This window comes from Mytilus trossulus, unplaced genomic scaffold, assembly GCF_036588685.1.
Source record: "Mytilus trossulus isolate FHL-02 unplaced genomic scaffold, PNRI_Mtr1.1.1.hap1 h1tg000110l__unscaffolded, whole genome shotgun sequence".
Classification (NCBI taxonomy): domain Eukaryota; kingdom Metazoa; phylum Mollusca; class Bivalvia; order Mytilida; family Mytilidae; genus Mytilus; species Mytilus trossulus.
In genome coordinates, this window is record NW_026963297.1 from 986,551 (window position 1) to 1,058,639 (window position 72,089).

Below are 72,089 nucleotides of genomic sequence, written 5' to 3' on the forward strand. Positions count from 1 at the left end.
TCTTTATTATTTTTTCTGTAAGGTAGTGGGATGGAGTGGCCGGCCCCAACTTTGCACTTTCTTTTAAAAAGAATAAACTAAGCCGAAGAACAACCTGTGTTTTTTCTCAAGTAAAACACAGCAACCCAGCTTTGGACCTACTTAAAAAATAAACTAAGCCGAAGAAAACTCTGCATTTTTTATCAAATATACATCAGCTACCAAGCTTCCCTTTTCACCTAGTGCGGACGAAAGTATTGCCGTAGAACATTGTTTTGAATTTTTCTGTAAGGTTGGGGTTGGGTGTCCGACCCCAACTTTGGACCTACTTTAAAAGAAGAAAAAACTAAGCCAAACAACACCCTAGAATTTTTCTCATGTTAACCTCAGCTACGCAGCTCCATTTCCACATAGTGCAGACAATGGTTTTGCCGTACAACATATTTTATAAAGGGTGGGGTAGGGTGTGAAATACGTCGTAACTGTGAATCGGCTCTCAATATCGAACGACCAGAGTTACTCCGTTTTAAACAAGAATCTGACAAGCAGATACCACTAGTATGTGTAACTAAATATCACTTTTCGTTAGGAAATATAAATAAAGCTTTACGAAAACATAAAATACTAGTTTGCAATGCGAAATGTAGGGAGCTATTTCCAAAACCACCAATGGTGGCATAGAGTAGACATCGGAACTTAAAAGAAATACTGACTAGATCGGTAGTCAAAGCTTAGTACAATATGAAGGATTGGGTCAGGACCCCTGACGAAGCACCCACCCTTCATATGAGCCACGGAATATTATAGAGTTTGTCCTGTTCTGTACTGCAGAAACACGATGTGTTGGGTCCTGGGGAATAGGCAAACGTGGCTGATAGGTACCTCCAGACATTCAACACTTTTTTGGTCTTTTGGAAAATGTTGTTTGTGCTGTATTTAGACCCTTCATCAACGAAAATTGTTTGACATGCTTACATTGGTAGCATTTTTCAAACTAGCATATGTCTTGTTCTATGTTTCTAAATATAAAGTATATCACAGACGACAAAAAGGTGAACAAACAGATAAAATTTCTAAACAATTATATGATACCTATCAGTTCATAATTTACATTTCATTAGTAACTATCATTTGCTTTTTTTCATTTTCCTATTATATGTACCTCCTGTTATGTGTTTTTTCCTCCATAGATAAACACTCTATGGTAACAAAGTCAACCATGTTCGTCATATATTCATATAATTCATCGCCAAAATGTAATACATAAAATAAATTAAGGACTAAACATATATATACATAATATTTATGCTGTATGAATTTAAGACACAATTACTACATAAGTAAGCCGCCAACCAAAAGCAATAACAACAACGTCACACATGTACAAATAAAATAATTGTTTCGTTCAATGTTTGACTGGATGCAATAGTACAAAGTCACGTCAAATGAATAACAGACCTGACAGTAAAAGTTATATTAAAAAGGACAGTCCTTCACCAAACGGTAAAATCAAAAAGTCATAATGCAAATTGTTGCAAATTGGTAACTAGTATATGATAAACAACAAACTATGAAGATGTCAAAGAATCACCTTTACGTCGTGAAAAGGAAGCAAATGATACCCAAGGGACATTCAAACTCATAAGTCGAAAATAAACTGACAACGCCATGTAGGTTTATTTGTTTAGTACGAAATTACATGAAGTGAGTACGATTTTGACGACAATATGGCTGAACTTTAATTGGAAATAAAAGACAGAAATTATATAGTTCAGGTTCAAATGAATAATAGTTCAAATAAGTCAAACAACTGTGAAAATGTCTCGAAAACAACCCTTTCACCCCCTTGCAAGTGAAATGAAAACATTTAATCAAAATTGTTTGGAAAATTGATCGTCTTGGCGAGTCATGCTAGTCATGCTATAAGCTCACGAAGGCATGTGTCCATTTTGATTCATAAAAAGAGTGTAACGGAACGCAAATGTACTTTAGAAATGTCTTAAATTACTAGTTGCGGACATCTGTATGATTTGTTAAATGATAGTTGACTTTTCGACATATTACTATTATTATCGTAAACTATGAATTATCTTCAGGTGTGTAATAAAAAAATCTACAAATTAAAGATTTTCTTTATTAGAACGTCTATTTAGCCAAACAGAATAAATGAAACAAACTTACCATCATTCGTTAACTACAAATTATCGTCAAAAGTGTAATGAAAGGTAATTTAAATTTCGCTACACAATAAAGATTTTCTTTACTTAAACGTTAAGTAAGCCAAACATAATGATTAAAGCAAAATTATTATTCACGTTAGCTTTATAAATTTTATCACCGATCACAAACTGTCAAATTTATACACATTAATCCCACTTCGAACATCTGTCTCTTTTTGTATAAAACCTTATATAAATTATGGTATAAAATTTCTAAACTTGTAATAACAAAGTCATGAATGGACATTGGTATAATAAAAATCAACATTGATATCAATAAAAGTGAGACGAAGTGTATCAGTTTAAATTTAATATTTAGGCTATACTAACATATAGAAAACAAAAGAATGAAATGTATTTGGGTTGATAGTTAAAATAATGTTGACGTCTGTAATATCTGAAAACGAAATGTCTTTTGCATTATTCGAAGGTGGTCTAATATCTAGAACTGCTGTATTGATGGGATATATAAAATGAGTTTAGTTATATTTGGTTAGAGAAAGCTTGTGCTCATTAAAAACGTAAATTAAAAAAAGAACAAGATAATGTAATTCTCTTTTCTATGATGCACTTAAACGAAGTTTCGTTCGTTCAAATATCGAAACTATTTCACAGTTATAGCATACATTATCTAGTTGAAATAGGTTCACGGAAAAAGAGTCAAGGGAAAAACGTCATTAATTTGGAAGGTAAAGAGTCACACATTTTGATAAATGTAGGGAGGAACAGCCACAAATCTAAAATGTCAACATTAAATTTTGTATAATTATTTGATATTTCATCGTCCATTTTTGAAATTATACTGAAATTTAAATGGCAACTTATGTGTCTCTGGTATCTTTCGTCCCTCTTTTATGATATTGTGTATATGAGAAACCACTATTTTTAAGGTTTCAATTTTGTATCTGTCCAGATATTACACAATTGACAGGAAACAGTTAACTGGAGCCATGTAGTTAGTAAGTAACCGCCTGTTGGATTGTAATCATTTGTTTTAATCTTATAAACGTAATTATTTGCAATAAACACAAAATCGAAACGTCCCGGTATTTTAGAATTAAACACTCAATGCAATTCAATCTTGAGACCAAATATCAAAATACTCTTTTCATAGAGCTTTTTTACATTTTGCCAAAAGGTACGAACGAACGTAAAGGAAGCACGTATTACATTTAAACAATAACAATAAAGAGTCTTTGGTTGATCCGGTAAAAGAGCATTAATCTGCTTGACCACAATACGTTTTTGTCAAATTGGGAATCATAATATTTGTTTAGGAAAAGTCATAACCCCCTGAAGTTAAATGCTCGTGCTTTTACACTGATAGCAAAAATGAAAAACTTTTTTGGGGGAAATTAAACGGTCTCTCTCTCTCTCTCTGTCTGATTAATTGTGTATACTAGATTAAGGCTAAGATCTAGAATTGGAGGCTATGAACGTGTCTGTTGGTTAGAGGTACTCTTGTACGCCACACTCCATAATCTGCTCTTAAAACCAACTAAATATATACAAGTAGATCGTTTAGTTCATCTACATACACATTTTATCACATTAATATATATTAAGAAAATAAATCTGCAGTTTTGCATCCAATATATTGTAGAAATAATAATGACCATTAAACAGTAAACAAACTTGAAAGATAGACCCATATTGGTCACTCGACACCCAGGGCCAAAACGCAAATATACGCTAAAATAACCGTTCCATTATGAGCCTAACTCCGGTGTATGGACACATCACAAGGTGATAATGAATAGTACATAGGAAAAGGCGATGATTCACAAGTTAATAACGAGCATCAGCATTTATTTGCTTTGGTATTTTCTTATGTTAATCAATTCAACATTGTAATTTCAAAAGTGTACGGGTGGGGGCGGGGTGTAGGAGTACTTTAACAAAATTTAGGGGTATTTTTTCTTCTGACTACCATGCCATATATTTAGAATATTTTGTTAACTCCTTCCACCAAGTGGTACTATAATTTTACCTATCGTACGTCCCAACATCCAATATCACGAAAAATATAATTTAATAAGTGTCGTTGCATGTAGGGAACTGGTCCTAAATAGGCTCACATTGGGTTGAAATGCTATCGAAGTTATAGGACTATTATTGAAACATGTCAAAATAAAGGATCCCTAAAACGACTTTTACTCTACTGTATTCCATATTCGGATTCGAGCTTCGCTTTCACCCGATATGTAATTTACCGATCCCATATATATATATATATATATATATAATTGCCTAACAATGTAATTTTAACACTCTATTTAGTATGTAAATATAAGAATGTTTAAAATATTAACAAAATGATGAAAATAAACGCAATATTTCGCTAGACCAACTAGCGTTATCAAGCGTGCATCTATCCAGGTGAAATCGGATGAAGATGATAAGAAACTTTTGCAGCTCAATGTATGTGTTGCACTTAGCTGCCTTGAAAATAAGAAAATTTTGCAGCTCAATGTCTATGCGCAATTGAATTTAGTTGCTTTGAAAATAAGAAAATTTTGCAGCTCAATGTATATGTTGCACTTGGACCTAGCTACCTTGAAAATACATAATTGGTAGTTGAAGTTAGCAACGTCCATGTGCCAATATTACGGGATAAAAAGGACGATGCTTTGTTTTAAATTATTCTTTATCTTTCCTGTATCTTTTTTCGTCTTTTTCGTTAAGACCATCAGGTTCTAAAGTGTGGAGTTGGTGGATCCAAAAGTTTTCTCTTCTCCTCGCCGTGGTGTCCCACTCGGTGTTGACTTCTATAATTTTGAAAAGGATGTTTCGTTGAACTAAGATGTCTTGTGAGAGGACAGTTTTTGCTGGTTTTGTACGATGAACGATGGTTATTGAGCCAAATATTAAATTTGTCCATTGTGTCTCCCACATACTGAATGCCACAAGTGTCACATGTTAATATATAAATTGAGTTTTCCGTTTAACAGTTGGAATAAGAGTAGATGGTATAATTTTGTTTAGTAATGGAGCTGATGAAAGAACTGCTTGTATTGGCAGATTTACAACACATACAATTCCTTCGACCACATTGTTTGTAGCAACCGGGCGATGGATTAGAATTAGGCTGCTTTGCTAATACAGATGGCACTAATTTGTCACGGATGTTTTTAGGTCTTCTGAAGGCCATGACTGGTGGTGATGAAAAAACTTTTTTTAGATTTAAATTTATTTTCTATAATTTTCCAATGCTTCTGAACAATGGATGACACATTTTTAAAATCAGGATGGTAAGTGAGTACAAGGGGTGTTCTGTTAGCTGCTTTATTCTTATTTTTGTACTCAAGAAGTTCTTGGCGACTAGTTCTGTTTGCTCTTTTGAAAGCGCTATCAATGATGTTGTTATTGTATCCTTGAACAACTAGATGTTTACGAAGTTGTCCAAGTCTAGAATTTTTCGTATTTTCAGTAGAGCATATTCTCTTCATTCGCAATGCCTGGCTGAATGGGATACCACGGGAGCAGTGTTTAGGATGGCAACTTTTAGGAGAAAGGATTTGATGTTTGTCCGTTCGTTTGAAATGAAGGTCCGTTATAATGGTTCCGTTCTTGATGTAACTCGTAGTATCGAGGAAGTTAATTTTCTCCATAGATGATTCATATGTAAATTTTATTGAATGGTGGAAAGAGTTACATTGTTCTAGAAATTCATTGAGATGTTGTTGTGAATCTATCCATTTGAAATCAATGCATCTTCCATGCATCTTCACACGCTGCTATTCCTTCGTCTTGTGGAATGTTGGTATATAAAGAAGACACGTCCATGGATGCAAGTATAGTATTGCTTGGTAAAGGATTGAGGCTTTCCATTTTCTTGAGATAATCAGTTGTATCTTGAATGAATGAGGGTGGTTATTTCACATGAGGTCTTAGATGATGGTCTACAAGTTCTGATATCTTTTCAGTTGGATGACTATTCGCTGACACAATTGGTCGACCTGGATTGCCCGTTTTATGTATTTTAGGCAACATATAGAATCGTCCGGCCTTTGCTTCGTTCTCAATAGGTCGGAGATAATCAATATCGTCAATGAATCGGAACCATGATAATGGCTGATATGGAGCACTAGCCAAGAGGCGTTTTTCAAGTTGGCCCATAAATATGTTGGCATATGACGGGGCCATTGTTGTGCCCATACTAGTACCGTCTATCTGGAGATAGTGTTTTTCATTGAAAGAGAAGTTGTTATTCTCCAGTACTAGTTTCAGAAGTGTAACAAGGCACTCAGTAGGAGGATGTTTTTCACTACGAGTGTTCCATGCATCTTCACACGCTGCTATTCCTTCGTCTTGTCGAATGTTGGTATATAAAGAAGACACGTCCATGAATGCAAGTATAGTATTGCTTGGTACAGGATTGAGGCTTTCCATTTTCTTGAAATAATCAGTTGTATCTTGAATGAATGAGGGTAGTTATTTCACATGAGGTCTTAGATAATGGTCTACAAATTCTGATATCTTTTCAGTTGGATGACTATTCGCTGACACAATTGGTCGACCTGGATTGCCCGTTTTATGTATTTTAGGCAACATATAGAATCGTCCGGCCTTTGCTTCGTTCTCAAGAGGTCGGAGAGAATTAAAGGTGTCATTGTCTATATGCTTATTGTCGAACATTTCTTGAAGGACGGTGTTGATCCTTCGAATAGTATTAAGCGTTGGATCTGTGGTTAATTGTTTATAAAAAATGGAGTTAGAAAGTTGGCGATTCCCCTCTGCTATATAATCTGTTTTATTCATGATAACCAAAGCGCCCCCTTTGTCGGCAGGTTTTATTACAATATCCTCTTGATCTTTTAACGCTTTCAAAGCTATACTTTCTGACTTGGATAAATTATAATTTCTTGTATTTGTTATACAGGACGTTATATCAGACCTCACGTAGTTAATGAATGACTCCAAGTTATCATTTTTACTCTTTGGTGGTTTCCATGAACTTGTTTTCCTAAATTTTGGGATTGGCGTGACTTCTTCATTGGTGTCAGTATCTGAATCTGTTAATCCGGCTTCTTCGAGGTTTTTCTTGCCCCTATTGTAGAAAAAATCTTTCAAGCGTAAACGTCTAGCGAATTAGTCTAGGTCTTCGTCTAGCTAAAAAGTTGTTTACAGTTGATGGAATAGGACAGAAGTTTAAACCTTTACTTAGAAAAAGATTCCTCAGCACGTGTAAGTTCTTTAGATGACAAATTTACAACAATGCTTTCGGTTTTTTGTTTCCGTCTTTTAAATTTTCTTTTTCTAGGGATCTTATGGTTTGTTGTATTAATATCATTCATATGCTGATTCAAATGGACAGTGTGAATTTTATCTCTTTGACATTTATTCCTTTGTTTTTCTTTATGTTTCGATAGTTCAATTTGTTCAATATCTGCGAGGCGACGTTTAACTATTGCTAAATCGTCACGAGAAATGTTACAAGTGGTGATGATATAAACTTATCATAGATATCAGGACTAACTTTTATATATACGCCAGACGCGCTTTTCGTCTACAAAAGACTCATCAGTGACGCTCAAATCAAAAATAAGTTTTAAAAAGTCAAATAAAGTACGAAGTTGAAGAGTATCAGATATCTGATATTTTATTTACAATTTGTTTGTAATTTGTGGTTGTAAAAGAAAGTAACAGTTGAAGAAGCTGGATTGAACATTTAAACAGAATTTCATTCCAACGGCTCATGAATCTTTTGGATTTATGTCCCGGTGCCTGGCGACTCACTTTGATGTTTAAACCTTTTGGTACAGTTTTACTTTGAATATTGAAGTTATTAGAAGTAAACATAATTCGAAAGAAAAGATTGTACAATATTGAGGAAGTTTACTACAAAAACCGTAAAAGAATCTAAACAAGATTTTTTTGGAAAATCCGTCCAAAATACAATGAGAAAATATAATAAAAACGTGTCGAAAAGTAATGCAAAGAATGAATAAAGTAGCTTTGTTACCCTTATAATACCAGTTGTTGATATAATATTTCCAGATTAATCTGTAGGGCTGATGATATATTTCACTTCATTTAACTAATTGTAATAATATTAATTTGTAAATTCCAATAAATGATTGTCTAAAATTTACCCATACAATCCAAATACATATATGGTTCCTGTTTGTCCTATAATGCACGTTTATACGCATACGATCAGGAACGTATCATTGTTGTCTGTTTTCATTCTGCGTACTGTCCAAATCGTCATATGGTCTGGGACATTTATATAAACCTATAAACATATGGTGGATATTGTTATACACTACTTATAGGTTGCATTTCTGTATATATTGACAATGCAATTTCCCTTAGGAACTCATTGTACGTCTAGAGGTAACGGGAACGATTGAGATCTCACTCCGTCTGTGACTTTGAGAACAAATTAATTACAATAGTCACATATTCGGATCCAGAATTCATGTGGCAAAAAGTTATTTAACTGTTTAATTCTTTCGGAGTTAGTAAAAATTATAATCTGTTTGCGTATGTGTTCTTTGTTCTACGAATATCTGTATACTCATGTATGTTGACAATGAAACCACATCTTCTGATAAGAATTGTATATGATGGTCCAAGTAATATGTCGAAAACGTGTACAATTCATTTTTTCTAGATTATCGCATCCGATTGTGGTACCTTTTTGGCCTCTTTTCATTGTGTTGCATATACATATGAATTATAACACTTTATATTCACTAAACAGGTAAAAGATATACTTCTCATTAAACAAACAAAAATCTTCTTGGCACCAGGCTAAGCGGGAATAAAATCTCAGATCAAAATAAAATTGAGAATGGGGAATGTGTCAAAGTAACCACAACCCGACCATAGAACAGACAAAAGCAGAAAGTCACCAATAGGTCTGCAATGCAGCGAGAAACTCCCGCACCCGGAGGCGTCCTTCAGCTGGCCCCTAAACAAATATCTATACTAGTTCAGTCATAATGGACGCCATACTTAACTCCGAATTATAGCATAGCATGGACAATATGTTGGTTATACGTAATTGTGCATAGCAACGATACCTATCAATAATTGTTCAGATAACCCAAACTTTTTATAAGTTTATCCGGGTTTTCAAACATTTTCTGTTCAATTTTTAACTTCACACCAATCGGTCAAAAAGGCTATTTCTACACGTCCAAACAATGAAAAGTGTTTCATTCACCAACAAAAAACCTGCGAAAAATATCCAAAGCAAATTTGTATATCAAAGTTATTTAGATCCATGCAATCGTTCATGTCAATTGCGAACTGACCAAATAATTTTTATATTACGACCAGTCCACTGATATTGACATTATCAGAGAGTACACATCAAAGGCAAATGCACACATCACCGATAGATATGTTAATTTGTTTAGTACGTTACATGAGGTGATTTCGATTGAGCTTCATGACGACTCTCTCGCTAATGGATATTTGTGGCTAAAAATAAAATATCGTTATTTCAAATTACTATCTGGTAATTAAGTGGAAATTACAGACGGAAATACGTTTTGTGTTCAATGGAATCATAGTTCAAATTAGTTTAACTACTGTGTAATTGTCTCGAAAACAACCCTTTCACCCCGGTAAAATTCAGATGTAAACATTTATTCAAAGTTATTTGGTACATTTATCACCTTTGCGAATCAGGCTATTATATCACGAAGGCGGGAATCCTTTTCCATTGATTAAAAATGTAACGGAACGCAAATGTACTGTAGAAATATATTAAATTACAAGTTGCGGACACTTTATATGATTTTTTAAATGATAGTTCACCTTTGGAAAGGATAATCCTATCATTATTTGTGTGTTATTTGTAGTTATAAATTATCTTCAGAAGTATCATAAAAAGTCATTTATAAACCTTTTATAAAAATAATTAGAGTGCAGAAAGTGATGTGTTGTTTTTATAAATGATGGTATGAATTTTACAAACTTGTTATAACAGAGTCTTATATAGACATTGCTATCAAAATTAACATTGATATCAGTAATAGTGATTCGAGGTTGATCAGTTTAAAATGTATTTGTATGCAATTTTTAAAATAAATGGATTTTAGGCTCAAAGAATTAGCGGTTAAAATATAGGTGACAACGGTGGTATCTCCAAAAAAAATGTTTGTATTATTCGGAAGTGATGTAATATTTCGTTTTTCAGTAGTTGTAAGTCAATGGGGTATATGTAATGATAATGGTTTATTACTGATAACAAAAACCGTGTGTTCATTATAAATTGTAAATTGAAGAACGAGTTACATATTTGTTTCTATTTTATATAATACATGTTAGACAATGTTTAGCTCAGTATTTACCAAAGGACGTTGGTAGTTTGAGCACTCAAGCCTCCTCCAAAAAAGCTAGCGCTGCGATATAGGTACCAGGTTTGAAGTAGGCGTAAAAACATGAACAATTAATCAATATATCAATAATCAGGAATTGGAAATAACAGTCCATACGACTTTTTGAAAAACCTTAGACTGTAAAACAATCGCCAGAAATTTCTTTCACAGTAAAGATGACTCCCTAGTATTTTACGTTATAGTACCCAAATTGCACCGGATACACAAAATTCAGCTGTAATCACCGAAAGAAAAAAAAACCATACCAAACGTATCCATGCGACTTCCACAAAATGCCATCCTTTAAAAATGAGCAAATTAGATATTCCAAATGCATCAATAAACTCGTCATAGATGCCAGGAATAACAATTTAATATTTAAGCCAGACGCGCGCAATGTTTCACAAACATTGATAGTCAGCATGACCTTATGTCAAATTGTTCTAAATATTTGAAAAAATAAGGGAATTTGATTTACAAGGATATGAATTTAAGTATCGATGCAATTTTTGGTACATTACTCCTCGTGATAGGGTGTTATCAATAACATGTGTTTTTTTTTTTTATTATTATTATATTTTGAAGGGATTATGTATGGAATTGCACTAGCCCATTGATTATAAACCTATTATTAAAAATTCTTAATCACATGAAAGAAAGCATGAATGATATTGTCTTGAAACAAACTATTATATTTAAAACAAAACGGAACAATTCAAAAGTTGGTATTTACTTTGAAGTTTATTATGATATTGGTTTACTAGTACAAATCTTATAAAATACGATCCTGAAATAGGTAATTAGATCCGCAGTATTTAAAACAAAACTAGGTATTATGTTTAAAAGTAAATTGATAATTACAATCATTAAGATTTTTACAGGAACACGTGAGGATTTGTATTTGTAATTTGATATCAAACAATTTTCCTAAATACATATCATTCGGTATATAATAATTATTTTTCTAATAGTATACACACACATTTCTCCATCATATGAATCATTTTAATTACAGTTTTTTTTAATTTTTTGGTTGAGTTCACTCAAAAAATAAGCTACGCCAGTAAATTGACTTTCCAATTTTAGTAATGATTTTTCTTTATATCTTTTACTGTTAATCATTCTTTTTTATTATCACAAACGCTTGTGGAAATGCCACTTTTCACAGATAGGTTGTGATTTTTGTTTTTTTCCTTTCATATCTCAATTCCACAAAGATCACAAAATAACACATTCAGCAGAATATAAATAGCATACTTAAACAGACAGTCTGCAAACTGGCCAATAGGACTTAATTCAATATATATATAACACACGGCCAGCGAAAGCTCTTTATTGAGAGCCCAGGTGGTCGTGTGGTCTAGCGGGACGGCTGCAGTGCAGGCGATTTGGTGTCACGATATCACAGTAGCATGGGTTCGAATCCCGGCGAGGGAAGAACAAAAAATTTGCGAAAGCAAATTTACAGATCTAACATTGTTGGGTTGATGTTTAGACGAGTTGTATATACGTTATGTACACAGCCATGTATCACCATCATTGATGGCGATCCGTTGGATACATCTGTTGTAGAGTTGTCACTGACTCAGACGTACTTATAAATATAATTATTTTCTGTGACTGTATATTACATAAATTTGTAGGATCCTTTACTATCGATAATTTAGCTGATCTGTAACAATAACATCTTCATGCCTTATACAGCATGTACTGTAGTACGCCGCTAGATTAAAACTGACGAAGAAAGGTAACACACGGCCAGCGAAGTTCTTTATTGAGAGCCCAGGTGGTCGTGTGGTCTAGCGGGACGGCTGCAGTGCAGGCGATTTGGTGTCACGATATCACAGTAGCATGGGTTCGAATCCCGGCGAGGGAAGAACAAAAAATTTGCGAAAGCAAATTTACAGATCTAAAATTGTTGGGTTGATGTTTAGACGAGTTGTATATACATTATGTAAACAGCCATGTATCATCATCATTGATGACGATCCGATGGATACATTTGTTGTAGAGTTGTCACTGACTCAGACGTACTTATAAATATAATTATTTTCTGTGACTGTATATTACATTAATTTGTAGAATCCTTTACTATAGATAATTTAGCTGATCTGAAACAATAACATCTGTATGCCTTATATAGCAAGTATTGTAGTACGCCGCTAGATTAAAACTGACGAGGAAAGGTAACACACGGCCAGCGAAAGCTCTTTATTGAGAGCCCAGGTGGTCGTGTGGTCTAGCGGGACGGCTGCAGTGCAGGCGATTTGGTGTCACGATATCACAATAGCATGAGTTCGAATCCCGGCGAGGGAAGAACAAAAAATTTGCGAAAGCAAATTTACAGATCTAACATTGTTGGGTTGATGTTTAGACGAGTTGTATATACATTATGTACACAGCCATGTATCACCATCATTGATGACGATCCGATGGATACATCTGTTGTAGAGTTGTCACTGACTCAGACGTACTTATAAATATAATTATTTTCTGTGACTGTATATAACATTAATTTGTAGGATCCTTTACTATAGATAATTTAGCTGATCTGTAACAATAACATCTTCATGCCTTATATATCATGTACTGTAGTACGCCGCTAGATTAAAACTGACGAGGAAAGGTAACACACGGCCAGCGAAAGCTCTTTATTGAGAGCCCAGGTGGTCGTGTGGTCTAGCGGGACGGCTGCAGTGCAGGCGATTAGCTGTCACGATATCACAGTAGCATGGGTTCGAATCCCGGCGAGGGAAGAACCAAAAATTTGCGAAAGCAAATTTACAGATCTAACATTGTTGGGTTGATGTTTAGACGAGTTGTATATACGTTATGTACACAGCCATGTATCACCATCATTGATGGCGATCCGTTGGATACATCTGTTGTACAGTTGTCACTGACTCAGACGTACTTATAAATATAATTATTTTCTGTGACTGTATATTACATAAATTTGTAGGATCCTTTACTATCGATAATTTAGCTGATCTGTAACAATAACATCTTCATGCCTTATACAGCATGTACTGTAGTACGCCGCTAGATTAAAACTGACGAAGAAAGGTAACACACGGCCAGCGAAGTTCTTTATTGAGAGCCCAGGTGGTCGTGTGGTCTAGCGGGACGGCTGCAGTGCAGGCGATTTGGTGTCACGATATCACAGTAGCATGGGTTCGAATCCCGGCGAGGGAAGAACAAAAAATTTGCGAAAGCAAATTTACAGATCTAAAATTGTTGGGTTGATGTTTAGACGAGTTGTATATACATTATGTAAACAGCCATGTATCATCATCATTGATGACGATCCGATGGATACATTTGTTGTAGAGTTGTCACTGACTCAGACGTACTTATAAATATAATTATTTTCTGTGACTGTATATTTCATTAATTTGTAGGATCCTTTACTATAGATAATGTAGCTGATCTGTAACAATACCATCTGCATGCCTAATATAGCATGTACTGCAGTACGCCGCTAGATTAAAACTGACGTGGAAAGGTAACACACGGCCAGCGAAAGCTCTATTTTTTAAGAGCCCAGGTGGTCGTGTGGTCTAGCGGGACGGCTGCAGTGCAGGCGATTTGGTGTCACGATATCACAGTAGCATGGGTTTGAATCCCGGCGAGGGAAGAACAAACAATTTGCGAAAGCAAATTTACAGATCTAACATTGTTGGGTTGATGTTTAGACGAGTTGTATATACATTATGTACACAGCCATGTATCACCATCATTGATGGCGATCCGATGGATACATCTGTTGTAGAGTTGTCACTGACTCAGACGTACTTATAAATATAATTATTTTCTGTGACTGTATATTATATAAATTTGTAAGATCCTTTACTATATATAATTTAGCTGATCTGTAACAATAACATCTTCATGCCTTATATATCATGTACTGTAGTACGCCGCTAGATTAAAACTGACGAGGAAAGGTAACCATCTTCAACGCAAATTTAATACAACATATTTATTCTTACACAAAAGGCTCCCAAGAGCCTAAATCGTTCACTTGTTAGGTTTTTTTTTTTTTTTTGCTTAAATCTTTCATCAATGCTTAGTTTTGCTTTTTATTATATTAATGAGCGGCTTAAATATGCAATTTAAATGTTCATTGTATCTGTCATCTTTTCTTCAAAAGCAACTAAATGATTTTACCAATATGTTCCATTTTAGCCATAGTGTCTATGTTTCTTGACGTACAAGGAAATAAAATACAAAATCTATACTATATTCATTTTAGAAGATTTTTAAAATTAAAAATCATAAAAATCATTGTCTAAAATTGTCCTTAAAGGGCAATAACTCATTAAAGGGTCATTTGACAATTTTGGTCATATAATCATCATTGATATGTTTGCGTTTTTGATTTTTCCATTTGATAAGTGCTTTTCATTTCCAAGTTCTGTATTTTTTGTGATTTTACATTTAACACAGAGACTATCATTGTCCTGATTTAATTACGCATAGCCTACGAATTGTTTGTCAAACTGGTCTTTCATTGTCTACAAAATTTGAATTTACCTTCGTTCTTTGTTTTGCTTCGAGCGTCATTGATGGGTATATTGAGGACACACCCCGGGCTTAGCGTACCAACTTATAAATCTAGATTATTAAATGAATTATACATATTTTATCAGATTCCTGACTGATGTACCTTCCAATCAGTTGCAAATGTCATACAGGAGATCATTAAAAGGCAAGAAAATATCACTTTGTTCAGATTTAAATTTTGTACTCATCACATCAGTACACATAAGGCAATACAAGAGTATCCACCAATTGGATTGTATGATGTATATGTATTAACACAAAGCAAAGATAAATGAAAAATATGTAAACTCTGTCTACAAACTTTTACAAGAAATTTCCACTTTTAATTGAAGTAAGCTTCTTTGTGGATACCCCCATAGTTTGGATATTAATATATGTTGTTCCTAGAGCCATGATCTACAAGGGGGTTCTCAGATTTTTGATAAAATATAAAGATCAAATTTTACACCTAATCAAACATCATCTACTATCATGTGGTAAGGATGTTTACACTAATACAGATTTATGAGAGACGTATTTGAAATACAGAAATTATCTAAACATTTTGAGGATGAGATAACAGATGTTAATAGACACAAATTGTCAAATAAAGCCCAGTGAGTGGTACTCTGCTTGCAGTGACACACATTCCGTACTAAGGAATAACAAGAGTGCACTCACTAAAATGTCTCGCCTTATTTACTTATCATTGATATTATGTTGATAGTCCTAAATATTAAGCTTTATTACAACTGTCACATAAACTTAACATTAACCAAGCAAACTAAACATTGACCAATGAACAATGAAAATGAGGTCAAGGTTAGATGAACCATACCAGGCAGACATGTACAGCAAACAATTCTTCCATACAACAAATAGTGCTGACCTATTGCCTACAATTTAAGAAAAACGGACCAAAATACAAAAATTTAACACTGAGCAATGAGCCGTAAAAATGCGGTCAAGGTTAAATAAAACCTGCGCTACACTGCGGGTATCACCAGCCCAGTAGCCAGTACTTCGGTACTGGCATGAACATATGGATTTTTTGTGTTATTAAAATTTGCTGTTACAAAATATTATAAATTATTATAAATTAAGGAATGTATCTCCCTCAAGCAAAGCTCTGATTTCTTTCACGGATTTGGCTATACTTTTTGGACCTTTTAGATTATAGCTCTTCATCTTTTATATAAGCTTTGGATTTTGAAATATTTTGGCCACGAGCATCACTGAAGAGACATGTATTGTCGAAATGCGCATCTGGTGCAAGAAAATTGGTACCGTTAATTTAATTAACTACAGACATATAGATCATAAAATATTTCCATACACCGATTGCATAGAGTAAAAATAAGTATTTGAAAAAAGATCAAAATTCAAAAACTTAACTTTGACCACTGAACCATGAAAATGAGGTCAAGGTCAGATGACACATGTCAGTTGGACATGTACACCTTACAGTCCATACATACACTGAATATACTAGACTTATTGCTTATATAGTATCTGAAATATGGACATGACCACCAAAACTTAACCTTGTTCACTAATCCGTGAGATGAGGTTGAGGTCAAGTTAAAACTGTCTGACAGACATGAGTACCTTGCAAGGTACAAACATACCCCCAAAAATAGTTATCCTATTACTCATAATAAGAGAGAAATGAAAATTACAAAAAAATACAACTTTTTTATCTAGTGGTCAATGAACCATAAAACTGAAGGAAACTTCGTAACATGAGGCATCTATATACAAAGTATGAAGCATACAGGTATTCCACCTGCTTAAATTTTAAGCTATTAAGTAGTGAGCTAACGCCGCCGCCGCCGGATCACTATCCCTATGTCGAGCATTATGTGACAAAAGTTGCAGGCTCCACAAAACCACGGTTTAACAAAGAAGGGGTACACTAAAAAGAGACTCTCAAGAGCCTGAACCGCTTTCCTGTTATTTATTTGCTTTTACCTTTCATCAAAAATTAATTTTGCTTTTCAATATATATTAATTAGTGGCTTAAAAATGCCTTTATTTCAAGGAGTGAAATATTAATTTACTGCCAGTAATTTTTTAAACATGTTGACGATGACATTACAGATGAAAATAGACACAAACTGTTAAATCAAGCCCAGCCGTTTGTACTCTACTCGCAGAGACACACAATCAGTACTAAGGATTAGGACGAAGGTTTGATTAGAACGAAGGTTTAACAAGCATGGAAGTATAATGAAAAGGAAGATTACATTACATATAGACAAAAGGTTGAACTATGTCCTGGAACATTTCAAAACAGCAGAGAAGGAAACACGAAATGTAAGTTGAGAACTCATTTATTTTGTCTTATAGCCCCTTCAAGTACAAATTGATACCGAAAAAAAGAAAGAAAAAGATGGTATAATCAGAATATTTAGAAGAATATTAGATGTTATGTTCAAATGACGTCATCAGTATTCTGAAATTGACAGATTTCACCTATCATCAAATATGAGAATATAACAGAAAAGAAACAAGGATATGAGGTATCCAATCATGACATAAAACTGGTGGATGCACTACAAATCACCCTAAAAGGAAAGGAACAATGGCTAGTGTGTGCATCGGTTTTGGTAAAAAAAAAAGTTATGCACCAAGGTACAAGCAGGATATTTATACAATTAAATAGTTATCAAAGGTACTAGGAATATAATTTAATACGCCAGACGTGTGTTTCGTCTACATAATTCTCATCAGTGACGCTCAAATCAAAAAAGTTTGCCAAATACGGCTAAGGTAATCTATACCTGATATAAGAAAATCCTTAGTTTTCCAAACAATTCAATGATTTGTTACAGGCAATTCATAAAAATGACCATATAATTGACATTTATGTCAACTCCGAAGTGCTGAACTGGGCTGGTGAAACCCTTGGGGAAGAAAAGTCCACCATCAGTGGCATCGACCCAGTGGTTTAAATAGTTATGAAAGGTACAAGGATTATAATTTAATCGTGTTTAATCTACATTTCTTGTGATAATTGATATTGGGTAACTTTTAAGTTACCAGCGGTAAGTATGGTGAGCAGAAACTACCCATGTTATATCGGTCTAAAAATAATTAGAACAACATTGTAAGGTATCAATGGGGAAACATAGTCAATATCAGTACAAGATGACAAGAGATAGTCAAAGGGAATATCTTTGCAAGATGACCAGAGGTAACCAACGTAAATATTTGTGTATGGTTACCATACAAATTAAATATCTGTTAAATGTGACCAGAACATCATTGTAAAGTGACCAGGGATAATCATGCAATGTAACCAGAGGTAACCAAAGTAAATATATGTGTAAGGTGAACAGAACTGACTAATTTAATATCTGTGTATTGTGTCCAGAAAGTTATTGTAAGGCGACCATATGTAAATAAATTCCATAAGTCATATGTACAAGTGATCAGAGAAATTAAAGTCTAATATATGTGTAAGATGATCAGAGATAAACAGAGTTAATAGCGGCCTTGCAAGTTTAGAGTGAAAAGATAAAAATTATCCGTCGACCAGAGATAACCATGAGGTGATCAGAGGTAAAACAAATCAATATATGTGCTAGGTGATATTGGGTATATAAAGTTGGCATATTTAAATGAGGTGACCAGAGCATTTTTGTAAGAAGATCACTGGGAAACATAGTCAATATCATTACAAGGTAACAAGAGATATTTTAGGTGAATATTTGTTAAAGATGAACAGAGGTAACCGTAGTCATAGTTAATAGATGTTAATATAAAAAAGAAGATGTGGTATGATTTCCAATGAAACAACTATCCACAACAGACCAAAATGACACAAACATTAACAACTATAGGTCACCGTACGGCCTTCAACAATGAGCAAAGCCCATACCGCATAGTCAGCTATAATAGGCCCCGATAAGACAATGTAAAACAATTCAAACGAGAAAACGAACGGCCTTATTTATGATGATCAAAGGTTAATATAGTCACCATCCTTGCAAGGAGACCAGAGGTAAAACAGGTCAATTTATGTTAGGTGAGCTTGGGTACCTAAAGTCAAAATATGCGCAATTATGGTGAACAGAGGTAACCATTGCCAATATCTGTCTACAGAGAACAAAGGGAACTAAAGTCAACACTTCTGTAAAGAGAACAAAGGAACCAAATGTATGCTAGGTAAACAGAAGTAACCAATTCATTGTGTGTGTCAAATGAGAAGATGTTATCAAAGTCGTAATATGTGTAAAGTTTCCAGAGCAAACCAAATAAGATAAAAGTGTAAATTGAACATAAAAATATTATACAATGACCAGAGGTAACCATATTCAATATCTGTGTTAGATAAAGATAGTCACTATCTTTGCAATAAAAACAAGAGGTAACCTAATTAAGTCTCTATTTAATGTTACCAGAAAGTCATTGTAAGGTTATCTAATCATAGTCACTATCACTGCAAGGTGACCAGATGTAACCAAAGTAAATATATGTGTATTGTGACCAGAACATTTGTAATTATGTGAACGTAGGCCAAAACAGTGTTAATCAACCCCCTACCCCCTAAGTGGATGCCAATATTGACCATACCACAGATCTTTTTTACACTATGGACTGAGCGGAGCATGTTAATGTTAATTGCAAATGCCTTGGTTAATTATAAGACCAGAGGTAAACATAGTCCACATTTGTACAAGTGACCAGAGATAACCAAAGTCAAAAATATGTGTCAGACAATCAGAGGTTAACATAGTCAATATCCTTGCAAGGTGACCAGATAACAAAAGGTAACTTAATTAAATATCTGATTTAGAAGAGGGGCGAAAGATAGCAGAGGGACAGTCAAATTCGTAAATCGAAAATAAATTGCCAATGCCATGGCTAAAATTGGAGTAAAAACTCAAATTTTGCATTTAAATTAGAAACATATAACAGGGAACATGTATACTTAGTTTCAAGTTGATTGGACTTCAACTTCATCAAGTACTTCAACGACCAAAAACTTTAACATGAAATTTGCACTATCATTTTCTATGTTCAGTGAACCATGAACTTGGGGTCAAACACTTATTGGGCATACACATTAGCAAGATCATGTCATAGGGCACATGTGTACTGAGTTTCAAGTTGATTGGACTTCAACTTCATCAAAAACTATCTTGACCAAAAACTTAAACCTGAAGCGGGACGAACCAACGGAAGTACGAACGAACGGACGCACAGACTGGAAAGCATAATGCCCGTCTACTATCGTCGGTGGGGCATAAAAACATCATGATAGGAAATACTAGCACGGGAATATCGTAGGTGAACAGATGTTACAAAATACACAATTTATGTTAGGTGATCATGCAAATCCCATGCGTACCATAAATCAACACATGTGTAACTATGATGAACACAGGTAACCAAAGTCAATATTTGTCTATAGAGAACAAAGGGAACTAAAGTGAACATTTATATGTGTAAAAGGGTAAAGTGAACAGAACATTAGTATACGGTGACCAGAGGTAATGATACTTAATATCTATGTAAGGTAATCAGAGGTTAAGAAATCAATATATGTGGTAGGTAATATTGAGAAACTTAAGGTAAACCGAGGTTACCCCAATTATATCTGTTTAAAAATAATTAGAACATCATTGTTCAAGATGGCAAGGGGGAAGATAGTCAAAATCAGTGCAAAATGACAAGAGGTAACCAAAGTAATTATCTGTGTAAGATGACAAGAGGTATCCAACGTCACTAACTACATGTGTAAGGATACCAGAGGTTACCAAATTGATTTATTGTGTAACGTGACCAGAGCAGCGTTGTAAGTTGACCAGAGGTACACATAGTCAATATCTTTGCAAGTTGACCAGAGGTTACTAAATTAAATATAAGGGTCTGGTGACCAGAACATCAATTTAAGGTATTTAGAGGTATCAAAAATCCATTTCTGTGTAAGGGAACACATTCCCGTGCTTGTATTTCCTAGAATGAAGTAACAAAATTCACAATTTATGTTAGGTGAGCATCGGTATCCAAAGTCAACATATGTGTAATTATTGTTAACAGTGGTAAGCAAAGTCAATATATGTTAAGAGAACAATGGGAACCAAAGTAAACATTTGTATAAAGCCAACAAAGAGAACCAAATATGTGCTAGGTGACAAGAACTACCCAAATTCAATATTTGTGTCAATCAAGTAGATGTAATGAATTAATTTTCAGTGTAAAGAGACCAGAGGTAACCAAATGAGATTAAAGTGTTAAGTGAACAGAACATCATTATATAGTGACTAGAGGTAACCATAGTCAATATCTGTGTATGGTGATCTGAATTAAAGAAATCAATATATGTGATAGATGATATTCGGGTAACTTAAGTTAACATCGGAAAGTAAGACGACCAGAGGTTACACTAGTTATCACGTCTAACAATAACTAAAACATCATTGTAAGATGACCAGGGTGCATAGTCAATATCAATGCAAGGTGACAAAGGTAACCAAACTGAATATATGTGTAAGATGAAGGGAGTAACTAACATCAATATATTTGTATGGTTACCAGAGGTAACTAATTGACTATCTGTTTAATGTGACCAGAACATCATTGTAATGCAGTCAATAGATGTGCAATGTGACCACAGGTTACCCAAAAAAGTATATCTGTAAGGTGACAAGAGGTAACCATAGTCAATAGATGTGCAATGTGACCACAGGTAACCCAAGTAAATATATATGTAAGGTGACAAGAGGTAACCATATTGAATATCGGTAGAATGTGACCATCACGTCCTTGTTAGGCGTCAATAGGTAAACATAGTCGATATATGTACAAGTGACCAGATATAACTAAAGTAAAATAGATGTGTAATATCCTTGTAAGTTGAAAAGAGGTAACAAAATACACAATTTATGGTTACATGGTAGGTGAGCCTTGGTACCCAAGGTCAACATATGTGTTAGTATAGTGAGCAGAGGTAAACAGAAAGTCAATATATGTCTATAGAGAACAAATGGAATCAAAGTCAGAGGCAAACAAATCATATAAAAAAGTAAAGTGATCAGAATATCATAACAGAGGTGACCACAGTCAATATCTAGGATATGTATATTTTAGGTAAGCATCAACTATACCTCAAGTATAGACCAATTTAATCTACATGCATTGAAGTATAATGTATATTAATGTATATTGCCATCAAAACTTTCGACAAGCCTTGTCTACTTGATGTATACATCATTTGTACCTTAAGTTCAGACCAATTCAATCTTCATACATTTGAACCTCACAAATTTGACAGTCTTTTTCTACTCGACTACAAATCAATTGCACTTCAGGGTCACACCAACTACGTTCTCATAAACTAAAAGCAAAGGGAAATTAGTGTGTATTACAATCAAAACATTCGAAAGGCTTTGTCTACTTAAGTTGCACATCAACTGTACCTCAAGTGCAAACAAAGTCAATCTGAAATATAAATCAATTGCTTTTAAAAGGCAATTGTAAACGGTCTTTCCCCCCTTTGAAACATGATTGTTTGTTATGTGTGTGTGTGTTTGTTTGTTTGTTTGTTTCTGTAAGGGGTCTATATTATTCCGGGGAAATTTCATGTTTAGTTCTGAAAGTTTTTATTTTATTTCAAGTCCAGCGCGCCTTTCAAATATAACAAGGTCAAGGTCATAGTACACTTTGAAGGTCAAATTTAAATTTCATCCTGACCCGACATTGACCTCAAACTGAAGGTTTTTAATTACTGATCATCTTTACAGTTTATAGTAGTTTGATATATGTTACCTTATAAAAGACATGCACATGTTACTATAGTTTTAAGTGTTATGCTGACGTTACTTTTGAACAGACGGTAGGACATTTTTGAGCTTAATGTATAAAATGTAGAGCTTGTCAAGAGGATCTTTTCAAATGCAGTATGTATGCAGCAAACTCTTATCGCTTTCTTAATATGTAAGCTTGAAATTGAAGCGTATTTTTTTGCACTTAGTGACCTTTGACATTGGGTACAACTTAAAGGTCACATGAATTAAAAAGTATTGGTGAAGGTCCCAAGTCTCTACGACTTCCGGTTCTCGAAATATAATTTTTCGAAAAATGTATAAGTTTTCAAGGGAAATAACTCCTTATCAGGGCAAATAACCTGCTATTTTTTATGTTTATTAACATTACCATCTGTTCCTGTACATGGTGCCATTTTCAATTCTATTCTATATCTAACACTTTTTAAGAAAATTGCAAATAAAAGAAATTGCTTCAAGGGGATATAACTCTCAAAGGGGATGATGAAATCCAACACAGCCTCATCCGGTTATAGGTCATAATGAGGTCTATCGATGGCAAATATTTAGTCTTGATGACTTTAATAGAAACGAGGGGAGGGCATGTAAAAAAAAATGCTGGAAGAAAAAAAAAAATGATATTGCCATCAAAACTTTGGACACGCTTTGTCTACATGCATTACACATCATGTGTACCCCAAGAGCAGACCAATTCAATCTTTATACACTCAAACCTAATAAACAGAAATGTCTATTACCAGCAACAATTTTGACAGGCTTTGTAAACTTAACATATAAATCAACTAAATCTCAAGTACAGACCAACCACGTTTACATAAACCAAAACCTAAAGAACATTATTGTGTATTGTTACTAGATTTATTTCACTTGACTGGGCGGGGTTTCAGAATTTCGATTATTTAAGACCAGGCACAATTCATCTTCTTTTACAATTTTTGTTCGGTCGTTTGGATCCGTATATTTATAATATTCTGATGAAAAGTGAGGTTCCTTGCAGTATGCTCAGTTTGTTTGATAAGATTTCTGTGGTGAATTGGTCTTTGACCAGATCTTGCGCGATTTTGTGTTTGTGTAGAAAGTGCATGTAGCTGTAGCGATAGGTCTTTCAAATGTTTCTGTTTTTCTAACAGACTCTTAAATTGCTAGCTCCTTAAAAATAGATCTAAGATTACCAAGAATCCAATCGGTTGAACCGTGTTCACTTGTTAAGTTTTTCCTATGTCACCAGGCATTTTATTGAGTATGACTGGTACTTATAACGAGCCGTACGAGTCTTGAGCTTGTCCAAGTGATTTTAGTCCTCGTATGTGTGTTTCGATTCTATCGTAGTAGTTCTAAGGTGCGTACGCGTATACTTTGGTGCGGGTGTCTCTAGTAGTGCTTGCATGTACGATTGAATGATCCAATGCTTTTGTCCGAATCTTTCATGTATAAGTTTATTAGCTTTGTTGTAGTTTGTGTGCGTAAGAGCAAATCCGGCAATGGTGTATGACGCTTCTCCCATTAGTTAAGATATTAGGTAATTGAACTTTTGAACGTCGGTTAGTGTGTTGTTGTGGTGAATTTCCGGATCAAAAGAATCCAAAAAGTATTGCCATTTAAGTACGTTTCCATCAAAAGTAGGTAAATTCAATTTCGGTATTTGCTATTGACGCTTGAATTTGAACGTAAAGAGTTGAAACTAGGGCCAGTATTTTGTGAGTCATTTCTGAAGCTATATGCGGGGCCAACATTTTGAATGAGTGGCAGTGTCCCATTATTTGGCAAACAAATGTCTAGCGGCTGCATTCAAATCAGATATTTCAACGTTAATGAATTTACGAATTTTGAGAATTTTCGTCTCTAAGTTAAATTTATATTCATCTTTGTCAAGTATCTCTTGCTCTATATCCTCCTCCTGTACACTTTCTAAAATGTTCTTATCCAAATCCTCCAGAATATCTTGCTTCTCCTTCAACGTATCAAAATGTTTCCAACTCGTTCTCTTCCGGATTTTCTTCTGATTCACTCCTTTCGTCAAATCTTGTTAAAATCCTAAAAACTGCGCTTCTGTGTCCCGCTCGGATAGATTTAAGCTTTGAGGTCATCTTCTTCTAGTCACGGTACCTACATCGTTAAGTGATTTTACTTAAACTGCATATGTAATAAGAAAGACGTCTGAACTGTATGAATTTGTATTGATGACTGAAGTACAAGATAACGTCACAAGTAAACGATGTTGGATATACAATAATGCCGCGTTAAGTTGACGTTCTCTTCTGGGCGTGATTTCCAACAAAAACATTCAACAGGCCTTGTCTACTTGAAATACACATCATCTCTACCTGAAATACAGACTGATTGAATTTAGTTTAAACATATTTAATTATAGTGAATTGGGAAACAAGTTTTGCAACTTATATTAATCCCTTTCCACTTTGCGGGTGCGAGTGCTGCCTTGTAGCGGCATTAGCCTGCTCTTTTGCGAAATCTTACAAGGGTGTCTTTAACGTGCAAGAGATATGGCTCTCTCTTAACACGGGTCAGCCATTTATCGTCCCCTTCCGACGGACTATCATCGTTTCATCAAGACCATACTAGCAAATGGTGTCAAGGGAGCGCCGAAAATTCAGCCCCTGAAATTTTCATCCCAGACGGGAATCGAACCAGGAACCTTTGTGTTAGTAGATCGATGCACTAACCACTACACCACGGCGACTGATTGAATCGACATACAACCAACGCTGATGAATACTGATAATCGTTACCATTAACACTCTCGACAGGCTTGGTCTACTTGAGGTAGACATCAACTGTACCTCAAATACAGACCAATGCAATCTACATAAACCAAAACATAATGAATACTGATGTTTATTACCATCAAAACTTTCGACAGGCTTTGTATACTGGAGGTTAACATCAACTGTGCATCAAGTACAGACCAATTCAAATCTATATACACCCAAATATAATGAAAATTTATGTATATTACATCAAAACTTTCGACAAGCCTGGTCTACATGAAGTTCATATCATTTGTACCTCAAGTGCAGAACAAAACAATCTTCATACACTTGAATCAAATGAACAGGATTTCAATTACCAACAAAGACCATCTACATTTAGATAAACCAAAATCTAAGAAATATTAATGTGTATTACAATAAAAAAAAATATCGACAGGCTTTGTTTTTTGACGCGTACACAATAACTGTAACTCAAGTGCAGACCGATTTATTCGACATACAACCACACCTTATGCATACTAATGTGTGTGACCAATAAATCTTTCGAAAGGGTTTGTCTTCCTGAGGTTAACATCACCTGTATCGCAAGTACAGACCAATGCAATCTACATACACTCAACCTTTACGAATGTTAAAGGCCTTACTGTGACTTTCAAATTTTAACACCAGACTGTTTCTACATGATCACTGCGAACAAATTTAGTCATTTAATCAGTAACCAACAGAAAAACAATAAATATTTTCGTGACTATATGCTCTTGAATATTGTTTTTTAATCATAGAAAAGCATCTGTAACATTAATATTCCATGAAGGTTTGACACAATTATTGAAGACTAATAAATTTTAACCCGAGACTTCATATTAATGTTAATTGCAAAAAACTAAGTCAATTTATCAGTAAAATATGGAAAATTCGCAAGGGTTCCCCGGAACCCATGCAGTGTCTCGCCTACTTTTGCTTTTAATCGCACACTAAACAAAAATGAGGGAAAAAAATCAATAAAAATATTTTTCTCGATACTATCTTTGTAAGAAGCTTCAGTGCAAGTTTGGAACAAATCTGGGATATTTTCTGAATCTTATAAATGTTTTAAAAACTTTGATTCCAGACTGTATGTAATGTTTAATGAAAGAAAAGTCCATTTATAAGTAAAATACGGAAAAAAAGGATTTTTTTACAATACATTTGTATTTACTACTGGATACTATCTCATGATCAGAAACAACCCGGCTCTTTAAGTTTGGTAAACAATCCAGGATAGTTTAAGAAAGTTATTAAGATTTTAAAAACTTTAACAAACAAAGTGAATGTAATGTTTCCAGGCAGAAAAAACTAAGTCCAGTTATAAGTAAAATACGGAAAAAATGGAAAACTATTTTTACAAAATTTAGATACTATCTTATTATCATAAAAAAGCTTCTGTCCAAGTTTGGTAGAAATCCAGAATAGTTTAAGAAAGTTTATCATTTTAAAATCTTTAACCACATAGTGAATGTAATGTTTCGTGGCAGAAGAACTAAGTCCATTTATAAGTAAAATACGGAAAAAAGGAATTTTATTTTTATTTTTACAAAATTTACTTCTGGATACTATCTTATGAACATAAACAAGCTTCTGTCCAAGTTTGGTAGAAATCCAGGATAGTTTAAGAAAGTTATTAAAATTTCAAAAACCTACACCACAGAGTGAATATTTGTGGACGCCACCGACGACGACGACGACGACAGCGACGCCGACGGAATGTAGGATCGCTATGTCTCGCTTTTTCGACTAAAGTCAACGGCTCGACAAAAATGAAAAAAAATGTTTTAATATTACTGTCTTTTTGGACATAAAAAGCTTCTGTAAAAATTTAATAAAATGAAGTTTTGCAAAGTAAATGATGTCTGAAAAATCTTAATCCACAGACTGAGCATAATGTTGACGCCGTCACTGACGATGATGGAATATAGGATTGTTATGTCTCGCTTCCGCTACATAAATGTTGCAGGCTGATCAAAGGAAAAGGTAATATCTGTACATTTACATTACTGACATGAATTGTGTCTATGTTGAATCCCAGCTGATTATCATATGAGTAAAATAAACGCTCAAATTAATGGCTTTCTCATCTATGGAATGAGACAATAAACTGTCTTAAATTGGTATAAATCAAATCTGGGTTTGGCAACCAATTTGAGTCGAAGAATTCCTGTAAACCCTTATGGAACCCTGTTTAGAAGATATAAACAACAACCACCAAGGAATCTTTTGACTAAAAGTTCAGAAATAATTATTTATGAAAAGATTATTAAACAAGTTCTGTGTTGGATAAAAGTATAGAATTTCAAATTAATCACCAGAGTTGCATCCTAAAATTGGGAATACTCTTCCATGTTGATCTCATCAAGTTACTGTAATGCCATGAAATAACCCAGAAGGAAAAGAAACGAAAAAAAAGGAAACATTTTAAAGTATAACTGTAGCACTATAATTATATAAATATGACACATTCCACATGTATCTACAATTGGTAATATGCATTTTGTAACATAATCTCTTATTCAAAATAAAATACATCATTAAAAAATCATCAGTCCTAAAGGTCTTGAACATATTATTTTACATAATAACAATCATTTAGATAGCTTCTTTATATATACATTTATGCATTTAATTTAATAGGTTAACAAGTATATGTTGCATACAATTATGACAAAATTATAATCATTTATAACATGTGCAACAAGATACAAAATAGCCCACAACTGATGCTTACAGTAAATCAATGCAATACAAATGACGTATTGTTAGCTTTGACAAATGCTGTGTCATTTTTTGGTTCAAATAGTTGTGTAGCAAAAAGTAAGAACTTCATATACTTTATTATTTCCATAGAGCATACAAAGTAAAAGCTGCCTTCACAAATGTCATTTAAAACACTATTATTATCTGTTTCTACGTTTGTTTATCTTACTTCTTATTTTTCATAACCGAAAAATGAAAAAGAACCAAGGACATTCGTTTATCTTGTATTGTATTTTTATAGTATATTTCTTTTTTACATTTAGGCAGAATATAAATACAACTAATGCTCTTTATGGTGTATGCCTTTTATCTATTTATCACATGAAGAGACATTTCTTGTGTCATACTACTGCATGGAATGTGATACGAAAAATTGTGTAATTTGATTGACTTATTCAGCATCTTGAAGCAATATTGCGGCATTTCTATTGGCTATTCATTGGGTTATTTATGACTTTGAAAGGTCAAAACGATCCACATATCCTCCATGGCAAAGGAGACATGCGATTTTCCATCATGTACAAAATACTCGCACTTTTAACCTGCAAATATTATTTTTGTCAAATTTTATTACATTCTGAAGGGTACAAAAAGTTTTAAAATGTCAATAGTTCAAGTTTGATGCCAGAACAGGATATATGATGTCATGTTGACATCAATTATGGGCAAAAAACTATCTATATATTAGGGTTGTCAACGAGTACTCGAGTACTCAAGTATTGCTCGGTAGTACTGACCATATGCATCGAACACCAAAAGGATACTCTACTTATCAGTTTCCTGTTAGAACACCCTTGTTATATAAAATTAATTTTCCTGTGAATGCCCATCTGACAATTAGATAGTAATCAAAGATTATGCATAGTTAGAATACGTTTTGTTAAGCATGTTTGTGCCTAATTGTCATTTAAAATGGCCCCAAGAAGAAGTCGTCTATACACAAGGACAGTTTCCCTAACCTAACATTTTAGTCAAAAATGTTGACCTTAGCCTATCCGCTACAACCGTGCAATTAAAGCAGACATTTTCGTCTGCAGGACTGTTTGTTCAAAAATTGTGAACCAAGCTTTCAGAAATAGTTGGCAATAATATTACTTAATAAACACAAATTTGTAGCACCCTCTTGTGGTCCCCAATGCATGCATAATCACACATTTTTTAAATGATCAAAGATTTTTCTTTATGGTTACCAAATACTGTTGTTTAATCTGGTTTGACTTTGACCCCACCATGTATACATTTTAAATTGGTTATTTCAATTAAACGTTCAAGCAATCTTTCTTAAATAACCACCACCCACTAACTTGTAATAAAAGTGCCGTCCCCCCCCCCCCTATACAATTAATTCTTGTTTTTTTTTGCCTAAAAAAGTGGATATACCTTATATCTAAATAAAGTATGTCCATCATTAAAATGGTCTGAATAAGTTGTTTTTTAGGCATCAATTATATTATTGTAATCAATTGCATTGCACCAAGTAAAGGCTAACACACAATGATAATGCACATGTACCAATACACCGTATATCAGGTTACTTTTGCATCAAATTGTGTATGCAGTTCGGGCTTTTGAAAAGTTAAATAATCACTGCTTTTATTTTTTTCTCCTTTCATGGCCAAGTACAATCCATTTCAATGAACAAAAACATTGGGGTACAAACAACTACCGATTAAGTTGCACAATATTTCCAGATATACAGTATAATTTCATATTATTTGGTGAAATAAAAACATGTCTATTTATATTCAATATTGTTTAATCTCATAAAGCAGTCAATTAAAGTGTTTCCATCATTAACATACATGATATCAAAAGGTCTGGAGTAATAAATAACAGCTTTGTCACTTTCCTCAATTCGTTGTTGATTTTTTAGTTTATCAAAGTGATCCAGCGACATTTCCAACATGTTAGTATCACCTTAAACAAAACAACAATAATCAATATATATGTACATTTCAAAAAAAAAATATGAGGGTAAATTTGGTAAATATGAATAATTCCAGTCTCCCCCACGTTCAACATTTTTTATAGGTCCAAGGGCAAAAACTAAAAAAACATTTTTTTTTTTTGTACTTTAAAACGTTTTATAAATATCTTATAGAAATGTAAGCTTTGGAATGCTTCAGTGCAATTTTCAATGTAATTGATATTTTCAAGAGGCATACCTCTTTTAAAAACAATTGATCGGCACTGATTATCGAACTTATCTGAAACATTGCTAACATAAGTTTCATAAAAATCTGGCAAGAATTGTATACAAGATAGCGCTAACAATGCAACTTTCCATGTAATTAATTCCAAGGGGCATACCTCTTTTAAACAAAGTAGATTTTCAAACTTGTCTAAGACATTGCTGATATAAATCTATGATATAAGATTCATAAAAATCTGGCAAGAATTATACACATGAGAGTGCTAGCAATGCAATTTTCCATGTAATTAATATTTCCAAGAGACATAACTCTTTTAAAAATAGTTGATCGGCACTGATTTTCGAACTTGCCTTAGACTTTTCTGATATAAACCTATGATATAAGATTCATAAAAATGTGGCAAGAATTATACACATGAGAGTGCTAGCAATGCAATTTGCCATGTAATTAATATTTCCAAGGGACATCACTTTTTTTTAAATAGCTGATCGGCACTGATTTTCGAACTTGTCCTAGACATTTCTGATATGAACCTATTATATAAGTTCATAAAATTCTGACAAGAATTGCACATGTGAGAGCGCTAACAAGACCTGACAGACAAACGGAAGGACAGATGGACAGACGGACGCCCGATATTTCTATGTCCATTAATACAACCAATTTTTCAAAGTGTCATCTCTGATTAGTGAGCAAAAAAGCTACAGTAAATTAAAAGAATATTTATTAAATTCAGGGCCAAACCCTTGAATTTAGGTTAATGGAATAGCTTTTGCAAGAGGAGCAAGGCAAAACTTGTATATTTTGTATGCCATGAAAAGGGGGGGAATAAAGCCACCCCTGTATTTGTCTGATACAATATCCAGTAACTTTTAGAAACTATTTAGAAATAAACCATGAGCAACACAAAATTGAAAATGTATGTGGCTCTTACAAGGTGATGCCTTCAAACAGTTGTTGCTATTATTCACATGTCTCGAATGTGTCAAGCAATTTTTAGGATTTTTTTTAATAACATTTTATACTGCATATCTTGCTGATCTGATTCATATCTTTTATATGTCAATGAAGGTGTTACCTAACACTACAGGGATATAACTCTGTAAAATCAGCTAAACATTTATTCACGTTGTGTTGTTAAGGAAATATTTAGCTTCTCAATGATCAAAATTATTGTTTGTCAAACTGCTATGTAACCATTGCATTTTTCTGATAAAATGGTTGGTTCAATTTTTTTTTTTTTATGTTTTTGTCAAAGAGTCAAAGTAAATGCTTTGTCAAAATTTTATGAAAATTAAACGAATCAAATTAATTTTAGTGAAGGTGTTGGGTATCACCATAAGGTGTATACTTAATATTTACATCTGTTTTGTTTACTTTAAGGTGGTATGAGTGTCTTCCTCCATCTTGGATTGTAAAAAACAGAGAATCAAAGGTCCAGATTTTCCATCAAGTGAGAAAACTTGATGCAGGAATGCAGATGTTTAATGTATATTTTCATTTAAAAGTACCAATTTATAAGAATATAACTTCTAAATATTGATATTTTTGCAAATGTTTATTATTTTTGGTTGTTTTAATTTTTTTTTCAAATTGGCATTTTAAGGGGAGGTAAGTCTAAAAAAGTGCATTATCTGAAGGATTCTGTATGGAATTTTCCTATTTTGTATTTTAGCCGGAAAAAACGTACGGTGACCCTATCTTTTCTTTTGATATTCTCAAAGCAGTGTCTGAAAGCTATCTTTTCCTGAAGTATTTAACAATTCTATCATTTTGTTTAGTTTCTAATCACAAAATGGTGTTTTTTCCTGTATAATCCATACAAAATGTGTCATTTTGTCCCGTCCTGTAGTTTGAGAATGCGCGGTGACCTATCATTTTTATTATATTTTTCAACATATATCAATAGATGAAACGTTTTGGCAAAGTAAGAACAAATTCTATTTTTTTTATTTTAGACTCCCATACCACCTTAATTCCTGGTATCGTATGTTTTGTCATTTTTAAGGTCTTTCCTCTACGCGAGGAAATACCTTATTGTTTTTCTAATGTTTTTTTTTTCTTTTCTTTTTTTTCTTTTTCTTTTTTTTCTTTTTCTTTTTTTTGACATGCCCGCATCTTGTTTTTTTTTAAGTTATGAATACCAAATAGTAACCATCGATAGACCTCATCATGAAGTATTACCAGATGACATTGTTAAGGATTTCATCATCCCCTTATGAAGGTATCTCCCTTTTATTTATTTTTTTTCAACATAGCCCCCCCCCCCCTCGTTGTTTTTAAAGATATCATGACCTTATTTGTCTCATCATGATGTATTACCATATGAGGCTGAATAGGATTTCATCTTCCCCTATGAAAGTTATATCCCCTTGACTACATCAATAATTGGACTGTCCCAGAACAGACATATCCATCTTGTTAGAACAAGATATACAAACCAAACATTGAGACATGCTCATCCTTGTACGTATACGTATCCATCTTTATAGGCTTGGTCTACTTGAGGTAGACATCAACTGTACCTCAAATACAGACCAATGCAATCTACATAAACCAAAATATAATGAATACTGAAACTTTTCATGTGAATTTCACATGAATTGAGATTCACATGATTCTCACGTGAACAACTTCACATGAATTTCACGTGAACTTTTCAAAAAAAAATATTGGTATTTTTCATGATTTTACTTGAATTTAAAAATTTAGATGTTGTATGAAATACTATATTTTAAAAATTCATGTGTATTTTCACGTGAACAAATTCATGTAATTTTTATGTGAAGTTCACGTGAATTTTACAAGAGATTCATGTGAAACTCACATAAACTGATTTGACGTGAGTTTCACGTATAAGCTCGTTTGAGGTGAAATTCACGTGAATTTCACGTGAGATTCACATGAAATTATATTCACGTGAAATTGATGTTAATGAAATTTATTTTCCCAAAAAAAGGGGGGGGGCTGGCCCCCTGCCCCCACTAAATCCGCCCCTGAGGTAACTGCTAGTAGTCTGTTGTTATTTATGTATAATTGTCATTTTGTTTATTTTCTTTGGTTTCATCTTCTGACATCAGACTCGGACTTCTCTTGAATTGAATTTTAAATGTACGTATTGTTATGCATTTACTTTTCTACATTGGCTAGAGGTATAGGGGAGGGTTGACATCTCATAAACATGTTTAACCCCGCCGCATTTTTGCGCCTGTCCCAAGTCAGGAGCCTCTGGTCTTTGTTAGTCTTGTATTATTTTAATTTTAGTTTCCTGTGTACAATTTGGAAATTAGTATGGCGTTCATTATCACTGACATAATATATATTTGTTTAGGGGCCAGCAGAAGGACACCTTCGGGTGCGGGAATTTCGCGTTACATTGAAGACCTGTTGGTGACCTTCCACTGTTGTTTTTTCTATGGTCGGGTTGTTGTCTCTTTGATACGTTCCCCATTTCCATTCTCAATTTTATTTGACTTGAAATAAATAATTAACCCTTGGTATCTTAAACAAAGTAAAACAGATGTATAGCAGTGTCTTCAGTTATTGAATCCTCAACTTGATATCAGCTCTTTATATCTTCATTTGCTTCCATTAACTACGAATATTTTTCTTGCGATTTAATGGTCAATAATTTTAAGTTACCGGAATTACTAAGTACTACAAAATTCAAAACTGCTTTTTCAAGTTTAAGACATGTACATGTATGTTAGCGTAAATATCGACTAATTGTGCACTGACGAAATCTCTTTTTTGGAAAGGGAATTACAACGAGAAAACAAACAAATGCGAACCAAACACAAATATTATAAGCAGCAACAAAGTCAAGCACTGTGTAGCATATGACCGAGCATGAATTATAGGGGTGGACAAACATGTTTACCTACTAAAAATTATCTCCTTTGTTTAGAAAGCGATGCAACAGCAGTCGGTAAAAATCAGTTTAAAAAGACAGTTGCAACAATTCACCATAAATAACTCGTAAGAAATAGTCTAAGCCAGGACATAGATTAACGATCTGAGATATTTAAGTCCGGAATGACGAAGTATAAGAAAATGAACACGTAAACATTTGAAAAAGACCATACCAGACCATAAAGCAGAATTCAGCCGATTAATGGCATTGGGCTGTATCTGTTTTTTTGATCGGTTGGTTTCTTCTATCAACCAACAAAAGATTGTTTAATTGTCCAATGTATTCATGATTCCCTAACTGAAAATAAACGTTTTCCAATAATTTTGTCTTAATTCAAACATCCTAATAAGATTAAGGAAAGATATGAAGATAAAGGCGAAATTATGGCTGAATGCATTTTGGAAAAAGGGAGACAATTCAATCTCAAATATAGTCTTAATTGTGATTTCTTACGTATACTTTATGTATGACGTTAGTAAAGTCAGATATCGAGAATTCTCTAATAAGGTAATTAAATGTGGCGTAATCTATAACACCTTTGGTGTACATGCCTTTGACATATGTATTGATAATACATCTGAGTGCTTTTAGGTCAAAGTTTTCCAATTAGGTGTAATGGTGTGTATTTAATTGGCGATCGCCTTTAAGATGGGAATTGACCTTATCTAAAATAACATCATTGTTACATTTATCGGCTTTCTTTATGATTAAAGATTCATCATTTTACAGAGAAAAAATGCCGAACCTCTGTGAAAGACTTAGATTGTTTCGAAATTTTCGAATTTGCATTGAAGATAGTTGACACCCTAACTCACTCTTACAGAAAAGTTAATTAAAATGTTCTACGGCAATACTTTTATCTGCACTAGGTGCAAAGGGAAGCTGGGTTGCTGAGGTGTACTGGAGAAGAAACCCAAGGTGTTGTTCGGCACAGATTTTTTTAACGTAGGTCCAAATTTAGGATGAGACACCCAATCCCGCTACCTTACAGAAAAGTTAATAAAAAATCCAGGGTGTTGTTCGGCTTCGTTTTGTTTTTAAGTAGGTCCACAGTTGGGGTCGGACACACTTACCCACCCTAACAAAAAAGTTAATTAAAAATGTTCTACGGCAATACTTTTGTCCGCACTAGGTGCAAAAGGAAGCTTAGTAGTTGATGTCTACATGATAAAAAAATCAGGATGTTGTTCGGCTTAATTTTTTTTTTGACTAGGTCCAAAGTTGGGGTCGCACACCTACCCAAACCTCACTAAAAATGTATTCAAAATGTTCTACGGCAATAATTTTGTCCGCACTAGGTGCAAAGGGAAGCTGGGTAACTGATGTCTACTTGATAAAAAATCCAAGGTGTTGTTCGGCTAAATTTGTTTTTCTTGGTCCAAAGTTGGTGTCGAATACCCTATCCCATCCTTACAGAAAAGTTAATAAAACATGTTATATGGCAACACTTTTGTCTGCACTAGTTGCAAGGGGAAGCTGGGCAGCTGAGGTCTACTTGAGAAAAAAATCAAGGGTGTTGTTTGGCTTAGTTTTGTTTTTAAGTAGGTCCACAGTTGGGGTCGGACACCCTAACCCACCCTTACAGAAAAGTTTATTAAAAATGTTCTACCGCAATACTTTTGTCTGCACTAGTTGCAAAGGGAAGCAAAGTAGCTAAGGTCTACTTGAGAAAAAATCCAGGGTGTTCGGATTAGTTATGTTTTTAGGTTGGTCCACAGTTGGGGTCCGACACCATAACCCACTCTTACAGAAAAGTTAATTAAAAATGTTCTACGGCAATACTTTTGTCTGCACTAGTTGCAAAAGGGAAGCTTAGTAACTGAAGTCCACTTGAGAAAAAAGCCAGGGTGTTGTTCGGCTTAGTTTTGTTTGTAAGTAGGTCCACAGTTGGGGTCAGAAAACCTAACCCACCCTTACAGAAAAGTTAATAAAAAATGTTCTACGGCAATACTTTTTTCCGCACTAGGTGCAAAGGGAAGCTGGGAAGCTGATGTCTACTTGATAAAAAATCCAAGGTGTTGTTCGGCTAAATTTGTTTTTCTTGGTCCACAGTTGGTGTCGGATACCCTATCCCATCCTTACAGAAACGTTAATAAAACATGTTATATGGCAACACTTTTGTCTGCACTAGTTGCAAAGGGAAGCTGGGCAGCTGAGGTCTACTTGAGAAAAAAATCAAGGGTGTTGTTTGGCTTAGTTTTGTTTTTAAGAAGGTCCAGAGTTGGGGTCGGACACCCTAACCCACCCTTACAGAAAAGTTTATTAAAAATGTTCTACCGCAATACTTTTGTCTGCACTAGTTGCAAAGGGAAGCAAAGTAGCTAAGGTCTACTTGAGAAAAAATCCAGGGTGTTCGGATTAGTTATGTTTTTAGGTTGGTCCACAGTTGGGGTCCGACACCATAACCCACTCTTACAGAAAAGTTAATTAAAAATGTTCTACGGCAATACTTTTGTCTGTACTAGTTGCAAAAGGGAAGCTTAGTAGCTGAGGTCTACTTGAGAAAAAGCCAGGGTGTTGTTCGGCTTAGTTTTGTTTGTAAGTAGGTCCACAGTTGGGGTCGGACACCCTAACCCACCCTTACAGATAAGTTAATTAAAAATGTTGTACGACAATACTTTTGTCAGCACAAAGTGCAAATGGAAGCTAAGTAACTGAGGTATACTTGAGAAGAAATCCAGGGTCCTGGTCGGCTTAGTTTTGTTTTTAAGTAGGTCCGCAGTAGGGGTCGGACACCCTAACCCTACCTTACAGAAAAGTTAATAACAAATGTTCTACGGCAATACTTTTGTACGCACTAGGTCGAAAAGGAAGCAGGGTAGCTGATGTCTACATGATAAAAAGTCCAGGGTGTTGTTCGGCTTAATTTGTTTTTTTAACTAGGTCTAAAGTTGGGGTCGGACATCCTATCCCACCCTTTCAGAAAAGTTAATTAAAAATGTTCTACGGCAATACTTTTGTCTGCACTAGTTGCAAAGGGAAGCTAACTAGCTGAGGTCTACTTCAGAAAAAATCCAGAGTGATGTTCGGCTTAATTTGATTTTTTTTTCTAGGTCCAAAATTAGGGTCGCACACCTACCCAACCCTCACTAAAAAAAAAATAAAATGTTCTACGGCAATAATTTTGTCCGCACTAGGTGCAAAGGGAAGCTGGGTAGCTGATGTCTACTTGATAAAAAATCCAGGGTGTTGTTCGGCTTAATTTTTTTTTAACTAGGTCCAAAGTTTGGGTCGGACACCCTACCCAATCCTCAAGAAAAAGTTTATTAATAATGTTGTACGGCAAAACTTGTGTCTGCACTAGGTGCAAAGGGAAGCTGGGTAGCTGAGGTCTACTTAAAAAAATCCAGGGTGTTTTCGGCTTGGTTTTTTTTTTAAGTAGGTCCACAGTTGGGGTCGGACACCCCAACTCAACCTTTAAGAAAAGTTAATAAAAATATGTTGTACGGCAATACTTGTGTACGCACTAGGTGGAAATGGAGCTGGATAGCTGGGGTCAACATGATTAAAAATCTAGGGTGTTGTTCGTCTTAGTTTAATTTCTTTCAAGTAGGTCCAAAGTTCGAGTCGGACACCCTACCCACCCTTACAGAAAAGTTAATAAAAATTTTCTACAACAATACTAGTGTCTGCACTAGGTGCAAAGGGAAGCCGGGTAGCTGAGGTCTACTTGAAAAAAAATCCAGGATGTTGTTCGGCTTAGTCTTGTTTTTAAGTAGGTCCACAGTTGGGATCAGACACCCTACCCCACCCTTACAGAAAATTTATTAAAAAATGTTCTACGGCAATTATTTTGTCTGCACTAGGTGCAAAGTGAAGCTGGGTAGATGAGGTCTACTTGAGAAAAAAACCCAGGGCGTTGTTCGGCTTAATTTTGTTTTTTAACTAGGTCCAAAGTTAGGGTCGGACATCCTATTCCATCCTTACAGATTTAAAAAAAAAAAAAAAGGTTCTACGGCAATGCTTTTGTTCCCATTAGCTGGGTTGTTGATGCAAAAAAATCCAGGGGGTTTGTTCTGCATATTTTTTTTTTCATGTAGGTCCAAAGTTAGGGTCGGACATCGTATCCCTACATTACAGAAAAGTTAATAACAAAAATTTCTAAGGCAATACTTTTGTCCGATTTAGGTGCAAAGGGAAGCTGGGTTGCTGTTGTCTATTTGATAAAAAATCCAGGGTGTTGTTCGGTTTATTTTTTTTTAAACTAGGTCCAAAGTTGGGGTCATACACCCTACCCAACCCTTACTAAAAAGTTTATATATAAAGTTGTACGGCAAAACTTGTGTCTGCACTAGGTGCAAATGGAAGCTGGGTAGCTGAGGTCTACTTGATAAACATCCAGAGTGTTTTTTCGGCTTAGTTTTGTTTTTAAGTAGGTCAAAAGTTTGAGTCCGACACCGAAAAGTTAATAAAAAATGTTCTACGGCAATAATTTTGTGCGCACTAGGTGCAAAGGGACGCTGGGTAGCTCAGGTCTACTTGATAAAAAATCCAGGGTGTTTTTCGGCTTGGTTTTGTTATTAAGTAGGTCCACAAATGGGGTCGGACACCATACCCCACCCTTACAGAAAAGTTAATAAAACATGTTCTACGGCAATACTTTTGTCTGCACTAGGTGCAAAGGGAAGCTGGGTAGCTGAGGTCTACTTGATAAAAAATCCAGGGTGTTTTTCGGCTTAATTTTGTTTTTTAACTAGGTCCAAAGTTGGGGTCGGACACCCTATCCAACCATTACTAAAAAGTGTATTAATAATGTACTACGGCAAAAGTTTTGTCCGCACTCTGTGCAAATGGAAGCTGGGTAGCTGATGTCTACTTGATAAAAAATCCAGGGTGTTGTTCGGCTTAATTTTGTTTTTTTAACTAGGTCCAAAGTTAGGGTCGGACATCCTATTCCACCCTTACAGAAACAAAATTAAAAAATGTTCTACGGCAATGCTTTTGTCCACGTTAGCTGGGTTGCTGATGTCTACTTGATAAAAAATCCAGGGTGTTGTTTGGCTTTATTCTTTTTTTAACTAGGTCCGAAGTTGGGGTCGGGCACCCTTTCACCACCCTTACAGAAAAGTCAATACAAAATGTTCTACGACAAAACCTTTGTCCGCACAAGTTGCAAAGGGAAGATCGGTTGCTTATGTCTACTTGAGAAAAAATCCAGGGTGTTTTTCGACTTAGTTTTTTTATAAAGTAGGTCCACAGTTGGGGTCGGACATCCTACCCCACCCTTAGTGAACAGTTAATACAACTATTTCTGTGCAATACGGTTGTCCACACTAGGTACGAAGGGAAGCTGGGTAGCTGAAGTCTACTTCATAAAAAATCCAGATTGTTTTTCGGCTTAGTTTTGTTTTTAAGTATGTCCACTGTTGGTGTCGGACACCCTATCCCACATTTACAGAAAAGTTAATAAAAAATGTTCTACAATGTACGGCAATACTTGTGTCCGCACTAGGTGCAAAGGGAAGCTGAGTTGCTGATGTCTACTTGATAAAAAAAATACAGGGTGTTGTTCGGCTTAATTGTTTTTTTTAACTAAGTCCAAAGTTGGGGTCGGACACCCTACCTAACCATTACTAAAACAAATATTGATAATGTTCTACGGCAAAACTTTTGTCCGCACTAGATGCAAAGGGAAGCTGGGTAGTTGATGTCTACTTGATAAAAAATCCAGGGTGTTGTTCGGCTTAATTTTGTTTTTTAACTAGGTCCAAAGTTCGGGTCGGACATCCTATCCCACCCTTACAGAAAAATTAAAAAAAAAATGTTCTTTTGTCCGTACTAGGTGCAAAGGGAAGCTGAGTAGCTGATGTCTACTTGATAAAAAAAATACAGGGTGTTGTTCGGCTTAATTGTTTTTTTTTAACTAAGTCCAAAGTTGGGGTCGGACACCCTACCTAACCATTACTAAAAAAAATATTGAAAATGTTCTACGGCAAAACTTTTGTCCGTACTAGGTGCACAGGGAAGCTGGGTTGCTGATGTCTACTTGATAAAAAATCCAGGGTGTTGTTCGGCTTAATTTTTTTTTAAATAGGTACAAAGTTGGGGTCGGACACCCTTTTACCTCCCTTAAAGAAAGGTCAATACAAAAATGTTCTACGGCAATACCTTTGTCCGCACTAGTTGCAAAGGGAAGATGGGTAAGCTTATGTCCACTTGACAAAAAATCCAGGGTGTTTTTCGACTTATTTTTCTTATAAAGTATAAAGTAGGTCCAAAGTTGGGGTCGGACATCCTACCCCACCCTTAGTGAACAGTTAGTAAAAATATTTCTACGGCAATACGGTTGTCCGCTCTAAAAAATCCAGGGTGTTGTTCGGCTTAATTTTGTTTTTTAACTAGGTCCAAAGTTCGGGTCGGACACCCTTTTACCACCCTTACAGAAAAGTCAATACAAAAATGTTCTACGGCAATACCTTTGTCCGCACTAGGGAAGCTGGGTAGCTGAGGTCTACTTGATCAAAAATCCAGGGTGTTTTTCGACTTAATTTTGTTTTTTAACTAGGTCCAAAGTTGGGGTCGGACACCCTATCCAACCATTACTAAAAAGTTTATTTATAATGTTCTACGGCAAAAGTTTTGTCCGCACTATGTGCAAATGGAAGCTGGGTAGCTGATGTCTACTTGATAAAAAATCCAGGGTGTTGTTCGGCTTAATTTTGTTTTTTAACTAGGTCCAAAGTTAGGGTCGGACATCCTATTCCATCCTTACAGATTTAAAAAAAAAAAGGTTCTACGGCAATGCTTTTGTTCCCATTAGCTGGATTGCTGATGTCTACTTGATAAAAAAATCCAGGGTGTTGTTTCGCTTTATTCTTGTTTAACTAGGTCCGAAGTTGGGGTCGGGCACCCTTTCACCACCCTTACAGAAAAGTCAATACAAAATGTTCTACGGCAATACCTTTGTCCGCACAAGTTGCAAAGGGAAGATGGGTAGCTTATGTCTACTTGAGAAAAAAACCAGGGTGTTTTTCGACTTAGTTTTCTTATAAAGTAGGTCCAAAGTTGGGGTCGGACATCCTACCCCACCCTTAGTGAACAGTTAATAAAAATATTTCTACGGCAATACGGTTGTCCGCTCTAAAAAAATCCAGGGTGTTGTTCGGCTTAATTTTGTTTTTTAACTAGGTCCAAAGTCCGGGTCGGACATCCTATCCCACCCTTACAGAAAAATTAAAAAAAACAAATGTTCTTTTGTCCGTACTAGGTGCAAAGGGAAGCTGGGTTGCTGATGTCTACTTGATAAAAAATCCAGGGTGTTGTTCGGCTTAATTTTTTTTTAAATAGGTCCAAAGTTGGGGTCGGACACCCTTTTACCACCCTTACAGAAAAGTCAATACAAAAATGTTCTACGGCAATACCTTTGTCCGCACTAGTTGCAAAGGGAAGATGGGTAGCTGATGTCTACTTGAGAAAAAATCCAGGGTGTTTTTTGACTTAGTTTTCTTATAAAGTAGGTCCAAAGTTGGGGTCGGACATCCTACCTCACCCTTAGTGAACAGTTAATAAACATATTTCTACGGCAATACTGTTGTCCACTCTAGATTCAAAGGGAAGCTGGAAAGCTGAGGTCTACTTGATAAAAAATCCAGGGTGTTGTTTGGCTTAGTTTTATTCAAATTAGGTCCAAAGTCGGGGTCGGACACCCTACCCCTACCCTTTCAGAAAAGTTAATAAAAAAATTTCTGCGGCTAAACTGGTGTCTGCACTAGGTGCAAAGGGAAGCTGAGTAGCTGAGGTCTATATCAGAAAAAAATCCTGTGTGTTCATCAGCTTAGTTTTTTTTAAAGTACATGTAGGTCCAAAGTTGGGGTCGGACACTCTATTCCACCCTTACCATGCTTACATAAAAGTTAAAAACAAAATGTTCTACGGCAATCCTTGTATCCGCACTAGGTGCAAATGAAAGCCGGGTAACTGAGGCCTACTTGCGAAAAACTCCAGGGTGTTGCTCGGCTTAGTTTTTTTTTAAGTAGGTCCAAAGTTGGGATCAGACATCTTACCCTAAAACATAATAAAAAATGTTCTACGGCAAGACTTTTGTCCGCACTAGGTGCAAAGGGAAGCTGGGTAGCTGATGTCTACTTGATAAAAAATCCAGGGTGTTGTTTGGCCTTATTCTTTTTTTCATTAGGTCCGAAGTTGGGATCGGACATTCTTTTACAACCCTTACAGAAAAGTCAATACAAAATGTTCTACGGCAATACCTTTGTCCGCACTATTTGCAAAGAGAAGATGGGTAGCTTATGTCTACTTGAGAAAAAATCCAGGGTGTTCTTCGGCTTTGTTTTTTGTTTAAGTAGGTCCAAAGTTGGGGTCGGACATTCTACCCCACCCTTACAGAAAAGTTAATAAAAAATGTTCTACGGCAATACTTTTGTCCGCACTAGGTCCAAAGGGAAGCTGGGTAGCTGAGGTCCAGGGAGTTGTCTGGCTTAGTTTTATTCAAATTAGGTCCAAAGTTGGGGTCGAACAACCTACCCGACCCTTATAAAAAAGTAAAAAAAAAAGTTCTACGGCAATAGTTTTGTCTGCACTAGGTGCAAAGGGAACCTGGGTTGCCGAGATCTACTTGAGAAAAAATCCAAGGTGTTCTTGGGCTTATTTTTTTTTTAAAGAGGTCCAAAGTTTGGGTCGTAAACCCTACCCCACCCTTGAAGAAAAGTTAATAAAAATCTTGAAGAAAAGTTAATAAAAATATGTTGTACATAACAACTTTTGTCCGCACTAGGTGAAAATGGAGCTGGATAGCTGAGGTCAACATGAGAAAAAATCCAGGGTGCTGTTCGTCTTAGATTTATTTTTAAGTAGGTCCACAGTTGGGGTCGGACACCCTACCCCACCCTTACAGAAAAGTTAATAAAAAATGTGTATAGGCATTAATTGTGTCTGCACTAGGTGCAAAGATAAGCTGGGTAGCTGAGGTCTACTTGAGAAAAAATCCAGGTTGTTGTTCGCCGTAGTTTTGTTTTTAAGTAGGTCCACAGTTGGGGTCAGATAACCTACCCCACCCTTACAGAAAAGATAATTAAAAATGTTCTGCAGCAATACTTTTGTCCGCATTAGATGCAATGGGAAGCTTAGTAGCTGATGTCTACTTGATAAAAAATCCAGGGTGTTGTTCTGCTTAAATTTTTTATGGAACTAAATCCAAAGTTGGGATCGGACACCCTACCCAACCCTTACTTAAAAGTTTATTTATAATGTTGTACGGAAAAACTTGTGTCTGCACTAGGTGCAAAGGGAAGCTGGGCAGCTGAGGTCTCCTTGATAAAAAATCCCGGGTGTTTTTCGGCTTACTTTTGCTTTTAAGTACGTCCACAGTTGCGGTCGGACACCCCACCCCAACCTTACAGAAAAGTTAATAAAACAAAATGTTCTACGGCGATACATTTGTCTGCACTAGGTGCAAAGGGCAGCTGGGTAGCTGAGATCTACATGAGAAAAAATCCAGGGTGTTTTTAGGCTTAGTTTTTTATTTAAACTAGGTCCAAAGTTAGGGTCGGACATCCTACCCCACCCTTTAAGAAAAGTTAATAAAAATATGTTGTACGGCAAAACTTTTGTCAGCACTAGGTGGAAATGAAGCTGGATAGCTGAGGTCAACATGAGAAAAAATATAGGGTGTTGTTCGGCTTAGTTTTTTTCTTTTAAAATAGGTCCAAAGTTGGGGTCGGACTACCTACCTCGCCCTTACAGAAAAGTTAATAAAGATGTTCTACGGCAATACTTTTGTCCGCACTAGGTGCAAAGGGAAGCTGGGTAGCTGATGTCTACTTGATAAAAAATATATGGTATTGTTCGGCTTAGTTTTATTCAAAGTAGGTCCAAAGTCGTGGTCGGACACCCTACCCCACCCTTACAGAAAAGATAATTAAAAATGTTCTACAGCAATACTTTTGTCCGAATTATATTCAAATGGAAGCTTACTAGCTGATGTATCCTTGAGAAAAAATCCAGGGTGTTTTTCGGCTATTTTTTTTTTAACTAGGTGCAAAGTTTGGGTAGCACACCCTACCCAACCCTTACTGAAAAGTTTATTAATAATGTTGTACGGAAAAACTTGTGTCTGCTCTAGGTGCAAAGGGAAACTGGGTAGCTGAGGTCTACTTGATAAAAAATCCAGGGTGTTTTACGGCTTAGTTTTGTTTTTAAGTAGGTCCACAGTTGGGGACGGACACCCCAGCCCAACCTTACAGAAAAGTTAATAAAAAAAATGTTCTACAGCAACACTTTTGTCCGCACTAGGTACAAAGGGAAGCTGGGTGGCTGATGTCTAATTGATAAAAAATCCAGGGTGTTGTTCTGCTCAATTTTTTTTTTAACTAGATCCAAAGTTGGGGTCGGACACCCTACCCATTCCTTACTAAAAAGTTTATTAATAAAGTGTACGGAAAAACTTGTGTCTGCACTAGGTGCAAAAGGAAACTGGGTAGCTGAGGTCTACTTGATAAAAAATCCAGGGTGTTTTTCGGCTTAGTTTTGTTTTTAAGTAGGTCCACAGTTGCGGTCGGACACCTCACCCCAACCTTACAGAAAAGTTAATAAAACAAAATGTTCTACGGCAATACATTTGTCTGTACTAGGTGCAAAAGGAAGCTGGGTAGCTGAGATCTACATGAGAAAAAATCCAGGGTGTTCATCGGCTTAGTTTTTTTAAAAGTAGGTCCAAAGTTGGGGTCGGTTACCCTACCCCATCCTTTAAGAAAAGTTAATAAAAATATGTTGTACGGCAAAACTTTTGTCAGCATTAAGTGGAAATGCAGCTGGATAGCTGAGGTCAACATGAGAATATTCTAGGGTGTTGTTCGGCTTAGTTTTTTTCTTTTAAAGTAAGTCCAAAGTTGGGGTCGAACACCCTACCCCACCCTTACAGAAAAGTTAATAAAAAATGTTATACGGCAATACTTTTGTCTGCACTAGGTTTAAAAGGGAAGCTGGGTAGCTGAGGTCTACTTGAGAAAAAATCCAGGGTTTTTGATTTAGTTTTTTTTTCTTTTATAGTAGGTCCGAAGTTGAGGTCGGAAACCCTACCGCAGACTTACAGAGAAGTTAATAAAAAATGTTCTACGGGAATATTTATGTCTGCACTAGGTGCAAAGGGAAGCTGGGTAGCTGAGGTCTACTTGATAAAAAATCCAGGGTGTTTGGATTATTTTTTTTTCTTTTAAAGTAGGTCTAAAGTTGGGGTCGGACACCTTACCCAACCCTTACAGAAAAGTCAATAACAAAATGTTCTACAGCAATATTTTCGTCCGCACTAGGTGCAGAGGAAAGCTGGGTAGGTGATGTCTACTTGATAAAAAATCCAGGGTGTTTGGATTAGTTTTTTTTTAAAGTAAGTCCAAAGTTGGGGTCGGACACCCTTTTACCACCCTTACAGAAAAGTAAATAAAAAATGTTCTACAGCAATACTTTCATCCGCACTAGGTGCAAAGGGAAGCTGGGTAGCTGAGGTCTACTTGAGAATAAATCCAGGGTGTTTTTCAGCTTAGTTTTTTTTAAAGTAGGTCCAAAGTTGGGGTCGGACATCCTATCCCATCCTTAGTGCACAGTTAATAACAAATGTTCTACGGCAATACTTTTGTCTGCACTAGGTGCAAAGAGAAGATGGGTAGCTTATGTCAACTTGAGAAAAAATCCAGGGTGTTCTTCGGCTTCGTTTTTTGTTTAAGTAGGTCCAAAGTTGGGGTCGGCTTAGTTTTCCTTAAAGTAGGTTCAAAGTCGGACACCTAATGCCACCCTTACAGAAAAATTAATAAAAAATGTTCTACGGCAATACTGTTGTCCGCTCTAGGAAAAATGGAGGCTGGGTAGATGAAGTCTACTTGAGAAAAAAACCATGGTGAATTTCGACTTACTTTTGTTTCTAAGTAGGTCCACAGTTGGGGTCGGAAACCTGACCCTAACCATACAGAAAAGTTACTAAAAAATGTTCTACGGCAAAACTTGTGTCTGCACTAGATGCAAAGGGAAGCTGTGTAGATGAGGTCTACTTGAGAATAAATCCATGGTATTCTTCGGCTTACTTTTTTAGGTCAAAAGTTAGGTCGGACACCCTACCCCACCCTTACAGAAAAGTTAATAAAAAATGTGTCACGGTAATGATTTTACCGCACTAGGAGCAAAGGGAAGCTGGGTAGCTGAAGTCTACTTGAGAATAAATCCAGGGTTTTATTTGGCTTATTTTTTTTTAAAAGTATATCCAAAGTTCAGGTCGGACACCCTACCCCCTCTTTTCAGAAAAGATAATAAAAAAATGTTCTACGGCAATATTTTTGTCCGCACTGGGTGCAAATGGAGCTGGGTAGCCGATATCTTCATGAGAAAAAAATCTAGGGTGTTGTTCGGCTTGGTGTTTTCTTTTAAAGTAGGTCAAAAGTTGGGTTCGGAAACCCTACCGCACACTAACCGAAAAGTTAATAAAAATGTTCTACAGCAATAATTTTGTTCGCACTAGGAGCAAATAAAAGCTGGGTTGCTGAGGTTTACTTGAGAAAAAATCCAGGGTGTTGTTCGGCTTATTTTTTTTTCTTTTAAAGTAGTTCTAAAGTGGGGGTCGGACACCTTACCCAACCCTTACAGAAAAGTTAATAAAAAAAATGTTCTACAGCAATACTTTCGTCCGCACTAGTTTCAAAGGGAAGCTGGGTAGCTGATGTCTACTTGATAAAAAATCCAGGGTGTTGTTCGGATTAGTTTTTTTTTATAAGTAGGTCCAAAGTTGGGGTCGGACACCCTTTTACCACCCTTACAGAAAAGTTCATAAAAAAATGTTCTACGGCAATACCTTTGTCTGCATTAGTTGCAAAGGGAAGATGGGTGGCTTATGTCTACTTGAGAAGAAATCCAGGGTGTTTTTCGGCTTAGTTTTTTATGTTTAAAGTAGGTCCAAAGTTGGGGTCTGACATCCTACCCCACCCTTAGTGAACAGTTAATGACAAATGTTCTACGGCAATACTTTTGTCAGCACTAGGTGCAAACGGAAGCTGGATAGCTGAGACTACTTGAGAAAAAATCTAGAATGTTGTTTGGCTTAGTTTTATTCAAAGTAGGTCTAAAGTTGGGGTCAGACACCCTATCCCACCCTTTCAGAAAAGTTAATAAAAAAATGTTCTACAGCAATTCTTTTGTCCGCACTAGGTGCAAAGGGAAGCTTGATAGCTGAGGTCTACTTGATAAACATCCAGGGTCTTGTTCGGCTTAGTTTTATTCAAAGTAGGTTCAAAGTTGGGGTCGGACACCCTTCTCCACCCTTACAGAAACGTTAACAAAAAATGTTCAACGGCAATACTTTTGTCTGCACTAGGCGCAAAGAGAAGCCGGGTAACCTGGGTCTACTTGATAAAACATCCAGGTTCATTTTGGAACATTTTGGAACATCAGTGATAAAAGCTTTTTAAAAAGGGAGAAATAACGTTCAATATAATACAGTTCATATTTTAATCAAATGTAACCTTTGGCAAGCATTTGCAAGGACAGAACTGTTCTTCAAATTTCAAAACAAATACATCAAGAATTTCTAACCATTTAAGAAATCATAATACAAATCAATAAACTTACTGCAAAGGTTTAAATTCAACATGCTATGACTTCATTTAATAGATTTTGTTTTACTTCAATAACGACCAGTATTACCTGTGTAACATGATACATTTGAATGACATAATGACAGACCCCCTTTGCACTTTTTAGTTTTGCACTGTATGACACGATGTCGTTTTTCGTGAAAAGAAAACACTTTTCTACTTTGACATCCTGTTAATCAGCATTCAACATTACAAAACGGACATGATCGTTATCCATGGACAGACTGTAAATGTTAAGAAACTTTATCAATGGATAATATAATTTTTTTTCTCAAATTCAAAGAAAAACAACAACAAAAAAGACTAAATCCCGAATATTCTCTTTAAAATATAATCTATAATAATATTTCATTTATGTAACATATAGTTATGGTTAAAATTAACAAAGTGGTCAGCCGTACGTTTACAACTTAGTAACGTCTTTTCCGAAGCAATAAGAAAAATACACATCTATAAATGAACGCATAACATATTCTATACGAAGAAAATAGCAAAACATAACGACATGAAGCTTAAATGAGACTGTTCAAACTAATCAATGGATTTTTATCAAGTGCATTTTATTTACAATATAAATAAAAATAAGCCCACCGACTTTCCAATGTGTAATTTTTAGATGCGCCATCTAATCTTGTGGAGATATAGCTTGTTCATACTCATAATTCTTCATGTAATATACACGTTTTTGTTTAAAAGGATATACACGAAACAGCGGTAACTATTAATTAATTCGTATTCTTCCATTAACATTCAATGAATTGTAATTGGTAACATAATATGATAGTAATTATACTTCAATATCATTCGGTTATAGCCCTTATATAGAAATATTTTAATCGCATGTATTGTTTACAGGGAATTTCCGTCATCAACGCACAGAAAAACGTTCGGTATTTTTATATACTTATGAAAGGACAGACACTTAACATAATTTTCTTCAGTACTCAACGCATCACCCCGACAAAATAGTAAATCGATTGTAATATCGACATTATAAACACTTGTAATTTTATTTGACAATAGATTTCTAGGTGATGAAAAATTAATACAATAAATTAAAAAGCGGTCAATATTTTCATTGATTAAACCACAGGAACAATTAATACTTTGTATCAAATTTGATTTGATAAAGTCAGAATGCAGAACGGTTCATCTGTTGTAAAAAACGCAAATGGTCTTCCTCGAAAAAAATCGCGGAGATTTTGTAGTTTCTATAGTATAGTTTATGCAACTTTCGTTTAAACAAAACAATTAAGCAATAGGTCTAACACTTCTGTCCAAAGGATTCCACAATGTAATGGATGATGAAAAGACTGGAGTAGTTGATGAATGGTTTACGGGAATTGTGGTATTCTGATTGTTACTCAAATTATTAGAATTAATATCTGATACAAAATTCGGAACCAAATAATCTGGAGCTTGGTTATTTAATCTTATAAAAAAAGCTAGTGTTTTTACCTCCTATCTTCCGTTATTTTTTTTTTCAAATAACGCCTCATTAAAGATACTGTTCACACTATCGTTATTTGTTGATCCCGTAACTATTCGAGCAGCCTCGATATGGTTACTCTCCAATCGATCAGAATTTACTTTCTCATTGTTATCCCTAACTTGTGATAAATACACCAGAATTGGACAAATACAAGTGATGTAATTATTCTCCAAATATTCCCTTCTTACAATGTCTAAGTGTAAATTTCCTTTTTTGTAAAATATTAAGCTACTTTCAGGGTTTTTTCCCCTCACTTTATCATCATGATTACCCCATTCAAAATCATTACTAAATATGACACCGATATACTAATGCGTATGAAATGTTTCTAATGTAACATCCTCAAAATAAAAAAGAAAAATTACTATGTATAGTATCTCATATTGAATATCATAACTATTATTAATTCTGTTATATTGGGATAAACTTTACCAGCCTTCTTTTTGACCACTTCCTTAAACAATAACAAAATATTAAATTCATTAGGTACAGTAAGATCTATAGGCGTATTATCTGTACAAAGCCTTTCGCCTCCAGAGTCACCATCAACTCATTGTCAAATCAAATTATATCATTAATATATTTTAAACATCATAACGGCCCTTACACCGAATACTGAGGCACAACTGTGTTTTACTTTTGAAAACATAGTTGTTAATATATTAAATCAAGCCTGTAGTAAGAGGGTAATGATTTGTCATCACTTTTGAAAAAGGGAATAACATATGCAAAGTTCTATTGATCGGGAAATAGTGGTTTGGATATTTTATTTCTAACAACAAGTGACATTTTGTTGCTAACGATCTCTTGTCTCACACTCTCATTTGCATCTAGCGTGAACACAAACACATTTAAATCGTGGTCACCTGAAATAAGTAGTGAAAGAAAACAACATAGCGATCTTTAAATTTAGGTAAATCTTTGCTAGCATGATCAAATTGAACACTTCTTTTAGGCACAATCAAAACTCCCTAGAGACGCCGAAAGGCACTTGTTATTGACTTTAAAAGCACGAACGTTTTATGGAAACATTTAATAGTATTACGTTGTAAGTAAACATGACACACTAAATACATTGTTATGTGATTATCATTCCAGTCTACAGGAATAACTGAAAATCAAGGGAAATAACACACTTCATACGAATAAAATTTGATACATCATTACGTGTACTTTACACCAATAATTTGACCGTTAATTATTAGCTGGTCATTAGAATATGCAAATAACAGACAAACATGTCTTAAGAAAATCATGAATAACTATATTTTAATGCACACTAGCAAATCACAAGATATTGTCTTTTCTCAAAGAAAATGTGGAGGGTCAAACCTTTTGGAAAAATAGCGCTACACCTATTCAGCTATTAAGCTACTTCTGATTGCTCCTCGTATAAAAGGTTTAAATGAAGGTTTGTAAGCCACAAGGGAGAAGAATCTCTCTTTTTTTGTGTTAAACTTTCAAAGATTTTTTTTTCTCTCTCAATTATCATGATACTACTTATCCATTTAAATCAAATGATAACAAAACCTGAGTAATCTTTAACTCTTATTTCTGTTTCAGACATATCATTGAAGAATTGAATGCTCTTTTTTGTAAATTTATTGGAGTGTAAAAGCGTTGACCGAAGTACATTTTGTATGAAGCGCGAAAGCGCTTCATACTAAAAATGTGCGCACGGTCAACGCTTTTACATCCCTATAAAGTTACAAAAAAAAGCATTCAATACTTATAATTACATTTTTACCTATGTGATCATGAAAACACGCCTTTTATCAAGTTTTTATTTCATTTACCTGTGCACTTTATTGTGGGACTTGTGTCATCACGAATGAAAAGTTTTATTGTTTGATACAACTGCTTAAGGAATAACACGTGATGTACAGTTAGCCAATGAGAATAACGTATTATAGTGAAACATACATTTAATGTAATTATTGCTATTTAAACTGAGACGGCCAATTCGGGGTTTATAAAAAAGTTCAGAATAACTGGTAAGCATTTTGTTTTATTAAGCAAGCTCTATATTGTTTATTAGGGGAATTTATGCAAGTGAAATAACAGTCAGAATGTTGAAAATATGCTGATATAAAAACTGTTGCTATGGTCTTGATAGTATATAAAAAATGCTTAGTTAATGATCTTTTCGGCTCGATATTTCGAGTTAAACCTTGAGGCAACTGTTTCTCCATGCAACACTGCCACCTGTTCTTAGCATTATTTTAATCGGTAGTTATTTAATGACATCGTATTACGTGTGATGTCACAATGTTTCCTTAAAATCCTCATGTGCATTTCTCACTGATAAGTGGTTTTCAATGACATGCATTAATAGAAATATGTGAAAGGACAAGTTTGAAAATTTGCACTTCATTTCACTTTATTTATATGATAACAATGACATTCACAGTAGTTTAGAGTGGTTTGACAGGGCTTGTGTATGGTAGTTTGAGGTTATCATCAGATGTTTTGTCCATATTATGACTAATGAAGGTATACTGAAAGACATTAATTATACGTACACATTGTGTTCAGAATAGATAAGTTTAGCAATAAAAGGGGCATTGCCTTATAGTTCTGAAACAACTTATTTTTTTTTCAGAAATGGACAAAAATACACAGATTTGTACACAGATTTGAGACAAAATCCGTCAAGATTTGGTTGTTGAAAATTGTGATACATTTCCAGAAGTGAAAATATATTAAAATTGACGGGGTACAACAATCATTAACTAGAAACTTTTTTTTTTTGTTATACACATTAAGGTTGTTTTGTTGCTCATGCTAAAGCCAATATAATTGATAGGGTCATAATCATAAATTAACTGTTAACAAAACTATGAATTTCTGAAATACTAAGGTTTTACGACCTCATGAATATATTACCTTAGCTGTGTTTGGCAAAACGTTTAGGAATTCTTGGTCCTAAATGCTGTTCAACTTCGTACTTTATGTGGTCTTTCTGGTTTTTTTTAATCGAGCGTCACTGATTAGTCTCTTGTAGACGAAACGCGCGTCTGGCGCAAATACAAAATTTCAATCATGGTATCTATGATGAGTTTATTGGTGAGTATAAATTCTCAACTACTGAAACAGAAATTGGATGTATACATATCATTAATTATCTAGTTTGAATAGCGGTAAAACAATTATTTTTAATTTTTGTAAACGAATGACCTCACTTTATAATTTATGTTGAAATGTTTTGATTATTGGGTAATGTATTTGACACACAGCTCGGCAGCGAACCCCTACGTTATGGCCGTTGACAGTATAACCACAATCTGCTTTTACAGTCAACGTGATCAATGTAGCAGAATTCGCTGCATTAAAACACATTTCGTTTTAAAAATGGTATCTGTCACTACATACATATTAACACTATAAGGGGTTTGATACTTCACCTGTATTCCCACATGCGCAGGTAGGTTAATGCAGTTTATAAAAAAATAGCAATGATTTTCGGTGTTTGCATCGCAATCTAAATATGACGTCATTTTCCCAACTATTCGACACGTGATTGGCTAGAACGTTTCGTCGACGTCAGATTTTAGCTTGTCACCAACAGCTGATCGGGCACCTTATTATGATAGAAGTCAGTGTCTTCAGTTCGACAACAATACGTTAATATAGATGTGGGTTGGTTATATTTTGAGGTAAGTTAGTTTTAAATTATTTTAGCCTTCTGCCGAGGATCTTGGATATCCATTTCATTCACGATTATGAATGTAGTCTGAAGAGAAAGCTGCATGTTTAATTAAAAATGTGGTTATTTACACGTTTCGCTGTCAACATGATGTGGTCAGTCTGTTGAAACTTCCTTTTGAAATAATTTTTCACGTTTACACTATCTTACTTGCTTATAAACAATCCAATCTTTATTGACTATTGACTATACAAATATAATTTCACGTCCACATTTTGAAAACTGACCAGGGATCGATGCATTCATGCGGGTCAAATGTTTAAATTTGGGAATCCATAATCAACCATGCAACGTGTTAAAGGTGTAGAATTTGTTAAAATGCCCGATCAACATGCCGACTGAGGCCCACCACCTTTCACCTATGCCTTTAACCCCCCCCCCCCCCCCCCCTTTTCCCCCTAGTGCATTTTCTTTAAAGATCTGCAAGGTATATTTGTACATGAATCTTAAAACTGATCGCATTTACACATGATAAATCATTTCTTATTCCAATTTATAACATATTGTAGAAGTAAAACAAAAGTTTATTCAAAATATATGCATGCATTACTCTGTGCATCATACTTATGCCTCAGCCTGCTTTTAATCAAACTGTGGAAACATTCACATGAGATATTATATGTGAAAAATATTATTTGTTATCATGGCCATAATTTATTAACAACTTTTCATTGATGGTTTTGAATCTGATGCTACATAAGTCATTATAGTATTATTTTAAATCATCCCTTTTAGTGTACATTTGAATTTTTCGTCTTTAATAATTTGTTTTCTTATGTTTATTTTATATATAGACATAAATTAAATATGTATTTTTAATATTGATTCACTATGATAATGTGTATCTGTAGTATTTGTGTGTTTGTGTTGATCTTTTCAAATTTTAACACACTTATTATAAAACAATTTACATCAACAGATCAATCTTAATTTTGTGTATTTGATTTTACAACCTGGTGTGTATACAATTAAGTATTAATTGAAACCTTTCAGTAATTATTGTAACTTCTTTTGCAGATTGATTTACAACTGGCACACATAAGTTGACAGTTAATGCATAAAGAGTGTAGTTTCTATAACATCAAGTATGAGGTCTATACACAATTAAATGTAAGTTTCAATTATATTATAATGAATGATTCCTGCTAGGGTCCTTCAGTTCTATATTTTATATACCATTTTCTATATTAATCTTTATCTATTTTGCCCAGTATTCTCTATTCTTTGTATTTTAACACACCATCATTTTCTTTTATTATCAGTCTTTTCTCAATCTTTAATTTCTCAGCCTTTAAATATTGCACTTTTGCTTAAGGGATTAGTACATGATTGGTGTATCTATTCTGTAAACACCATCCAGACCCTCAGTTTAGGTGAATACAATTAAGTTATCTGGTGTATTAAGTCACACCCACCTCATATTGATTATTAAAGTTATATTGATTATTAATAACAAATTAGCAAAGCAATGTGATGGGTAAATATCAGTTATAGAAAGTTGTATTTATAAACTTTATTGTACTTTTACAGACAATTCATCAATTAAACTTTGTGTCAAGTTTACTTTTAATTCAAAAATAATTAAGGAATATACATATGTGACAATTTTGACTGAAGTTTTCTATATGTATCATAACATGAATACCAATAACTTTTAAATGCCATTAATGGTTTACATATTTTTTTCAGTACATGCATGAAGATAACTTGGAGGCAATGGTGTCATACAAGTTTAACAGTTTTAACTATGATAGCCTTACTGAAATTTGAAAAAAGTAATCAAAGAAAAAGAGTGACCACTTCTGTCTTATGAAGATCAACATATATACAAGGAAATTGCCAGACAATGTGTAACCATGTATGAGGATAGCTTTAGATATATACATGAACAGAAAGTGAAATCAATGTTTTTAAGATAAAATCTTGATGACATATAACAAAAATATAACAGTGTTGAATATGAAAACCCCATGGCATGTCACATGTAACTTTGGAATGCAGCAGTTTTCAGTATGACACTAAAAGGAAGGATTTCATTACTGTTAAAACTGACTCTTGAACATTGAAGACAGAAAAATAAAGGTTTTACATCAGAGGAAATGGCTGTGCACTTCTTTCTTGAAGGATCAACACACAAAAGGAAATGTTCATATCATTATGCATCATGTCCAGTAGTTGAGATAATTTTGGATATATACATAAAACTGTGAACTAAGTGATAATTATAATTCAAACATCATATGTGGTACCTGCATGTACTTACTGGTATATATATTGTAATTCACAACATGTTACATGAATATATAGGAATATTCTTTGCATGATACATTTGAAATAAAAAAAAAAACACAAGTAAAGGAATAAGGATTTATCTAGTACATCATTATCATATGAAAACCAGCAGAATGATATATGTCTACATTTATTATGGATCATGGAAACCTACAAGGAAGTATATATTGTGTGCATTGTTATATCAGAATTCTCAGTTTTAATTCAATGTGACATATATATGCAATGCTTTTTGTTTTAATTTTGAGAAAACTTTTTGAAATGAATGAAAAATTATAAGTTTCTTTGATTTTGAAACCTTTGAAATATCAATAGTCATACTTGTATGTAATAGGCAGATGATACTCATACTGAACTCAATGCTTTCACATACATACAACTTTATTGAATAAACAAATAGTTTTATCTCAAGGAAATTTCTTTTTTTAATGTTTTTTTTAATTTACTGTTTTGTACTGGAAAAACTGCAATGAATGAGTGATGCATGTTCAAAAAATGAACATAGCTCTAGAAATTATTGCTTATAGCTGATATAGTTTTAAAAAGACCCATTAACACATGTGATGTGACAGTAACTGATCCTTATAATTCAGTGAATTAATTAAAAATGTGTTTAATTAAAAAAAAACATTGAAAAAACTTTTTAACAGGGCTGAGCAGATAAATATTTCTCGTAAAACAGGAGTTTGACAGAAGCCTTCAAGGGGCTTCATACTACCATGCAGTTGTGCTTGTTAAAGTGTTTTCCCTATCTGGAGAATCTTTTTGTTTTAGAAATACTGTTTTGCCGTTCGCCATCACGTTATTTCACTATGCTAAACCTTAGTCGTAAATACCCTATGATATTAAAATTTAAGGAAATAAGCAAGATAATTCTTTTGCAATCGGCACACGTATATGTATGTGTAGTTAGAAATGAACATTTGGTTACGAAAACCCTTACAAAGTATAACGTCATTGTATCCCCCCTTTTTTCTCTTCGTATGCATGGTGATTCTTTAAAGATTCATGAACAACTTAAGTATAAAAATGTGAAAACAACAACATTATTTTACATCTTTAATGTGTTAATCTCTAGTCAGATACTATCAACATGTCGATTATTTCTTTCCCGGCATTTTCACACCGAAAAGGGGAATACTCCATCTGTCATGATCTAAATCAATTCAGTGTTTAAATGTCGCCGAGTAAGGACTTGAATATTATTCATCTATAAATATTGCATTGGCACACCCCGTTAACCTTTATTGATCTCTTTAAAACTTGGCATATTTATTCTTGGAAAGCTCACGAATACGAAGATTGCTCTTTCTTGTTTTTCAAATGATTACAACATTTCTAAAATTGGCAAAATAGTTGACTTTTGGTGTAGCCACGGTTGGATTGTATGTCACTTCTGTTATTTTCTATTATAAAAGGGCACATTTAAAGAATGAAACAGCTGTTACGTGAAAGATAATATATTTATCAACCAAAAACAACTTTATTTTTATTCATTTGTCTAGTTCTATGGGGTGCGCCAGGCTCTTGAAGTTGGACGTTCACACGCCATCTTTAAATGGTGCCCGTTACCATGGCAATCAGGTGGGGGGTTCTGAGACACCTTAAATTAAAACTTTGGATGATATTAGGGATGATATAAATAAGTTCTGGGTATGGAAGTTTCTTGACAAAAAATCTAAATAATTTCAAATTTCATTGATTTTTATATGAATAATAGCCGATTTACTCTCGAACAGCATTAACCTACCTGCGTGGATCCACATTGTTTTGATGTTATCTTCAGTTACCACAACATGGGGTAGTCATTTATATGTATTTGATAGTACGGTTGCCATAATCAGAGATATGCCGGTAACCTCATATTTTCAAATATAACAGTCACGGTTACATTGCCAGCGATATGTGGCACATACATACATGTATATTGATATTACTTATATACAATATATATCAATTTAAATAATACTACTTATATACAATATGTATGAATTTAAATAATACTACTTATATACAATATGTATGAATTTAAATAATACTACTTATATACAATATATATGAATTTAAAATAATATTACCAATATAGACTATGAGTTGTATACCTAAAACGACAAAGTTATTTTTCATTTACCTGTAGATATTATGAAAACCGTTTTTTTTTTTCAAAAGTGATTATTTTCGAAGGGTTATATATTTCGCGGTGGTGTTTGCCATGGCTTTGTTTGGACTTTTTTGTTCACTTTTTGGCTTTGTATGTGTGTCCCTAATATTTTATTAACTGTGCATTTGCATTCAGGTATCGCAGATCAAATTTACTCGTTCATAGTGTGTAAATTTACATTTTTTGATTGAGTTAAACCTTCCAATTGATATTTTATCGTGTGGTTTTCTATGTTGTGATGTTATGCTATTGTTTCAGAAAAAGGGAGAAGGTTTGGTACCATTAAAACGTTTAATCTCGCTGCAAATGTTTGCACCTGTCCTAAGTCAGGAATCTGATGTGCAGTAGTTGTCATTTGTTTATGTAATTTATACGTGTTTCTCGTTTCTCGTTTTTTCATATATATAAGACCGTTGGTTTTCCCGTTTGAATGGTTTTACACAAGTAATTGTGTGGCCCTTTATAGCTTTTTGTTCGGTGTGAGCCAAGGCTCCGTGTTGAAGGCCTTACATTGACCTATAATGGTTTACTTTCATAAATTGTTATTTGGATGGAGAGTTGTCTCATTGGCACTCACACCACATCTTCCTATATCTATATATTGTGGCCAAATACTGCCAATTTGATGTTGAGTTTTAACAAGCATCGGGGATAATATCTTGTGTAAATATCCGTAGTAAATAAAAAAAAAAGCTTGGCTATCTAAAAAAAAACTATCATCAATTAACGAACGGTAAGCCTGTTTTACCAAAATACATATCTAGTTCTTGATAAAAACTCAGAGAACCAGATAAAAACACGATAAAACGAGTTGTAAAACAGCCAAAGTGAAATAAAATTTGATGGGTCCTTTGTTAGATAAGCAATATATTGCATGGACTTTTACATATTCAAATTAGGCCTTAAGTTGAAATGTGGAAGAGGCATGAGTATTTACTCTCTATTGATCGCACGGCCTTGAATACAAAATGAATTGCTAATTTCATTCTTAAAATGTCAGTGTTATATTAGATTTGTTATTCTCTGTTCAATGACCTTGCTCTGTTTACTTTTTCTCTAAAATTCTGCATTTAACAAAAAACGTCATACATATGTTTGCATAAAGTAAAGAAGCAAAAATACTGCACTCCAAGCAAAGTTCAAAACGAAAGTTTTTTACCAAATGGTAAAATCATAAGCTCAAATTCATCAAACGAATGAAAAACAACTGTCAAATTGTTGCAGACTGGTAACAAGTATATGACGAACAACTGAATACGAAGCCGTCAAAGAATTTCCCTTTTTACATAGGTATCACCTTTACATCGTATAAAAGAGGCAAACGATACCAAAGGGACATTAAAACTCATGAGTCGAAAATAAACTGACAACGCCATAGATTAAAACGAAAAAGACAAACAGACAAACAACTGTACGCAAATCTCAACATAGAAAACTTCAGACCAAGCAACACGAATTTACGACATCCTTTCCTATTTGTTTTCCACGGGGGATTTCATATGGCAAATATATATTTCAGTATAGTTTAATTTTTCGAAGTTGATATAAATTTTTCTTAGTAATCCATAGATCGAAGTAGACGAATTAGTCAGTCCAAAAAATGTATAAATGTTTATTATTAGTTCAATATATTATAAAAGTAATCCTGCTGGGGTTTAATTTATGTTTACCTGTTTAGAACGACATTACATGAAGTGAGTTCGTTTTGGCCTTCATACGAATCTCTCGCTATTTGACATATTTGACTAACAATAACATATTTCAATTTCAAATTAGTATCTTATATTGACGACAATGTGGCTAAACTTTATGTGGAAATAAAAGAAAGAAAATATATGTTATGCTCAAAAGAATGATAGTTCAAATAAGTCTAACAACTGTGTAATAGTCTCGAAAATAACCCTTTCACCCCGGTACAAGTGGGATGCAAACATTTAATTAAAGTTGTTTAGTAAATTTATCACCTTGGCGAATCAGGCTGTTAGATCACGAAGGCAGGTATCCATTTCGATTGATACAAAGGGTGTAAATGTACTGTAGAGATATCTTAAATTACAAGTTGCGGACATGTTATATGAGTTGTTAAATGCTAGTTCTTTTTTTCGACAGGTTAATCTTATCATTATTCTTTAGAAGTGTAATACAAAGTTATTTACATTTCGCTTCAAAATAAATAGTATCTTTATTAGCACGTCTATTAAGTCAAACAAAATGAATGAACACAATTATCAGTCCTGTTAGCTTTATAAAATATATCACCGCGCAAAAGATCACTAACTGTCAAATTTATACAGATGAATCCCACTTCCAAAATCAGTCTCTTTTTTTGTGAAAACCTTTTATAAATTATGGTATTAATTTTATAAAGTTGTATAAATAACGAAATCTTAAATGGACATTGGTATCAAAACCGACATTGATATCAATAATAGGTGAGGCGATGTGGACCAGTTTAACAAGTTTAAATTGTATATTTAGGCCAATCTGAAAAAATAAAATAAAAGACAATGTATTTTGGGGGATTTCATATAGCAAATAGATATTTCAGTAAAGTTTAATTTTTCGAAGTTGATATAAATTTTTCTTAGTAATCCATAGATCGAAGTAGACGAATTAGAAAATTTAGAAAAATGTTCAAACAAAAATTGTACAGTGTGTGTATAGGGATATTATTAAGGTGTTGTATAAGTATGTACATGTGTACCATCTCGTCAATGTATACACACTTATCCATAACGCACATGCAAACAGTTGCTGATAGTAAAAGTTGTTTATCCGTGCTATATTACAAAAGTAGTGGTACTCCAGATAGTAGAGGAAATAATACAGAAGAAGAAGAATACAAACCATCCCAAAATACTGACTTTAGTGACTGTTCATTATTTTGGATACAGAGAGGAAATGATGGCACTCTAAATTGATGTGGACAGCATTTTGTAGTCATTGTGTTCAAATATTGCTGTCATCTTTAGTATACAATCCGTCCTGACATAGGAATATTACTTACTTTATTACTGATTTACGATAAAGCCATATATTTCGGGACTGTTTCTAGCAGACAATACGGTATGGTGTTTTTTCACTTTTGAAGGCCGTACGGTTGCCTATAATTGCTTCAATTCACTTCATTTGAACGTTGATGGAAAGTTGTCTCATTGGCAATCACACCATATCTCCGTATTTTATAAAGAGAAAATATTTGTTTTATGACCACATATATCGGATATCCAATATATAGGAGTACATCTGAGCCGCTGCTTTGAAGTCTTGTGTCAGAACAAACTTTTAGTTTAACCCCAGTGTTAAGTGCTGTCTGTTATGTTTGATGATCGTGTTAATTTGTAGCAGAACTGTGTTCTAACATTAGTATACATGTACAGTCTCTTATTAAAACCGTATAAATGCATAGTGATTTTATTGTTGTTACGAAGACTGATATCGGAGGAATGCGTTTTATTATACAATCAAAAACTATATTTATCTGTATTATACCATGTATGGGGCAAATGAAATGTTTTATTTTGGCGCAAACGAAATATAGTTCCTGGCGCAAAATCATAGGACCGCGTGATATACGTGTCACGACAGTCAACAAGAAATAATAATAAGCAATAAACAATCTTCTTGTATTTTTTTGATTATACATTATCTGAAAATTTCTTTTATACTTCCAACTAATCTTTTGTTTTAACGATGACAAATTCTAATCTCCCATTTTGGGTATTCAATTCTTTTTTTTTTCAGTTTGTTTTAAGCATTTAAGCACGATATTAAGGATCCATATTTTTTTTATTTAGATAAAGCACATTTATATATGATATATATTATAGAATTCGTCTAAACAACAGCCCAACAATGTTATATATATCTAGATCTGTAAATTTGCGGAAGCCTTGCACTATGCCCGGGATTCAAACTCATGCTATTGAGATATCGTGGCACCAAATCGCCTTGCACTATGCCCGACGCGCTAGACCACTCAACCACCTAGGCTCTATAAAAGTTTCGGTGGTCGTGTGTTATCTTTCCTTGACAATTTTTATCTAGCGTCGTAACACAGTATATGATGTATTAGGCATGAAGATAGAATTGTTACAGATCAGCTGAATTATCTTTTGTAAAGGATCCTACAAATTAATGTAAGATGCAGTCACAGAAATAATTATATTATAAGTACGTCTGAACCAGTGACGACTCGACACCAATTTTGTTTTCCATCGGATCACCAGCAGTGATGTTGATACAAGGCTGAAAATACATTATGTGTATTATATAATTCGTCTAAACAACAGCCCAACAATGTTAGGTCTGTAAATTTGCGGAAGTATATATATATAATGCATATTCCAAGTGTATAATACATAAAAACATGACAAACAATGTAAATACAGCATAAACCATTTAATAGTGAATACAACCATCTGCATGCATATATCTAAATACTTTATAGAGGAAATTTATTTTCGAAACAAAAACATTAGCGACGCGTCTTCACAAAGTATGGACGATGTTGTTCTATGACCGTTACATCTTGATGATGAACGATTGAAGTAAATTCATAAAACACATTCAAAGCTAGCAAGTTGTTATTGTTTGCATTTGTGGTTGTATAGACCATTGGAAGTATGTTCCTATTACAAACGGTATTGAAGACTTGATCACTTTGATAGGCCACTTGTCTTTATATCTCATGTTCAGATAGTCGGTAAGATCAATTCGTTACAGAGTGTGCTATTGACCTAATATATATGAGTTCAGTACACTCCAAATAGGGATTCGAGCTTCACTGTCACCCAATATGCAATTTACCGAGCTTCGTTTTCACCCCATATGGAATTTACTGACTCCATATATATCGTATTAGGTCACTGCCACACTTTGTAACTAAATGATATCAGACAACGACCAGAGATGCTCTGTAAAATTGCATACGGAAGTTCGTGTTTCATTAATGGCAGTTCAGTTAACCTAAATAATCGGAAGATATTGGTAAAGTAAAAATTGCGGGAGGCATCATAATATACATGCTGTTTGCTTTCCTGGTCCGAAATAAATATTAAAAGGAGTCCACAAGGAAAAACTTTAAATTTAAAAAAATATTCGCTATGTGGCAGATTTTAAAACCATTTATCGGTAATTTGTACATTTTTCCTTTGATGTGTACTCGCTGATAATGTCAGTATTAGTGGACTGGTCGTGATATAAACATTATTGGGTTAGTACGCAAATGACATGCGCGAATGCAACGCGTAAGTATCTACTTTCCCCTTTCATTCACAAAATTGCGCGTGATTTTTTTCCGCAGAAACGCACGAGATTTTTGGCGAATAAAACACCTGAAACTTTCACAAAGTCCATTTAGCCTTTTTTGAACGATTGTTGTGAAAATGTGAACAGAAAATGCATGAAACCCGATAGACTTTTTAAAAAAAAAATGCGTTATATGAAGAGCAACTACATGTAACATATCGTCCATGCTGAGTTTTTATCCATTATTACAATACCAATACCAATACATAGCCTTGTGCTGTTCCAAGTCGTTTTCTTTTTCTGTTTCTTGAGAAGTATTTGTGTTACCTGTTCAGTCACTATAAAGTGTCACAATTCATATTTAAACGCAACACATAAATAGTGATCAAAAAGGTACCGCTATCACATGAGAGAAGCTAGAAAGAAAGAACATTTGAAATTTACGCAATTTTGACATTTTTGTGGGACCATCATATACAATTTTAATAGATGTGGTTTCATTGCCAATATGACTGATATTCATAGATCAAGGAACAAAAAATTAAAGTGAACCGTGATATTTATATGCGAATCTATAAGGGTTTGGATGGGGTTAAATAATTAAAGAATAATGCCCTTAAAAATGAAGAATTTAGAGAAATGCGTGGTCTAATTTTTTGAAGATTAGAGAAAAAAGGGGTGAAAATTACCTGTTTACAGAATAACAGACCCCCCAATCCAGACCCTCATCTATGGATAGATTTTAAAAAGGGGGAAAACTGGTGGCACCAAACTATCAAAGTTTGCTTTGACCAGAATTGTAGCCTTTATAAGGGGTGACTGTGACCCGGGTCGCCTACCCCTGAATTCGCTTCTGAAATATTAAAGGTATCCGCAGGGCCTTTAAACTCCAAGTTTCATATTTCTGGTCCGTGTTGAAAATAAACATGACTTTGAAAAAGCAAGAATTATAAGCTAAATGTTTAGTGACGCGTCGTCTATTAAAATTTTGTGAAAAATAAAGAAATTTGACCTACCGGTATGCTACCATTATATTTGCCATTGATATAGTGTCATGTCCAAAACAGAATATTAATGAAACGCATGCAAAAATTCCTTTTTTACTACTTTGTGCAAGAGAACGCCATGTTTAATGCACTGTGACAAAATTTCAAATGACGTAATGCAGCCTGTGACTTCAAGTGTGATTCGCCGTGATTCGACGCGAAAAAGAAGTTCCTTTGTTGTTTTCTCTATTATTGTAGTGATTTTTTTTTTTAAATTACCGATAAACAGAATAAAGGACTTTTTGTTTTTGATACTGACTTTATCACAGAAAATATCAGGCTCGCCCTTCTGGCTCACCTGATATTTTACTGTGATAAAGTCAGTATCAAAAACAAAAAGTCCTTTATTCTATATATATATTCAAAGTTATGATAACTAGTTTGTATGCATTATTTCTAGCATTTTAGCTGTTGCTTACCTCATGCTTTCATTATTTGTTCAGGTTCAGAAAAACATCATCTACCGTTTTAATGGGTTATATGACACTGTTAATTATAAATGTTAAAAGCAAACGAGGGCCAAGCTAACTATTGTCTGTAATGTGCAAAAGTGCACTTTCTTTTTAACAAATCAAAGAATGATATGTTATATATACGTGAATTTCAACACCATATAATTGCTAGACACATATTATTGGGTGGTATTGGATCACGGAAACGTCGTTACAATTTTGAAATTAAACTGAAGGTGATATGATTTGTTTGCATTGCATTATTTAAGATCTTGCATCAAAGTAAGCATGACTTAAACGATTGAAAATTTAAATGAAACTCAAATATCATTTAGTTTTGTCATCCATCACTTCACTTGGATTTCAAACCAGTGTAAACATTTCAAATTGTTGACGTTATACGTTCCTTATTAACTAATTCGAATGAACGATGGCTAGACTGCGGGTCCTTTCAACGTGACATATTGATTGTTTTCGTTTAATTTAAAAGTTAGAGTCCTAAGGACGTAATGATTAAAAATGAACAAAGATAAAGCCATAACTAACAACGGACGTATCTAAGTTGTAATGTTTTATTGAGTTTACATGTATATTACGAGAATAACGATATGTCGTTGTAAAAAACATTATGATAGATTCCTTCACTGGACTTAAGCTGGCAGCCTCTTTTAGCAGCCAATCAAGTAAGCAGCCACTTTTTTTTCTAGCAGGCAATTTTAATGATATTCCAACAAAAATATAAAAACAAATATATCAAACTCAAACGTTCGTAAAATCTCAAAATCTTACTTGAATATACATGTAATAGCACGTCCTTTGACAGCAGAATTCGACATTTTTACGGCTTGTCGTGATCCTCAAAAGTCGTTTTATATACGAATGATGCTAGCAACCACTTAATTTTTTGAGTACACTCTTTGTTAATTAAAACATGGTACAATTTAAAATCGTTTTTTTCTATTCTTTTTCTCGTTTTTTGATTCCTTATGATTGTGAGCTAAACAAACAATTTACATGTAGTAATAAACTACCATTCTTAATAATATTGGTTTTAAGTAAGATGTGTGGAATCGTGTCATATTTCCAGGAACTGAATAAAAAATTTGCAATGTACGACCAAAAGTTACATACATACTTTCCATACAGTAGGCATCCTTAAATATCAAATTTGTCAGTCGAATTTTGTATCAATGTATATTCCTGTACATATGAAATGAAAAAAAAATCGATATACACGTATTGTTAATCTCTCTGCAACAGGCGCAAAGGGAAGCTGTGTAGCTGTGGTCTACTTGAGAAAACACACAGTGGGTTCTACGGCTTAGTTTATTGTTTTTTAAGTAGGTTCAAAGATTGGGTCGGACAGTCTTATTACCTTACAGTCTACCTTTCAGAAAAGTTAATACAAAATGGTCTCCACTAGGTGCAAAGGGAAGCTGGGTAGCTGAGGTGTACTGGAGAAGAAGCTCGAGATGTTCTTCGGCACAGTTTGTTTTCAACGTAGGTCTAAATTTAGGGTCAGACACCCAACCCCGCTACCTTACAGAAAAATTAATAAAAAATGTTGTATGGCAATACTTCTGTCCGCACTAGGTGCAAAGAAAGGCCGGGTAGCTGTGGTTTACTTGAGACAAAACACAGGGTGTTCTTCGGCTATTTTTTTTTTTTTTTAAAGAAAGTGCAAAATTGGTGTCGGACACCCTACCCCATCACCTTACAGAAAAATAAATAAAAAATATTGATGTCAAATACTTGTCCGCAATAAGCACAATGGGAAGCTGTGTAGCTGTGGTCTACTTGAGAAAAAAAACAGTGTGTTCAACGGCATAGTTTATTGTTTTTTAAGTAGGTTCAAAGATTGAGTCGGACATTCTTATTACCTTACAGTCTACCTTACACTTACAGAAAAGTTAAAACAAAATGTTCTGCGACAATACTTGTGTCTGCACTAGTTTCAAAGGGAAGCTGGGTAGCTGATGTGTACTGGAGAAGAAACCCAAGGTGTTCTTCGGCACAGTTTTTTTAACGTAGGTCCAAATTTAGGGTCAGACATCCAACCCCGCTACCTTACAGAAAAGTTAATAAAAAATATTTTACGGCAATACTTTTGTCCGCACTTGGTGCAAAGGAAGGTCCAGTAGCTGTGGTTTACTTGAGAAAAAACACAGGTTGTTCTTCGGCTTAGTTTATTTTTTTGAAAGAAAGTGCAAAATTGGTGTCGGACACCCTACCCCATCACCTTACAGAAAACTTATTAAAAAAAATATTGACGTCAAATAATTGTCCGCAATAGGCACAAAGGGAAGCTGTGTAGCTGTGGTCTACTTCAGGAAAAATACAGATTGTTCTGCGGCTTAGTTTATTGTTTTTTAAGCAGGTTCAAAGATTGAGTCCGTCAGTCTTATTACCTTATAGTCTACCTTACACTTACAGTTAATAAAAAATGTTCTACGGCAATACTTGTGTCTGCACTAGGTGCAAAGGGCAGTGGATAGCTGAGGTGTACTGGAGAAGAAACCCAAGGTGTTCTTTGGCACAGTTTGTTTTAAAGTAGGTCCAAATTTAGGGTCAGACACCCAACCCCGCTACCTTACAGAAAAGTTAATATAAAAAATATTGTACGGCAATACTTCTGTCTGGACTAGGTGCAAATAAAGGTCGGGTTGCTATGGATTACTTGAAACATATCGTTTTATGTATTTTAGGCAACATATAGAATCGTCCGGCCTTTGCTTCGTTCTCAAGAGGTCGGAGATAATCAATATCGTCAATGAATCGGAACCATGATAAGGGCTGATATGGAGCACTAGCCAAGAGGCGTTTTTCAAGTTGGCCCATAAATATGTTGGCATATGACTGGGCCATTTTTGGGCCCATACTAGTACCGTCTATCTGGAGATAGTGTTTTTCATTGAAAGAGAAGTTGTTATTCTCCAGTACTAGTTTCAGAAGTGTAACAAGGCACTCAGTAGGAGGATTTTTTTCACTACGAGTGTTCCATGCATCTTCAAACGCTGCTATTCCTTCGTCTTGTGGAATGTTGGTATATAAAGAAGACACGTCCATGAATGCAAGTATAGTATTGCTTGGTAAAGGATTGAGGCTTTCCATTTTCTTGAGATAATCAGTCGTATCTTGAATGAATGACGGTAGTTATTTCACATGAGGTCTTAGGTGATGGTGTACAAATTCTGATATCTTTTCAGTTGGATGACTATTCGCTGACACAATTGGTCGACCTGGTTAGCCCGTTTTATGTATTTTAGGCAACATATAGAATCGTCCGGCCTTTGCTTCGTTCTCAAGAGGTCGGAGATAATCAAAGGTGTCATTGTCTATATGCTTATTGTCGAACATCTCTTGAAAGACGGTGTTGATCCTTCGAATAGTATTAAGCGTTGGATCTGTGGTTAATTGTCTATAAAAAATGGAGCTAGAAAGTTGGCGATTCCCCTCTGCTATATAATCTGTTTTATTCATGATAACCACAGCGCCCCCTTTGTCGGCAGGTTTTATTACAATATCCTCTTGATCTTTTAACGCTTTCAAAGCTATACTTTCTGACTTGGATAAATTATAATTTCTGGTATTTGTTATACAGGACTTTATATCAGACCTCACGTAGTTAATGAATGACTCCAAGTTATCATTTTTACTCTTTGGTGGTTTCCATTAACTTGTCTTCCTAAAATTTGGGGTGGGCGTGACTTCTTCATTGGTGTCAGTATCTGAATCTGTTAATCCGGCTTCTTCAAGGTTTTTCTTGCCCCTATTGTAGAAAAAAATCTTTCAAGCGTAAACGTCTAGCGAATTGGTCTAGGTCTTCGTCTAGCTAAAAAGTTGTTTACAGTTGATGGGATAGGACAGAAGTTTAAACCTTTACTTAGAAGAGATTTCTCAGCACTTGTAAGTTCTTTAGATGACAAATTTACAACAATGCTTTCTGATTTTTGTTTCCGTCTTTTAAATTTTCTTTTTCTATGGATCTTACGATTTGTTGTATTAATATCCGCAGGTAGGTTAAGGCACTTTTAAACGTAAATAGGGGCAAAATATGATATTTCAAGAATACAATTGTTTTAACAACAATTCATAAATCTTAGTTGTTGAATTTATATATTCATGTAGTAAGGATTCAGTAAACCGAAATTTTGGTCATGACCGCCTAGGTCACGTGACTTCCACAGGGGTAAAATGCCTTAATCAAATTGGCAAAAAGCGGGTTACTACACTGAATAAAAATCAACAAACTTGTTTTTAAACGAATCCCTGTGCTTTCCCGTTGCTTAAAAGTGCTGCGCGATTTTCCAAAAGGGAACATATTAAATCAAAATAATATTTTTAGTTTACCCGGCAGCATATAACGTTAAATTTGTACACAGTTTCGTTCTTAATTTGATTACAGTTTCATATTCATTAAGCGCGCAGCACTTTTCTATTAGGTTATAACTATAGCTTTCTATTTCAGTTGACTTTTTTGAGAAATATCGTCGCTGGTAACCCGCTTTTTGTGAATTTAGATTTCGTTTCTAACGGTTTCGATAAATTGTCTATGTCATTCAAGCGCACTGACGACCCGAACAATCATCAAAGAACCGCAACTCTGTTGTTACAGTTGACTGTGCTGGAGTATTTACATTATTAAACCTCAACATAAATTGATCTTATTGACAATATCCGTTGAAATCATTTGACCTTTGTAGTAACCGACGATAGTAAAACAAGTTGTGCGTGTTTGACGCACTTCTTCAGGTGGCACGGTAGTATTTCCTGGCCATAAGTGATAATGATAGCCTTTTTAGAATTTTCACCACTTTCTAACACTGCAAAAAATTCTACATTTACAGTTAACTGAAGTACTTTCATTTTACCATTCAGAAATGAATTTGGATATGTACCATGACCGTTTACTTTTTTTGCTATTTTTAAAATCCTAAGGCCACTAGTACTTATAGGTCTTTTATGGTGCAGTGAATGTAAAATTTAAAAAAATTCTCAAAAATTCATTTTCATCTATATGTAAAATTATTTTATATTTTTCTACACCTGATTCATCACTCAGTTTGGGAAAGTATGTTCAGTTGATACTGTATTTTTTGTCCAATCACACTGTTTAGATACATTTACCTAAGTAGGGTACACAAAAGAGCAACCTAAATTCTGGAAAGCAAATACTACCGTGCCACCTTCAGGTTTCAACTGTATGTAGAATGTCGAATTTTCCCGGAAAAAGAGACTGACAAAATATGTGCAGTTCCACCTTCATAAATAATTTGTAATACCAATCTCTATGTAAATTTGGTCGCTTAAACTTAAAAAAGTAGTCTTATGGTGTATATGTTGGTTGTCTGAGTTCTATATATATATATATATGTCAGGGGCGGATCCAGCCATTTAAAAAAAGAAAGGGGGGTCCCAACCCAGAGTAAAGGGGGACAGGGTTCCAACTTACTAGGCAAGGATATTCGTGTGTTTTACGGCTTAGTTTATTGTTTTTTATGTAGGTTCAAAGATTTAGTCCGTCAGTCTTATTACCTTACAGTCTACCTTACACTTACAGAAAAGTTAATAAAAAATGATCTACGGCAATACTTGTGTCTGCACTAGGTGCAAAGGGAAGCTGGGTAGCTCAGGTGTACTGAAGAGGAAACCCAAGGTGTTCTTCGGCACAGTTTTTTTGGGAACGTAGGTCCAAATTTAAGAACAGACATCCAACCCCGCTACCTTACAGAAAAGTTAATAAAAAATATTGTACGGCAATACTTTGGTCCGCACTAGGTGCAAAGGAAGGTCGGGTAGCTGTGGTTTACTTGAGAAAAAACACATGGTGTTCTTCGGCTTAGTTTATTTTTTGAAAGAAAGTGCAAAATTGATGTCGGACACCCTACCCCATCACCTAAGAGAAAAATTAATAAAAAAAATATTGACGTCAAATAATTGTCCGCAATAGGCACAAAGGGAAGCTGTGTAGGTGTGGTCTACTTATGAAAAAACACAGTGTGTTTTACGGCTTAGTTTATTGTTTTTTATGTAGGTTCAAAGATTTAGTCCGTCAGTCTTATTACCTTACAGTCTACCTTACACTTACAGAAAAGTTAATAAAAAATGATCTACGGCAATACTTTTGTCTGCACTAGGTGCAAAGGGAAGCTGGGTAGCTCAGGTGTACTGAAGAGGAAACCCAAGGTGTTCTTCGGCACAGTTTTTTTTGGAACGTAGGTCCAAATTTAAGAACAGACATCCAACCCCGCTACCTTACAGAAAAGTTAATAAAAAATATTGTACGGCAATACTTTGGTCCGCACTAGGTGCAAAGGAAGGTCGGGTAACTGTGTTTACTTGAGAATAAACACAGGGTGTTCTTTGGCTTAGTTTATTTTTTTGAAAGAAAGTGCAAAATTGATGTCGGACACTCTACCCCATCACCTAACAGAAAAATTAATAAAAAAAATATTGACGTCAAATAATTGTCCGCAATAGGCACAAAGGGAAGCTGTGTAGCTGTGGTCTACTTCAGAAAAAAACACAGTGTGTTTTACGGCTTAGTTTATTGTTTTTTATGTAGGTTCAAAGATTTAGTCCGTCAGTCGTATTACCTTACAGTCTACCTTACACTTACAGAAAAGTTAATAAAAAATGATCTACGGCAATACTTGTGTCTGCACTAGATGCAAAGGGAAGCTGGGTAGCTCAGGTGTACTGAAGAGGAAACCCAAGGTGTTCTTCGGCACAGTTTTTGTTGGAACGTAGGTCCAAATTTAAGAACAGACACCCAACCCCGCTACCTTACAGAAAAGTTAATAAAAAATATTGTACGGCAATACTTTTGTCCGCACTAGGTGCAAAGGAAGGTCGGGTAAATGTGGTTTACTTGAGAATAAACACAGGTTGTTCTTCGGCTTAGTTTATTTTTTTGAAAGAAAGTGCAAAATTGATGTCGGACACCCTACCACATCACCTTACAGAAAAATTAATAAAAAAAATATTGACGTCAAATAATTGTCCGCAATAGGCACAAAGGGAAGCTGTGTAGCTGTGGTCTACTTCAGAAAAAACACAGTGTGTTTTACGGCTAAGTTTATTGTTTTTTTATGTAGGTTCAAAGATTTAGTCCGTCAGTCTTATTATCTTACAGTCTACCTTACACTTACAGAAAAGTTAATAAAAAATGTTCTACGGCAATACTTGTGTCTGCACTAGGTGCAAAGGGAAGCTGGGTAGCTGAGGTATACTGGAGAAGAAACCCAAGGTGTTCTTCGGCACAGTTTTTTTTTTGGAACGTAGGTCCAAATTTAGGAACAGACACCCAACCCCGCTACCTTACAGAAAAGTTAATAAAAAATGTTGTGCGGCAATACTTTTGTCCGCACTTGGTGCAAAGGAAGGTCGGGTAACTGTGGTTTACTTGAGAATAAACACAGGGTGTTCTTCGGCTTAGTTTATTTTTTTGAAAGAAAGTGCAAAATTGATGTCGGACACCCTACCCCAGCACCTTACAGAAAAATTAATAAAAAAAATATTGACGTCAAATAATTGTCCGAAATAGGCACAAAGGGAAGCTCTGTACTACTTCAGAAAAAAAACACAGTGTGTTTTACGGCTTAGTTTATTGTTTTTTATGTAGGTTCAAAGATTTAGTCCGTC

At 34.6% G+C, this 72,089-nt stretch overlaps 1 long non-coding RNA gene across 1 annotated transcript; it reads left to right on the plus strand.

Annotated features, from left to right (window-relative positions):
• The first annotated feature begins 7,286 nt into the window (after positions 1–7,286).
• On the plus strand, positions 7,287–27,838 carry LOC134700035 (uncharacterized). The gene is made up of 3 exons (XR_010103742.1): positions 7,287–7,385; positions 17,180–17,395; positions 27,512–27,838. It is a non-coding gene; the product is annotated as an uncharacterized LOC134700035 (long non-coding RNA).
• The last annotated feature ends 44,251 nt before the right edge of the window (positions 27,839–72,089 follow it).